Here is a 72,089-nt window from a genome sequence, read left to right as displayed (position 1 = left end):
AAGAACTGGCAACAGTGTGCTCATTAACACATCAAAAAAACTGGCACCTGTGGTCCTGATGCAATACCCCTGGTGAATAGAATGCAATAATTCCTGGACATTATCTTTGGAACAGTTTGATGTGATGTGGAAATCTAATTGGTCTTAATAGTAATGTTATGTGATGCTCAGTTGCTTCCTAATTGTACTTGTAGGTATGATTCAGTTGTCATTAAGTGGGTCATGTTTACTTGCTTCTCTCCACAACAAGTGAAACGACTAGGGGCCGGAATATGAATATTTTTAGTTTCTTGATTTCCATGGTTTTGTTGACCTTTCTTTTTTCTACTGTGTTTTAGTACATCAGGTTTCACGTCGCAATAATGCTTGTAGGCAGAGCTCTTCTTCATGTTGGTTCACCCATAATCTAAGATGCGCAGTTGATGAACAGAGTGTGCAAATAGTCCATTATTTCAGCAGCATAGCAGAATGAGCTGATGCAGTGGCCTTTTTTTTTGGGTCCGAAACGGATGCAGTGGCCTATGACTAACAGTTGAGAACATGTACCTTGAGATGCAGCTTGGACATCATCACTCATGGAATCTCTGATGTGGAGGACAAGCTTGGTGCTATAGTTCCGATGAACATCATAGAAGTCCTCCATAGCCAGTGAAATGCTGGTCCGTGCCATTTTGCCAACAGTGGACCCCAAGTCAAGGATAACCCCAACATGGAGCTCCTGTGCTTCTTCGCTCGAAGTATTTTGGGCGACAGCAAGGTTGATGGGCAGCAAGAGGAGCAGGATGACTCTACATGCGAGCTCCATCTGCTGAGCCGTGAGGTTTGCAGACTCTCCTTACACTTGGTTATCAAGACATTTGAGGAGGCACTCAACATCTGTCTCAGTAGTTGACTACACTAACTAATGGTAGTTGATCTCATAAAAAAAATGTAACTTAAGTTGAAATTTACTTGCCTCCTATTGAATGATGGAATGATCCCATTGACGCGTTGTTCCCTCATAGCAGGTCAGAGGCTTCCACTGGACGTCTTCTCTATTGGCTCTTGTGATGGTTGACTTGGATGTATTAGTGAAATGCTCTATGTGTGATGATTGACAGACTTTGAAATGGTCTTTGAAGTTATGATTGGCTCAGTGTGATATTCTTTACCCCAACAGGTATGTACTTTAGTTTGGTTCACTTCTCAGGAAAATGCACATGTCCAATTTGGGAGAAGAAGTCCTATGGACTGATGTCACTACTATGACTTTATTTCCTCTTACTGATACAAGAGGAAAGGAGCCAAGGAGTGCTGAAGTCAGATGGTTTCTCCCCTGCATACAGATAACTGGACCCCTGTCCATAACAAGGAAGTGAATTATTGCCCCTTCTAAAACAAGGTAACTCTTAAGTCAAATCTTCTCTTGGCGAAGGGTTTAGTTTTTTTTTTCATTTGTGAACTACGTCTAGATGGCTTCAGACATATACAGTCCAAGGTTGAAAAAAAAGAACCTTCCCTCCTCCCTCCCGTGTCGCGCCCGCATGGTGACGGGGAGGGAACCCTAGATCGCGCTGCTGGTCTCCCCTCCCCTCCTCCCTCCTCCATCGCCGCCGCCAGGGGGCTCGGCCGGGCAAAGGCCGGTCGGCGCCGGCGGCGGCGGGGCATCCTCGTCCTCTCGCGTGGTGGGGTTGGCGCGGGTCAACACCCCGGGCCAGGCGCGGCGCTGACGCCGGGCACCACGGCGGTTCGTCTGCAGCGACCGCGCGACGGGCGACACGATGGCGGTGTGTGCCTGGGGCGGCGGCGGCGGTTGGCCGTCTTCTCCTCCGGTGGCAAGGGCCGCGGTCGGCACAGGTCGCGGGCGGCTGCCTCTCTTCTCCGGTGCGGGCTGGCGGAGGTGGCGGCACGGCAGCGGTATGCTCGACTCCTCTACGGCCGTCGTGGCGCATGAATCGGCTGCTGGTGGCGGCTCCTCTTGTGCTTTGGTTTGGCTCGGCTGGCTGGTGGGTGGCAAGGGCGTCGTGAGGGGGGAGGCAGGGGTGCCTCCCGGACTCCCCGTCATCGGGATTTGGAGGTGCCAGATCGGGCGTCTCGGGTGGCTGCAGCACGGCTGGTCGTCGGCGTTTTCCCTGCCCAGATCTGACTGCCGGCTGCTCCTGCCAAAGGAGCTTGTTTCGGGCGAAAAGAGAGGTCTTTGCTGCCCCTTCACCGGTTGACGATGTCGGTGTGCGGCGGCGGCGGTCGAGGGGTGGTCTCGATGTCGGGGCAGCGGCCTCAGTGGTGGGAGGCGCGATGCTCGTGTGCGGAGCTCGCGGCTTGGATGTTGGCCGGTTACCATGGTCGTGCTGGCGGCGTGGTAGTTTGGGTACGACGGTCGGTGACGGTGGTTTTGCAGCGTGCTTGCGGCACTCCGGCTTGGAGGAGAAGAGGGCTTGCCGGGTGAAAACTCTTTCTGGCTTTGCTAGGTCGGCGGGGGCAGCGCCTACGGGCGTCCTATCCTTCTTGAAGGCGTCGCCGTGGCTCCTCTTCCTCCTCCGTGTTGCTCCGGGGGAAACCTTGATCGGGCGGTGGTGGTACTTAGGTGCCATGACCTTGTTGAAGGCTCCACCTTGGAGCAATCGGTTCGTCGTGCACAGCTCCGACTCTTCGCTATGGTTCGTTCATGGTTGAGGCCTCCGGCAACTTCAAGCGGCGCTCTCTCTTCCTTCCTGTAGATGGCTTGGAGTTGTGTTGGGTGGTGTAGCTGTTCCCAACATTCTTGTATCTTGCCCTGTGTGTGTTGGTGTGGGGTTGTATGAGGTTGGATGTAACTGGATCAGTGCTTTATATATAAAGCAGGGCGAAAACCTTTTTCGGCAACTACCTCTAGATACATCTGTTTGAGGGACAAGTACTTCCGGACACAGAGAGTAGATAATTGCTCATGCGTTGCAACATGATATAAATATTCTAGCACGTTAACCTGTTATTTACATGTTCATATTAATATGATTGTGTAAATAAATGTTTACTAAATCCTGTCCATGATTTATGTACCTAAATAAAATTTAAGATGTTATCTGGTAATCATTTATTTGGTAAAAACTTATTGGTTTACAAATAATAATTTGGCAAGTCAAAAAAAGGCCAAGACATTTAAGGCTGTTTTCAAGGAAAACTAATGAAAAAAACCAAAGGTGGGAGAAAAGAATCAAAGCAGAGAGAGGGAGGGAGGAATGTACTTAAAATTAAACGAAGGATGAAGTGGAAGACAGAACCTTACAATTCTTTTTGTGTGTAGGAGAGATTGGGATGGACACAATATTTCGTAGCTTGTGTCAACAGTAAAAAAAATGAAAACAATAATAAATAATAAAATTCTGATTTTTTTGGCAAACATTGACAAATGTCTTGAGTGCTTGTAAAGTTTTATTATGGAATGACGCGTGGAAATCGTGACCGAAAAGTCTATGCTCCAAAAATGATCTTGTATCATGGAGTGCAAGAAAACAACATATAATATCAAGATTCAACACAGAAGCAAAATATAGGTCTCTTGCAAATGCAACAACAAAAGTAATTTTTGGAGCATTGTTACACTCCATTCCCCGCAAAAAAAAAGTGATTTGGGTTCAATCATTGTTACATTTTTTTTGAAACTTCAATCATTGTTACAAGAGCTTGGTGTTTATCACCCACAAGTAGGTGTGATAATATTGATGCCAATTATCTGTCGACAAATCCTATGGTTCATACTAGAACCAAGTCTATTGTAGTAGACTATCACTTTGTCAAAGAAAGAGCAGAAAACAAGTTACTCAACATTCATTCTATACCCAAGGCGATCAAGTTGCAGATGAGCTTACAAAGCCCTTGATAGTCAAACAACAAGAAGTTTTTTGATGCAATCTCAACTTAGATATTTTTTTTAGGAGCAACGGCCGCCCACTGATAAATCAGCAGGCAACATCATACAAGGGGGATGTTTTATGTATTCCGTGCGTGTATAGTTTGTTAGGAGTTGTTGTATATTCTGGTTCGGTTAGTGTAGGATTCGATCTATGTCTTGTATAGTTTTTGTATGGATCAAGTCTACCACAACCAAACTAACCATAATGTAAATCCTGACCATGCACCCCGTATGTACACGAACGAGTCCTAGCCGATACAGCAAACTCTTCCACCAATGTCTTGTACTATCACCATTTTTATGAACAGTCTTTAGTCAGTAGTACTGCAAAGAATACAAGGGTGATCAGCTCTCATCATTTACATGCCCTACTAGTACTAGCTACATGTTGTGTTATCCGGTCGAGACAACAAAGCTAGTTTACACGTTTATAAAGGGCGCGCCGGTGATGATCTCGATGGCGGCGAGCGCGACGAGACCGAGCGCATGGCAAAGCGACCGTTCCAAAGCTCCGCGTTGGCGTTCATGATGGCGCCGGCTCTGCCCTCGGAGCTCTCGCCCTGGAGCAGTGGCACCAGCGACGCCATGGTTAGCACCGCCACAGAGTAGGCGAACCACGCCTGCCCGGTGCCACTGCCGAGCTGCGAGAGGAGCCCGTCGCCGCGCCCTGCCTCCACCGCAAGCGCCGTCACGAAGCCTACCATGGCAAGGCGCCCGTTGATGCGCTCCGGGGCAGGGCCGCTGAACGCCAACGCGTCCCAGATCGAGGTACCCGCCAAACAGAAAGGTCGCAATGCATCTAGGACAAGCTTCTGTCGGCGCACAGCACTTTGATAGACACGTACGTGATGTAAATTTGGGAACCTCGCAGGCAGGAAAGCAGCATGTAAAGTTTCTCCTTGACGGTAATTGCTGTACTCACTTGAGTATCATGCCGCACGCATACGTTGATCTGACGTAAGTGGTACTTGGTATTCATGAAACTATGAAGATTATTGTTTTTCTTTACAATGGCTCAATAGTGGTACTAGGGCCATCAGGCCTGCACCACGCCTGACGATATGTCAAGCGGGGCGAATTCATTGTCCGCAGCGAAGTCGCATGGGCCCAGAGTTCAACGGCGTGGTTGTGGCGCTCTGCCGTGAGGAACATGCAACAGTTCGCCTAGGTCGATGCCGAGGAGGAAGAGGCCGCCCGCTGCGGTGGGTTGCAGCTCACAACATGTCGCATTCCTACCATAATTATTGTTAAATACTTTAGTAGTAAAGTGATAGTTGGTGTTCAAGAAACATCTATCAACAAAGTATACCCACGACTCTTGACTAGTCCGAGCCTTACTAGCTAGGTCTTTCGTACTCTCATTCTCAACCTCCAATCAAGCCTTCCTCTAGAGAGGGGGAGAATGACCCCTCCCGTTGAGTTTATTAAAGTGGGAGTGGATGAGTTACTTGTCCATGAGGTGCCTTATATAGCCTAAAGTAGGATCGAAGCCATTATCACAACAAGAGTCCCTTAGAGTCTGAGTCATCAAAGTCTTCTTTGTGCTGATCAATAAACTTAGTCTGAGGTACTTGTTTTTATGTCTTTGTCTTGTCGACGTTCTTGAAGCCTTGATAGGCACTTGAGGAGCATTGGTGATGCTTATTGGTGATGTCCGGGGTAAGGTACTCATCGAGGAAAGGAGGGCAACAGCTTGCCACTTGCTAGTCCCCATGACATTCTTGGCGATCTTCCCTATCATCATAGACTCTTTGTGGGCGTCTTCATGACTTTTGTGAACTCCATTTTAACTTCAAGAAATATTCCGCGGGAAATTTGGGCCCCTTCTGCAACTTATATAGCCATGTCCGATTATGGAAATACTTTGCATGAATCTATGCCCCTCTGCACATTATATAGCCATATGTGCATGGCTTCGGAAATATTTTATGCACCAAGAAATCGATGTGCTCCTCGGACATACAACATCTACATGAGACTTGATGTGAAGAACGTAATATATATGCAAACTTGTTCAACGTATAACACAATTCTCTTGTATTCATAGCAGTTATACATTCTTCAAGGGCGCATCATAAAGATCATATTAATTTTTTAGAAATGAAGGAGGACCCCCGGCCTCTGCATCTGGACGATGCATGCGGCCATTTTATTAATTATTTACACAAAACTTTACAAAGTCATACAACAGTAAGACTGAAGCCACCGTCTAGGAAACAAAAGTGTCGCTACTCCTATCCAAGTGATGAAGGGATGATGATAGTCCTAGTACCAAACAGATCTCACAGCCAAACTTAACATCTAAGACCTGAGGTCCCAACCAGAACGTCTGCCGGGTATAGGTTGAAGGAAATATGCCCTAGAGGCAATAATAAAGTTATTATTTATTTCCTTATATCATGATAAATGTTTATTATTCATGCTAGAATTGTATTAACCGAAAACTTAGTACATGTGTGAATACATAGACAAACAGAGTGTCACTAGTATGCCTCTACTTGACTAGCTCGTTGAATCAAAGATGGTTAAGTTTCCTAGCCATAGACATGAGTTGTCATTTGATTAATGGGATCACATCATTAGAGAATGATGTGATTGACTTGACCCATTCCGTTAGCTTAGCACGATGATCGTTTAGTTTGTTGCTACCGCTTTCTTCATGACTTATACATGTTCCTCTGACTATGAGATTATGCAACTCTCGAATACCGAAGGAACACTTTCTGTGCTACCAAACGTCACAATGTAACCGTGTGATTATAAAGGTGCTCTACAGGTGTCTCCGATGGTACTTGTTGAGTTGGAATAGATCGAGATTAGGATTTTTCACTCCGATTGTCGGAGAGGTATATCTGGGCCCTCTCGGTAATGCACATCACTATAAGCCTTGCAAGCAATGCAACTAATGAGTTAATTGCGGGATGATGTATTACAGAACGAGTAAAGAGACTTGCCGGTAACGAGATTGAGATAGGTATTGAGATACCGATGATCGAATCTCGGGCAAGTAACATACCGATGAGAAAGGGAACAACATATGTTATGATGTTTGATCAATAAAGATCTTCGTAGAATATGTAGGAGCCAATATGAGCATCCAGGTTCCGCTATTGTTTATTGACCGGAGACGAGTCTCGGTCATGTCTACATAGTTCTCGAACCCGTAGGGTCCGCACGCTTAAAGTTCGGTGACAATCGATATTACGAGTTTACGTTTTTTGATGTACCGAAGGTTGTTCGGAGCCCCGGATGAGATCAGGGACATGACGAGGAGTCACGAAATGATCAAGCCGTAAAGATTGATATATTGGAAGGCTATATTCGGACATCGAAAAGGTTCCGAGTGATCCGGGTATTTTCCGGAGTACCGGGGGAGTTACGGGAATACGGGAGTACATATGGGCCTTAGTGGGCTTTAAGGGAAAAAGAGAAGAAGCCACGAGGGCTAGCCGCGCGCCCCCCATGGGCCTAATCCGAATTGGACTAGGGGAGGGGCTGCGCCCCCTCTTTCCTTCTCCCCCCTCTCCTTCCTTCCCCCTTCTAGTAGGACTAGGAAAGGAGGAATCCTACTCCTACTAGGAGGATTCCTCCTCCCCTTTGGCGCGCCTAGAGAGGCCAGCCGGCCTCCCCTCCCTCCTTTATATACGTGGGGAGGGGGGCACCCTAGAGGACACACAAGTTGATAAGTTGATTTTTTAGCCGTGTGCGGTGCCCCCCTCCACCATAATCCACCTCGGTCATATCGTAGCGGTGCTTAGGCGAAGCCCTGCGTCGGTAGCATCATCATCACCGTCATCACGCCATCGTGCTGACGAAACTCTCCCTCAAAGCTCTGCTGGATCGGAGTTCGTGGGACGTCATCGAGCTGAACGTGTGCTGAACTCGGAGGTGCCGTACGTTCGGTACTTGGATCGGTCGGATCATGAAGACGTACGACTACATCAACCACGTTCTCATAATGCTTCCGCTTACGGTCTACGAGGGTACGTGGACGACACTCTCCCCTCTCGTTGCTATGCATCACCATGATCTTGCGTGTGCGTAGGATTTTTTTTTGAAATTACTGCGTTCCCCAACAGCGGCATCCGAGCCAGGTTTATGCGTAGATGTTATATGCACGAGTAGAACACAAAGGAGTTGTGGGCGTGGGTATATACATATTGCTTGCTGTCACTAGTTGATTCTTGATTCGGCGGTATTGTTGGATGAAGCGGCCCAGACCGACATTATGCGTACGCTCACGTGAGACTGGTTCTATCAACGTGCTTCGCACACAGGTGGCTAGTGGGTGTCTGTTTCTCCAACTTTTGTTGAATCGGATTCAATGAACATGGTTCTTTCTAAAGATCAAAAAGCAATCACTATACCGCGTTGTTGTTTTTGATGCGTAGGTAAGAATGGTTCTTGCTCAGCCCGTAGCAGCCACGTAAAACTTGCAACAACAAAGTAGAGGACGTCTAACTTATTTTTGCAGGGCATGTTGTGATGTGATATGGTCAAGACGTGATGAGATATAAATTATTGTATAAGATGATCATGTTTTGTTAAAGTTATCGGCAACTGGCAGGAGCCTTATGGTTGTCTCTTTATTGCATAAGATGCAAGCGCCGTACAATTGCTTTACTTTATCGCTATGCGATAGCAATAGTTGGTGAGACGACCATGTGACGACACGTTGATAGAGATCAAGATGATGGAGATCATGGTGTCATGCGGGTGACGATAGAGATCATGACGGTGTTTTGGAGATGGAGATCAAAGGCGCAAGATGATCATGGCCATATCATGTCACATATTTTGATTGCATGTGATGTTTATCCTTTATGCATCTTATTTTGCTTAGTTCGGCGATAGCATTATAAGATGATCTCTCACTAAATTTTAAGGTATAAGTGTTCTCCCCGAGTATGCACTGTTGCGACAGTTCATCGTGCCGAGACACCATGTGATGATTGGGTGTGACGAACCTATTCCAGGAGCAGATGCAGACGTTATGAACGTTTGTCAAAGCTCGGTATGATGACTACTTGATAGTTTAGTGCACCACGCTTTACGGCTTAGAACCAGGACTTCAAAAATGTTTTGAAATGTCACGGAGTATAAGAGATGTTCTAAAAGCTGAAATTGGTATTTCAGACTCATGCCCAAGTCGAGAGGTACGAGACCTCTGACAGTACTTTGCCTACAAGATGGAGGAGAATAGCTCAACTAGTGAGCATGCGCTCAGATTGTCTAGGTACTACAATTGCTTGAATCAAGTGGGACACTACACCACGGCACTCAAAACAGCGTCAAAGAATCTGTCGGCAAAGGTCACCTAAGGTGACACAATTAATGTCGGCAAAGACCTTTCCCGACAGAAAGGAGTTGTCGCCTATAGTCCTGCCGGGAAAGGTCTTTGCCGACAGATAAATCTAGGCCGGCAGACAGTATGACGCCATTTGTGAGATCTACACCGTCAGACATTTCTACACCAACAGACAACTCTATGCCGACAGATCATCTGTTAGTGTGATATGCCGACAGATTGTGCGACGTGCATTTCTACGCCGACAGTTTGTCTATCAATGCGCTATGCCGACAGTTTGTGTGACGTCAGATACTTCTACCGACACATTTGTTGCCAGTGTTCTACATTTCAGCACAAATGCAAATGCACAATATTTTGAATGCAATTACATTCATAATATTAAACTCATGTTCAATATGCAATACATACAAACAATTGCACTCTTCTATTCATCACAAGATATCGTTGACCAATGTGTTCATTCAATATATATAGAAGATTCATTAGTTTTCTTCACTCAAGTTAGCTACAACCATTATGGAAATGCACAAGTCACATATACAAGAGAGGCATGTTACAAACATAATGGCCAAAGTTCATAAGAGACCAAGTGCTTGTTCACTGGACTGCTACTGCTACAGAATATTATGGAAGACCAACTCTTCAATTGCCAAACCAAATCAACTTCCGTATGAACAAAATGTGCCATCCATGTTCTCAACAAAAGCAATCTCGAGAACATCTTCAATCAGCCAGTGGACTTGCTACTTTCTACCATTTGTCCCTACAAAAGAACTCATATGTTTCAGCAATCTTTGAAATAATACAATGTATTCAAATTTATGAGTTGCCTTCGAGTCCAAAGGTCTAAGAAACAAGCATTATTACATATACATGTACCAGCAGTCATATATGTAATAGTGTACTTGGTGAAAACAAGTCAATTCAAAAGACATCGCTTGTGTTGCGGTTCATGCATGCTATGAAACATTTTGTGGTATACAATAGGGGTTCGCATATGTTGTTTTCTGCTATGGTTAAAATCCTAAAACTAAACAGATACTGCAATAGGCTACGACACCTATGTTTACCTAAAAAAGGAGTCAGGTGTAATCCTAACATGTGGACTGAACTAAATATGCTTCGCAGAAAAATAATGGTCAAGTATTTTTTTTGTGGCTGATCTTTAAGAGAGAGCAAGCTTCAGTTTAGCTACTAGGAATTGCACACTGACAAACAATTGTACCACTGACCGTATTTGAACAAATATGCAAGCAAACATTCAGTTTAGCTTGCGTACTAAATCACACATTTAGCCTGCGTACTATTTGCATGACAATGGCGGTTGCGTTGCACACATATAAACGCAGGGCCGTCTCCAGGAATTTGGGGGCCCGGTGCGAAATGCAAAATAAGGCCCTAAAAATTCTAGAATAGATGTTTTCTTATAAAAAGAAAAAAGAATGAATTCAAACACTCCATAAATTATAGGCTTATACAGTACCAAGATAAAAAAACTGTACTCTAAATTTGAAACGAGCAACTAGCTTGGAAATTGGTGTGTGACAACTTGGTCAACTAGCCTAGTAGTATTATATATCTTCTCTAAACAAATGGATTGATAAACTGAAGCGTATGCACACTAATCATTCAACAGGACAAAATACTAAAGTAAATAGGGAATCAGTTTGAGCACACCTTGTGGACAGATCGCGGATGTCCTCACCTAGGCCTCGGATCGGATACCGGCGACAAAAAAAACTGTGGAATGAATTCTTCATGCGGGCAGTGCAGCGGGTTGTTTCTCCGGGCAGGAAGCAAAGTGACAACGACGCTCCGTCTCCGTGCGCCGCCGCCGCCGCCGCACTTTGTCGGTTCAGCTCCGTGAGGGCCCTTTTTTCTCTTCCGAGCAGACCGCGCGGGGCTAGATCGATAGATCGCGATCGGCGGGCTGTGTCGATCGGGATTAAGGAAAGGCTTATTTTGGGAGATTGAGGGGCTGGCCCAATTTGAGAGAGTCAGGGACTAGCTGGGCAGGCCTATGTCTGTGCTAGTTGTGATAAAAGGGCCCAACACGAAAAATACACTAGACACTGGCCCAAAATCGGGGGCCCCTTGGAATTTGGGGGCCCTGTGCGGTCGCACAGCCCGCATAGGCCTTTGGACGGCCCTGTATAAACGTAGAAACCAAACATTCTATGTTCTACTATAGCCCAGATTTAGTATCACCTTATCGTGCCCTTAATTCTTATCTATTTCCGATAGAAACTAGATACTCTAGTAGCCTCATGCATCATCTATTTATAATGACACTACAAACTGCACTACATGTGTTTAGTTATTGATGAAATTGATGGTTCACCCTAGTAGAGTAGAAACTTGTTCATCTTGTCGATGAAATTGAATTTCCATTGCAAGTGTTGTTGGTGGTTCAGCTGCTTCTTCAGGTTGTTTCTGCAAAAAAATAGAGCAAATGAGGCACCTAATTTATTTCTACAATGAAGTCAGTGCAATGTATACTTGTCATCGATTAATATGCAGTCGCGTGCATGGCTGTACTAAAGAAAAACACATGATGTGTATGTGTGACTAACAATTAGTGTCTCCGCTTGTGCGGTAGGAACTCCAATTTTACGTGTATGTGCTCTGACAAATATTTCATCTCTCTGCATGTCATAGCCAAGTTCTTCAGCCTGCAACAATTTTTTTCCTTAATAATTAGAAAACCAACTAATCGGATGCATAACTTTCAAAAAGAGGTGCTTGAGTTTACCAATTCATGCCTGCTACGAGCATAGCTCTTGATGCCAGCTACACTTAGCAATGACAACTCCGAATAAACTTAATTATTGGCTCGCTGGGACCTACGTTGCACGGATACTTGGATACGTATCGGATACCCGATACGGGGATACGCCCGATACGTCAATTTTTTAAAAACATGAATACAGCGATACGTTTATATATAGATATTACATATATTAATTATTAAAAATATTGAAAACAAAATAGAGCTTCTAGGTCAAAGCATGCCTCAATAGGATTATTCCCTTTGTTTTCTTGCACTTGGTCCACTTTCATTAATTAGCAGTGGGATTTTCCCGGGTTTTTTGGTTCCAATCAGTGCATCGACTCTCTCTTGCTCACCTTTCAATTGAACAAGAACATTGACAGTCATGTTTTGGCATGAACTCACACCCGTGTTGGGTATCTTCAAAAGATGTGCCTTTACTATTGAGGGGATTTCACGTCGAACGAGGGGTTTCAGGTATCCAAAAAGTATCGCAGAAGTATCCTAGGAGTATCAAACATTATTTTCTTTTTTTAAAATCAGAAAATCGAGGGATACTTACGGAATACGTATCGGGCAGTATCGGGGCAGTATCCGGCTGGATACGCCCGCCTTTTGAAGTATCCGCGCAACTTAGGCTGGGACGAGCCGCCTACTTCCCCAGAGGGCCTCATGTCAACAACTTTTATCGAGAAGCAGCAGGTTAAAACTGCACTATCCACCAAGCAACTTCATGTGAATTAGTAGTATAATTAGGAAACATAGTTATGAAAATATAGATAGGAGAAGTGGACATTCATTACGAATATACATACCAAATAGAAAAAAACGTAAATAGTAGGGCGCCAAGGAAGAACAAACTGAGACTAGAGAAATGCAATTTTCCATTACCCCTTTTATCCCTACAATTTCGTGACTATGATTTCTGAAGTTTACGGAGATCTCCACTTGAGCAGACTAAAACAGAAGTTAAAATAAGATATGCCACAAACAGACTTGAGCAGAGAGTAAATGGAGGCTATGTTAGCAGATTCAGAAGGTTTCTTGATTTAGTAAACATTAAACTTGTGATCCCTGAGACAACAAACAAGTAGAAATAATGAGCACCTAGATTAGAAGTCTACTGGTCAGGAGTGAAAGAACAAGAAGATATCCAGTACAAGAAAAAGGAAATTCAGAGGCATGAGAAATATGTTTGAGCTCCTTCTAGAACTGCACAGAAATGGAGGTAGTGGTTCAGAAGTGTGCTCATCTCCTCCTCCTCATTCTTCCTCTATGCCTTGAGCTCATTCTGGAGCTGGTTTGCATCAACCTTTTGTAATCCTGTGGCACAAGAGTTGAATCCATTAATTGGTACATAGATAGATACAAACACGTGACTGAAATTCTGAAACTGAAGCAACATCGATACAAGTAGCGCAGAAAAAGAAAAAAATATTAAATTGGTTTATCATTAATTACTTTATTGTGCAAATTAATTGTCAGAGTTTGGAGCTGTTACGGAAATGCATGTCCTGTTTTAGAGCTAGCACTCAGGAAATAACATGTCCAAATTATCAAAAGGGAAATATGTTTGATATGAACTCTGAAGCAATAACAACAATCTTAGACAAGCCGAGGAATAAACTAGCAGATGGTTTACAATATAATCCGTTGCCAAGCTATATAACACCCCCCGTAAATTTGGGCTGCATGTATAACAAAAGGAAAGGCAAGTAGGTCAACATACAACGGAAGCAACTAATGGCCACCACACCCCATAATCTCTCTCTTCATTTTTTAGTCTCTAAAATAAATAAATAATGATTGTGAAATCTGAGGCACAACCGAAGGAAAAACAAATTCGCACAATCATTTAAAACTTCCCATACACTACATACAGAGTCCAACTTTTAGTGTTAATATTGACCTTATAACATGTTCTGTACAAAGATGCAAACTGCAATATTAATTTCACAATTTCCCACCGGCACTTTTGGAATGTGAGTTGCTAATTAACGACAAGCACAATGGCCTTCTAGGAAACTAAATGTACATACTACATCGGGTAAATTTTCCAAATACAGGTGGCCAACATAATTTATTCAGTCTGAAACTTAAGGTGCTGCAAAGGATTGTGCTTCATTGGTTCAAGAGAAGGAAATTTGGATTGCGGGACCTCTCCTTTTCTCACCCCTGAAGAAATAATTACTGTTGTGCAGTAAGCAAATTCAGGCCAGAGGAAGGAGACGAACAGAAGGGGAGAGAAGAAAATGCTTACATTTGTCCATGGCGTCAGAGTAGCGACGTCCCCGGAAGGGAAGAAGCAAGCACATAGAGCACCTGCGTGCGGGCGTGAGGAAACCACATCAGGAAGGGGAGCGGCCAAAACAAAACTAACCAACAGCCCGGGGGGAGAGAGGGGCAGGGAGGAGACCTTCCATGGCGGCTGCCGGTGCGTGGTTGTGGAGATGGAGCCATAGGTGGATCTGGCGCTGGGAGCAGAGGAGCTCGATGTCGGACGGCGCTGGCCGATCTAGGTGCGCCAGGGCCGCCTCCTGACCTGCTTCGGTCGCGGTGGATCTCCTGCTTTGGGAGGCGCCGTTGGTGGTGGGAGAGGCGGTAGCGCGAGCAAATCGGCCGGCAAGTCAGGGGCCGGCGGCGGCAGGTGACCTAGGTTTAGGTTTAGGTGGGAGAGTGTGTGGCATGGGAGGAAGAGAAAGAGTTTTTTTAGTTGAGGATGGGTGGCCGGGCGGAGAAAGAGATAAGATGGGCTTAGCCAAAATTTTGGAGTCTCTCGCGCGTAAAACTTGTCCCGCGTGGCTCGGTCCAAACATACGCCGACACTTTTTCTATCGCCAAGCAACAGCGACGGATAATCTAACAGCCAAAAAAGCATACGCCGACACATTGTATGTCCGCACACCTTTAAGCATTAACGACACATAGAACGTCGTCACTCTAGAGCAACTCTCACAATCGATGTGTCGTTATTGTTTTCGATAGACAATGTGTCGCTAATGTACACTTATGCCAACAGATGCGTGTCGTCACTGTAGTGTCGTGGTGTAGTGGGAGTTAATCTTTCAGATAAGATAGTAATTGACAAAGTTCTCTAGTCATTATCACCAAGTTACTAGAACTTAGTGATGAACTATAATATGCAAGGGATAACAAAAGTAATTCCCAAGCTCTTCGCGATGCTGAAATTGGCAAAGGTAGAAATTAAGAAATAACATCAAGTGTTGATGATTAACAAGACCACTAGTTTTAAGAAAAAGGGCAAAGGGAAAGAAAGAGGGACTTCCAAGAAGAATAGCAAGCAAGTTCCTGCTCCCATGAAGAAGCTCAAAGCTAGACCCAAGCCTGAAACCGAATGCTTCTACTGCAAAGGAAATGGTCACTGGAAGTGAAACTACACTAGATACTTGGCGGATAAGAAGGATGGCATAGTGAACAAAGGCATATTTGATATACATGTTATTGATGTGTACTTTACTAGTGTTTATAGCAAACCCCTTGGTATTTGATACTAGTTCAGTTGCTAAGAGTAGTAACTCGAAGCAGGAGTTGCAAAATAAACAGAGACTAGTTAAGTGCGAGGTGATGATGTGTGTTGGAAGTGATTCCAAGGTTGATAAGATCACCATCGCACACTTCTTTTACCTTCGGGATTAGTGTTGAACCTAAAATAAATGTTATTTGGTGTTTGCGTAGAGCATAATATGATTGGATCATATTTATTGCAATACGGTTATTCATTTAAGTCAAGGATAGTTGTTATTCTGTTTACATGAATAAAACCTTCTGAGGTCATACATCCAAGGTGAATGGTTTATTGAATCTCGATCGTAGTAATACACATATTCATAATATTGAAGCCAAAAGATGCAAAGTTAATAATGATAGTGGAACTTATATGTGGCACTGCCGTTTAGGTCATATTGGTGTAAAGTGCATGAAGAAACTCCATACTGATGGGCTTTTGGAATCACTTGATTATGAATCATATGATGCTTGCGAACCATGCCTCGTGGGCAAGATGACTAAAAATCCGTTCTCCGGAACAATGGAGTAAGCAACTGACTTATTGGAATAATACATACTGATGTATGCAATCCGATTAGTGTTGAGGCTCGCGGCGGGTATCGTTATTTTCTGATCTTTACAGATGATTTGAGCAGATATGGGCATATCTACTTGATCAAACTTAAGTCTGAAACATTTGAAAAGTTCAAAGAATTTTAGAGTGAAGTGGAAAATCATCGTAACAAGAAAATAAAGTTTCTGCGATCTGATCGTGGAGGAGAATATTTGAGTTACAAGTTTGGTCTTCATTTGAAACAATGCAGAATAGTTTTGCAACTCACGCCACCAGAAACACCACAACATAATGGTGTGTCCGAACGTCATAACTGTACTTTATTAGATATTGTGCGATCTATGATGTCTCTTACCGATTTACCACTATCATTTTGGGGTCATGCATTAGAGACAGCTGCATTCATGTTAAATAGGGCACCATCTAAATCCTTTTAGACGACACCATATGAACTGTGGTTTAGAAAGAAACCAGAGCTGTCGTTTCTTAAAGTTTGGGGTTGCGATGCTTATGCGAAAAAGTTTCAAACTGATAAGCTCGAACCTAAATCGGAGAAGTGCGTCTTCATAGGATACCCAAAAAGAAAATGTTGGATACACCTTCTATCACATATCCAAAGACAAGATCTTTGTTGCTAGGAATGGATCCTTTCTAGAGAAGGAGTTTCTCTCGAAAGAAGTGAGTGGGAGGAAAGTAGAACTTGATGAGGTAACTGTACCTGCTCCCTTATTGGAAAGTAGTTCATCACAGAAATCTGTTCCCGTGACTCCTACACCAATTAGTGAGGAAGCTAATGATGATGATCATGTAACTTTAGATCAAGTTACTACCGAACCTCGTAGGTCAACCAGAGTGAGATCCGCACCAGAGTGGTACGGTAATCCTGTTCTGAAGGTCATGTTACTTGACCATGATGAACCTACGAACTATGAGGAAGCAATGATGAGCCCAGATTCCGCGAAATGGCTTAAGGCCATGAAATCTGAGATGGGATCCATGTATGAGAATAAAATATGGACTTTGATTGACTTGCCCAATGATCGGTGAGTCATTAAGAATAAATGGACCTTCAAGAGAAAGACAGACGCCGATAGTAGTGTTACTATCTACAAAGCTTGAATTGTTGCAAAATGTTTTCGACAAGTTCAAGGTGTTGACTACGATGAGATTTTCTCACTCATATCGATGCTTAAAAGTCTGTCCGAATCATGTTAGAAGTTGCCGCATTTTATGAAATCTGGTAAATGGATGTCAAAACTGTATTCCTTAATGGATTTCTTAAATAAGAGTTGTATATGATGCAACCAGAAGATTTTGTCGATCCTAAAGGTGCTGACAAGGTGAGCAAGCTCCAACGATCCATCTATGGACTAGTGCAAGCATCTTGGAGTTGGAATATATGCTTTGATAAAGTGATCAAAGCATATGGTTTTATACAGACTTCCAGTGAAGCCCGTATTTACAAGAAAGTGAGTAGGAGCACTACAACATTTCTGATAAGTATATGTGAATGACATATTGTTGATCGGAAATAATGTACAATTTTCTGGAAAGCATAAAGGAGTGTTTGAAAAGAGTTTTTCAAATAAAGACCTCGATGAAGCTGCTTACACATTGAGCATCAAGATCTATAGAGATAGATCAAGACGCTTGATAAGTTTTTTCAATGAGTACATACCTTGACAAGATTTTGAAGTAGTTTAAAATGGAACAGTCAAAGAAGGAGTTCTTGCCTATGTTGCAAGGTGTGAAGTTGAGTAAAGACTCAAAACCCGACCACAACATAAAATAGAAAGAGAATGAAAAGTCATTCCCTATGTCTCAGTCATAGGTTCTATAAAGTATGTTATGCTGTTTACCAGTCCTATTGTATACCTTAGTATGAGTCTAGCAAGGGAGTACAATAGTGATCTAGGAGTAGATCACTAGGCAGCGGTCAAAATTATCCTTAGAGGGCTAAGGAAATATTTCTCGGTTATGGAGGTGATAAAAGAGTTCGCTGTAAAGAGTTACGTCGATGCAAGCTTTTTACATCGATCTAGATGACTCTAAAGTATCGATCTGGATACATATTGAAAGTGGGAGCAATTAGCTAGAGTAGCTCCGTGCAGAGCATTGTAGACATAGAAATTTGCGAAATACATACGGATCTGAATGTTGCAGACCCGTAGACTAAACTTCTCTCACAAGCAAAACATGATCACTCTTTGGGTGTTAATCACATAGCGATGTGAACTAGACTATTGACTCTGACAAACCCTTTGGGTATTAGTCACATGGAGATGTGAACTAATCATAAAAAGATGTGAACTAGATTATTGACTCTAGTGCAAGTGGGAGACTGAAGGAAATATGCCCTAGAGGCAATAATAAAGTTATTATTTATTTCCTTATATCATGATAAATGTTTATTATTCATGCTAGAATTGTATTAACCGGAAACTTAGTACATGTGTGAATACACAGACAAACAGAGTGTCACTAGTATGCCTCTACTTGACTAGCTCGTTGAATCAAAGATGGTTAAGTTTCCTAGCCATAGACATGAGTTGTCATTTGATTAACGGGATCACATCATTAGCGAATAATGTGATTGACTTGACCCATTCCGTTAGCTTAACACGATGATCGTTTAGTTAGTTGCTACTGCTTTCTTCATGACTTATACATGTTCCTCTGACTATGAGATTATTCAACTCCCGAATACCGGAGGAACACTTTGTGTGCTACCAAACGTCACAACGTAACTGGGTGATTATAAAGGTGCTCTACAGGTGTCTCCGATAGTACTTGTTGAGTTGGCATAGATCGAGATTAGGATTTGTCACTCCGATTGTCGGAGAGGTATCTCTGGGCCCTCTCGGTAATGCACATCACTATAAGCCTTGCAAGCAATGCAACTAATGAGTTAGTTGCGGGATGATGTATTATAGAACGAGTAAAGAGACTTGCCGGTAACGAGATTGAACTAGGTATTGAGATACCAACGATCCAATCTCGGGCAAGTAACAAACCGATGACAAAGGGAACAACGTATGTTGTTATGCGGGTTGACCGATAAAGATCTTCGTAGAATATGTAGGAGCCAATATGAGCATCCAGGTTCCGCCATTGTTTATTGACCAGAGATGAGTCTCGGTCATGTCTACATAGTTCTCGAACCCGTATGGTCCGCACGCTTAATGTTCGGTGACGATCGGTATTATGAGTTTATGTGTTTTGATGTACCGAAGGTTGTTCGGAGTCCCGGATGAGATTAGGGACATGACGAGGAGTCTCAAAATGATCGAGCCATAAAGATCGATATATTGGAAGGCTTTATTCGGACATCGGAAAGGTTGCGAGTGATCCGGCTATTTTTCGGAGTACCGGGGGACTTACGGAAATACGGGAGTACATATGGGTCTTAGTGGGCTTTAAGGGAAAAAGAGGAGAAGCCACGAGGGCTAGCCGCCCGCCCCCTCTTTCCTTCTCCTCCCCCTCTCCTTCCTTCCCCCTCCTAGTAGGACTAGGAAAGGAGGAATCCTACTCCTACTAGGAGGAGGATCCCTCCTCCCCTTTGGCGCGCCTAGAGAGGCCGGCTGGCCTCCCCTTCCTCCTTTATATACATGGGGAGGGGGGCACCCTAGAGGACACACAAGTTGATCAGTTGATCTTTTAGCCATGTGCGGTGCCCCCCTCCATCATAATCCACCTTGGTTATATCATAGCGGTGCTTAGGCGAAGCCCTGCATCGGTAGCATCATCATCACCGTCATCATGCCTTCGTACTGACGGAACTCTCCCTTGAAGCTCTGCTAGATTGGAGTTCGTGGGACGTCACCGAGCTGAACGTGTGCTGAACTCGGAGGTGCCGTATGTTCGGTACTTGGATCGGTCGGATCATGAAGACGTACGGCTACATCAACCGCGTTCTCATAACGCTTCCGCTTACGGTCTACGAGAGTACGTGGACGACACTCTCCCCTCTCGTTGCTATGCATCACCATGATCTTGCGTGTGCATAGGATTTTTTCTGAAATTACTGCGTGCCCCAACATGGGTCACCTACCAGTCCGGCGCGCTCCTCAATCAGGATGCCTGCTGGGTTTGAGGCCGCCGCAGCCACCAGCCACCAATCCATCTTTAGAGCTGTACCGCTGCATCTACCTTGCCCGGTCTAGCTGCCATCGACGCCACCACGACGCCAGACCGCTTCACCCTCTTGCACGAGTCCATCTCTGCGCATCGGACGTAGAGTCACGACAACGCCATGCCGCCGAGACCCGCCACCATCAATGAGTGAGATGCCGCACCGCTCCACCAAAGAATTCATCCTCTGGCCCTGCATCCAACCGCTGCTCAAAAAATGATGCCCCCATGAGGGAAAACAACGTCAAAAGCACCACCATCGCCCGATCCGGAAACTCCGGGTCTAGGTTTTCACCCAGAGCAGCGCAAGCAAGTCAATAGAAGCTGCAGAGGCGATGTCTTCAACAAGATAACGACGTGAAAACGCCGCCATCGCCCGCCATGACTCGAGTCATAGATCGGTTTCAACTGGCAGCCTCGTCTCCCTACTCGACACCGGGACTGGATGCGAGAATCCACAACCATCTAGCCGACCACCTCCGGCGAAGAATATGGCCACCACCTCCACGCCCAGGCCAGGCCGGAGCCCTCGATGTCCTCGTGTCACAGGCCTAGTCTAGAGGCCACTTGCCGCGCCTGAACAAAGGATGCACACGACGGCTCGAGGAACCACCATCCATATCTGAATGGGATCCAGATCGGGCACCCTAGCCGCCGACGTGATCTCTTCATCGCTGCCGCCAACACGACAACCCTGGCCGCCACCGGCCTGCGCCACCGCCCTTGAATCGGTCGGAGTGGGTCGCCGCCACCCAGATCCGATCGCCAGCCGAGGAAGATTGCCGCCGCCACCGCTGCGGCCCACAGGCTTAGCCTGCGATGCCCTCGGTGGCGGCAGCGAGAGGGTCGTTCGCTAGGGGGGGGGGAGAAGGAGGCCCGGCGGGGAGGCCCCGGTGCAGCGCGGCGCCGCCCACACGGGGGGAGGAGGTCATGGGGGGGGAGGGGTCATGGAGCAGAGAACTAATCTAAAGATCATATTAATGGTGTGTAGAAGATAACTATCAAAAGTGAAGGTGTGAGCATGAGATCAATCCGTTCCTCCTCCCCTTCTTCTTGCTACATTCTTCTTTTTTTGCATGCACATTTGATTGTGTATTCTTCTTTTTCCAAACACACTTGATTGTGTTGAGTGTGCTTGTAATGCCCTGAGACCGTTGCGCCAGGTGTCTTCCAGTTCTTCGCTGTTGTTGCCTTGCCATTCGCTCGCGTGTTGCATCTTGTCATGACATCATCCACATTGCATCTGCATGTTTTTGAAACTTGCATCCGTCCCAGTCTCCCCGTTCCTTCCATTGTCCGTTCTGAGCCCAGACACACTTGCACGCGCCCGCGGCACGTCTGAAATATTATTTTATAAGTGTCTGGAAAATGTTCTCAGAGTAGGTTGAAAGTTGACTTGCGGTGTTGTTATGTTGTCAGTAGGCCGCCTGTCAAGTTTCATCGCATTCGGTGCTCATTTGATAGCCCAACCGTTAAACATATAGCGGCACTATAGCCGGTCACATGTCAGACATTTTCGGTCTCCGGAAACCTTGCCGGGCTGCATTTCCGTCTGTCTCTTCTCAGCCTAAGACCTCTCCTACACAGCCCACAAACCCCACCTAGTTCCCCCCCTCTGTCTGGAACTGCACGATCTTGATCGGAGGCTCCGAAACGCTATAGAAACCCCCTAGACCCAAACCCTAGAAAAACCTGTTGTATATAGACCCCCTAGTCCATTTTCGGACTAATCCTAGTCTAAAACCTACCCCTAGCCTCCCCTAACCCTCAGCCGCCGCCACCTCCCCCTCTGCCTCGTTTTCCGCGCCCGGTCGCATTGCCTCCGCCACTTGGCGCCGCCTGTGCGGCTAGCGCCGCCGCAGTCGCCGCCCTCCACCAACAGGAGGCCGCCACGCGTCCCAGCCCCGCTCCCTCCACCGCCGCGGCCCGCACAGGCCCGCGCGGCCGCCCGAACGCCACCGCCCGTTCCTCGCGCAAGCCCGCGCCTCCTCCCGCTCGACCCCAAGCTGGATCGGGGGAGAGCCGCCATCGCCCCTCCCTCCGGCGACCTTGGGCCCTGCCGTCATTGCGCACCGCGCCGGAGCGCCGCCTCCTGTCGACCTCGACCCGCTGCCTTTGCGCCGCCGCCCTCCGAACCCTGCCTTCCCCATCATCGCCTCCCGTGCTCGTCGCGCCGCCCGCTGCAGGAGCTCGCCGGCGTCGGCCGCCGTGAGGGCCACACCTCCCGTGCTCGTCGTCTTCGCCTCGATCCGGCCTGGAACCAGCCCCGACGAACCCCCTCATCCCGGATCCGAGCTGTCCCCACCTCATCGGCCTACCTCCAACGCCCTTCGCTCGGCCCCGCCGCCACCTGCTCGCCGGAGCGCCGGAGTCGCCGACGCCTTGCTCGATCGGGAGGTCCCCGATCCGCACCTGCCCGTTGACCGTGAGTGGGCCCCGCGTCCGGCCCATCTACAGCAAGGCCCAGTTCGCCCCGGCCCAGTGGCCACGCTGGTGAGTGCCCGCTTGCAAACCCTCGCCCCTGGGTGCTATGTAATATGCTGCGCCCATTGTTCCGGCCCATGTTGTTTTTTCCCTGAACGAAATTGTCTAATTATCCAGTGCACTGCAGTTTTGCAGAAAAGCCCTCCAACATCATGCATTTAATAACTCACCAACCGTGCATCATATTAAAATAAGTTATATATGTAAAATGCTTAGAATTTTGTGTAGATTAATAATTTCCAACTTTCATCCATGTTCAAATTGCTGTTTGTGTTTATTTTGCTTAATTGCCATGCTAAAATGCTTTATTTCATAACTAAATAACCATAGCTCGGATTTAAATAAACTTAATATGTAAATGGAGTAGAAAAATGCCTAGTTTAACATGGTAGCATCACTTTGCATGTTTAATAATTTTAAAATATGGTTTAGGTCAGAACAGTACCGAATTCATAATATGCATATGAGGTTTTTCCGGACTTGTTGCTTGTTGTTCCGACCTCATTTAAACTTGCCTAGTTAGGTAGTTTTATTGTGCTTCATCTCTTGCCATGTTTAATAAAATTTAACCTTGTTGGGTACATAAACGAGAGAGAACTAAATAAGTCATGTGGCGTTTCGTCAATATGCAACTCGTTGCATATTGAGCTCCACTTAACTTGTAGTTTTGCTTGTGCACTTTGCCATGCCATGCCTCATTAAACTGGACATGCATCATACTTGGTTGTGCGTCATGCCATGTTTATGTGATGGTTGTTTATTATGTTGCTTGCTTCTTTCCGGGTTGCTTATGTCGTTAGCTTCGGTTTCGTTCCGGAGTTGTGAGGGTTCGTTCGACTACGTCCGTCTGTCTTCTTCATGGACTCGTTCTTCTTCCTTGCGGGATCTCAGGCAAGATGACATACCCTCGAAATCACTTCTATCTTTCCTTGCTAGTTGTTCGTTCTATCGCTATGTCACGCTACCTACCACTTGTTATATCATGCCTCCCATATTGCCATGACAAGCCTCTAACCCATCTTCCTAGCAAACCGTTGTTTGTCTATGTTACCGCTTTTGCTCAGCCCCTCTTATAGCGTTTCTAGTTGCAGGTGAAGTTGAAGTTTTGTTCCATGTTGGAACATAGATATGTTGGGATATCACAATATCTCTTATATTTTAATTAATGCATCTATATACTTGGTAAAGGGTGGAAGGCTCGGCCTTATGCCTGGTGTTTTGTTCCACTCTTGCCGCCCTAGTTTCCGTCATACTGGTGTTAATGTTCCTTGATTTTGCGTTCCTTACGCGGTTGGGTGTTATGGGAACCCCTTGACAGTTCGCTTTGAATAAAACTCCTCCAGCAAGGCCCAACCTTGGTTTTACATTTGCCTAACAACCTATTACCCTTCCCTTGGGTCCGCCAACCCGAGGGTCATCTTTATTTTAACCCCCCGGGACAGTGCTTCTTTAAGTGTTGGTCCGAACAAGAGCCCCTTGCAGCGCCACCTCGGGGAAACTTGAGGTTTGGTTTTAGTTGTATGGATTGCTCATCCAGTGTTGCCCTGGGAACGAGATATGTGCAGCTCCTATCGGGATTGTCAGCACATCGGGCGGCTTTGCTGGTCTTATTTTACCATTGTCGAAATGTTTTGTAACCGGGATTCCGAGACTGATCGGGTCTTTTCGAGAGAAGGAATATCCTTCGTTGACCGTGAGAGCTTGTGATGGGCTAAGTTGGGACACCCCTGTAGGGTATAAACTTTCGAGAGCCGTGCCTGCGGTTATTTGGCAGATGGGAATTTGTTAATGTCCGGTTGTAGATAACTTGACACTTGACTTATTTAAAATGCATCAACCACGTGTGTAGCCGTGATGGTCTCTTTTCGGTGGAGTCCGAGAAGTGAACACGGTTTTGTGTTATGCTTGAAAGTAAGTAATTTCAGGATCATTTCTTGATCACTTCTAGCTTCTCGACAGTTGTGTTGATTCTCTTCTCGCTCTTATTTGCGTATGTTAGCCACCATATATGCTTAGTGCTTGCTGCAGATCTACCTCACTATCCTTTCCTACCCTTAAGCTTAAATAGTCTTGATCTCGCGGGTGTGAGATTGCTGAGTCCTCGTGACTCATAAATACTTTCAAACAGTTGTAGATGCCGATGATACCAGTGCAGGTGACGCAACCGAGCTCAAGTGAGAGCCCGATGAAAATCTTGATCGTTGTTATGTGTGTTTTCCGGATGATCAGTAGTGGTGCCCAGTTGGGACGATCGGAGATCTAGCATTTGGGGTTGTCTTCTTTTAGTTTGGTTCCGTAGTCGGACCTTGATTGTATTCTGGATGATGTATGTTTAACTTGTTATTTGTGTGAAGTGGCGATTGTAAGCCAACTCTTTATCCCTTATTCAGTACATGGGATTGTGTGGAGATTACCCCACTAGCGACTAAAACACCATGCGGTTATACCTCTAAGTCGTGCCTCGACACGTGGGAGATATAGCCGCATCGTGGGCGTTACAATGCTGCTCTTTGTCAACCTCATTATTTTCCCGCAAGTTAATTTGGTAAGTGTAGATTTCATCATTTTATTTTCCCAATTATTGCATCAGAGGTTTTCTTCATGGTGTACATTTTTTTCTTCATTTTTTTGTGAGGGCTGCAAAAGATTTGTTTTTCCCAAGGCGTTTGCAATTCACTCTCGGTCATTGATCACTTATGCATTATCATATAAATTAACTAGGCAGGACCAATGAATAGGGTGCACATCATTATAGATCATACTAAGTAAAATGCATTCTAACCTCATATTTGTTATTTGATGTAGAGTCTCACCAGCACATGCACGAATCACTAATTCTATGACCTTAATGCTATCATTGCATTTATCACCATTATTGTAAGTTTTTATGTTAGATCTATACTATACTAACCTTAATCATTGAGATGCTCTTCGGATTCACAATTTTCGCATTGCAATGGGTATGAACTATGAAGCATATATCATGGATGAATCATTGTTCACAACCATTCTTTTCTCTTCTCATCACTAGTAACCAATCTTGGTAGACTCATGTCTCTCTTGTCGCCTGTTAGAAATTTTGTCTGCTTAAGAATAGTCATCTCGAAAGACATTGTTAGAAGATTTTTTTATTTTTATTTCAAATAAAAGCAATAAGATAAGTAGAAACCATGTGCCTGTATCGCACACGATGAACCTAGCTGAAATGTGTGTGAAGCCCCCATTATCACACCCGATTAGATATGCAAAACAGTGTGCTTGACATCGCCCATGATTTGCACAAGGACGCTCCCACAGGGACGCTCGGCTGACGGCGGATCTGACCGCGGTTGTTGCTCCTGGCCTTGGAGGCGCGCACTGTTCCCCTCCTGGGCGGCGTGCGGCAACGAGCAACGTTGGGTAGAGCTGGGTCGCGCAGCTTGGAGCGCGTCTAGGTTGGTGCTGGGGTGGCGGTTCCTTGCTACATAGGCGGGGCTCCTCTGGTAGTGGAGGATGTCTGTCGGCGAGCCGGTTCAGAAGGCCGACTTGTCCGCACTGGTTCATGCTTCCGCGTTGTGCTCTCCCGACTCGTGGTTCGGTCTGGGTTGAGCTTGCTTGCACGGTTGTGCCATTGGCGGATCGGCATTGATCGCCATGGGCATGGTGGCGTGCAGACTCACCTAGGCCATGGCCAAAGGTCTAGGGTCGAGACTTGCTCGATGGTGGCCGTCGACAGCCATTGGGTTGTGTGCCCCCGTCCAGCGGGACCGGTTGCTTCATTGTTTTATCTTGGAACTTTTTCTATGCTCAACAAACATTATCACATGTTCCAACCCACAATTTGGCAATTTTCAGGATTGCTATACTTATATCATTTAGTGCATTTCCAGGCATTTAGTGAATATAATTCGAATTTGAATTGTGACTGCATGAAAAAAATGGCAAAATTGGATTGAAAAATACTATCGATATTCTTTAGTATGTGCGTAGGCTTTATTTAAGGAAAGAAAATGAATTCGAACATCTGGGTGCCAAGACTCAACCCCGGACATGAAGCTTATCGATTTTTAATTTATAGAAAAAGTGAAACAGAATCTAAAAACATGAAACCTGACAGGGTATCATCATATGGCATCAATATTCAAGGTAAAACTTTGAGAAGGTTTTGCGAAAGTTATGACATATACTGCATGGAAATCGGACCAGCTTGGAGAAAGAATTTATGTTTCGAGAGGGAATGGCCAAATTTGAAGGTGAAGTGTCGGTTGATTCATCATTTGACCTTAAAATAAATCTAAGTGCACCCCATCACAATTTGACCTTCTTCGAGGTTTGTTTGCTATACTTAAGTCATAGAGTGAATTTCCAGGCATTTAGTAAATATGTTTTAAATTAAACTGCTTGTACATGAAGCTTGTTGATCTATAGTCTATTGGTGGTCTTTAGTCTATGTGCCAAATTTTTTCATACAAAGAAGTTTCGGAAGAGAAACAAAGCAGCTCCGATAGTATGAACTCTCTTTAATTAGTATAAGCACTACAAAGAATTTGAAAGATGATCAGCTCTCATCATTTACATGTCCTACTAGTACTAGCTACATATGTTGTGTTATCCGGTCGAGACAACAAAGCTAGTTTACACGTTGATAAAAGGCGCGCCGATGATGATCTCGGTGGCCGCGAGCGCGACGAGTCCGAGCATGGCGAAGCGGCCGTTCCAGAGCTCCGCGTTGGCGTTCATGATGGCGCCGGCTCTGCCCTCGGCGCTCTCGCCCTGAAGCAGCGGCACCAGCGACGCCACGGACAGCACCGCCACGGAGTAGGCGAACCACGCTTGCCCGGTGCCACTGCCGAGCTGCGAGAGGAGCCCATCGCCACGTCCTGCCTCCACCGCAAGCGCCGTCACGAAGAAGCCTACCATGGCAAGGCGCCCGTTGATACGCTCTGGCGCAGGGCTGCTGAACGCTTGTATCGACGCTCAGGAGGACTCCAGAATGGACAAGAAGCTTGTATCGACGCTCAGCACTATGTGATGTGATTCGGGTTTTGTTTCTAGCTCAAGCTAACAAAAGCACTAGAGAGATCTCCGTGGCGGCCGCAGGAAGGCAGCATGTACACTTTATTCTTTTTTAGTGTGGGTATGTAAACTTTATTCTTGCCGGTAAAGTGGTAACTATTTTTTCTTTTTATGAAAGGGGTCTCCGGACTTGTTAACAAGACAACCACATAGTGATAGGGCTTTCAAAAAAAAAAAAACAAGACGACCACATAATATATGTGGTAAGCAATCTCAAAACAAACAATGTCGAATTGTTAACAAGACAATTAAAGGTTTATCTGGCCGAAGAAAATCACTGAAGTGTTTTTTAGTCTCAACGTGTTGAAGAAGACGCACTGTCTGCAAACTCGCAATCAGCTGCTGCACCGATGGCTATCCTTTGCCACAATCAAACACCTTAGGACATCTCCAGCCGTTCGGCCCCCAGGGCGCCTAAATAGAGCGGCCTGGGGTCGTGCCAGCGCTAGTTCGGCCCCTGGGGGCGACCTAGCTCCCAGTCACGCCTCCAAGCGCCGGCCCCAAGATGCGGGAAATTTAAACTTGGTCGTTCCCGCTCTCAACAGACGTCACAAATCCGGCGATCGGACGTAGTCTGGTGTTACAAAAAACAGAGCGCCGCACGCCGCAAGTTCGCGTGCGCAATGATTCACTCGGCGGGGTCGGCTCCAGGCGTTGGCGGAGTCGGCGTGCGCGGGCTCGGCGGTGTCGGAGCTGCTTCGGTGCTGGGCTGTGTCGGCGCGGCTTCGGCACTGCTGGGCGGCGATGTAGAGGCGTCGTTCGGGCTTGGCGTCCGTGTGGCCGTGGACGCGGGAGCTTGCGTCGTCGGCGTCGTCGGCGTTGCCGTCTGCATCTGGTTCAGGATGAGGCCGCGCTCCGCCCATCAGAAAAGCCATGTCCGCCCCGCCCATCAGAAAAGCCATGTCGGTGTTCCTCTTCTTCGCGGCGACGTTCGTCCGGAGCAGGTCGAGCTTGATGGCGCTGTTCTTCATCAGCGACGACCACCGCGCCTCGGTTTTCTCTTCACGTAGGACGACTCGGGCCTGGGTGTCGGCGAGGCAATGCTCGATGGACTCCTGCACTCGCGCGGTTGCCACGTCGGCGTTTTTCCCCTTCTTTCCCAATTTGTGGCCGTCCGGCCGCCCCTCTAACGCGCCCGGAGTCGTCGCTGTTGGAAATATGCCCTAGAGGCAATAATAAAAACATTATTATTATATTTCCTTGTTCATGATAATTGTCTTTTATTCATGTTATAATTGTGTTATCCGGAAATCGTAATACATGTGTGAATAATAGACACCAACATGTCCCTAGTAAGCCTCTAGTTGACTAGCTCGTTGATCAACAGATAGTCATGGTTTCCTGACTATGGACATTGGATGTCATTGATAACGGGATCACATCATTAGGAGAATGATGTGATGAACAAGACCCAACATAGCATAAGGTCGTATAGTTCGTTTGCTAGAGTTTTCCAATGTCAAGTATCTTTTCCTTAGACCATGAGATCGTGTAACTCCCGGATACCGTAGGAGTGCTTTGGGTGTACCAAACGTCACAACGTAACTGGTGACTATAAAGGTATACTACGGGTATCTCCAAAAGTGTCTGTTGGGTTGACACGGATCAAGACTGGGATTTGTCACTCCGTATGACGGAGAGGTATCACTGGGCCCACTCGGTAATGCATCATCATAATGAGCTCAAAGTGACCAAGTGTCTGGTCACGGGATCATGCATTACGGTACGAGTAAAGTGACTTGCCGGTAACGAGATTGAACAAGGTATTGGGATACCGAAGATCGGATCTCGGGCAAGTAACATACCGATTGACAAAGGGAATTGTATACGGGGTTGCTTGAATCCTCGACATCGTGGTTCATCCGATGAGATCATCGAGGAGCATGTGGGAGCCAACATGGGTATCCAGATCCCGCTGTTGGTTATTGACCGGAGAGCAATCTCGGTCATGTCTACATGTCTCCCGAACCCGTAGGGTCTACACACTTAAGGTTTGGTGACGCTAGGGTTGTAGGGATATGTATATGCAGTAACCTGAATGTTGTTCGGAGTCCCAGATGAGATCCCGGACGTCATGAGGAGTTCCGGAATGGTCCGGAGGCAAAGAATTATATATAGGAAGTGCTATTTCGGCCATCGAGACAAGTTTCGGGGTCACAGGTATTGTACCGGGACCACCGGAAGGGTCCCGGGGGTCCACCGGGTGGGGCCACCTGCCCCGGGGGGCCACATGGGCTGTAGGGGGTGTGCCTTGGCCTATATGGGCCAAGGGCACCAGCCCCAAGAGGCCCATGCGCCAAGAGATAAGGAAGGGAAGAGTCCCAAAAGGGGAAGGCACCTCCTAGGTGCCTTGGGGAGGAAGGATTCCTCCCTTGGCCGCCGCCCCCCTAGGAGATTGGATCTCCTAGGGCCGGCGCCCCCCCTAGGCTCCCTATATATAGTGGGGGAAGGAGGGCTTCTCAACACACGCCTTTGGTGCCCCCCTCTCCCTCTCCAACACATCCTCCTCCTCCATAGTGCTTGGCGAAGCCTTGCCGGAGTACTGCAGCTCCACCACCACCACGCCGTCGTGCTGCTGTTGGAGCCATCTTCCTCAACCTCTCCTTTCCCCTTGCTGGATCAAGAAGAAGGAGACGTTACGCTGACCGTACGTGTGTTGAACGCGGAGGTGCCGTCCGTTCGGCGCTAGGATCTCCGGTGATTTGGATCACGTCGAGTACGCCTTCCTCACCCCCGTTCTTTGAACGCTTCCGCGTGTGATCTACAAAGGTATGTAGATGCAATCCGATCACTCGTTGCTAGATGAACTCCTAGATGGATCTTGGTGAAACCGTAGGAAATTTTTTGTTTTCTGCAACGTTCCCCAACAGTGGCATCATGAGCTAGGTCTATGCATAGTTCTCTTGCACGAGTAGAACACAATTTGTTGTGGGCGTTGATGTTGTCAACTTTCTTGCCGCTACTAGTCTTTTCTTGCTTCAACGGTATTGTGGGATGAAGCGGCCCGGACCAACCATACACGTACGCTTACATGAGACCGGTTCCACCGACTAACATGCACTAGTTGCATAAGGTGGCTGGCGGGTGTCTGTCTCTCCCACTTTAGTTGGAGCGGATTCGATGAAAAGGGTCCTTATGAAGGGTAAATAGAAGTTGACAAATTACGTTGTGGCTTTCACGTAGGTAAGAAAACATTCTTGCTAGAACCCTACTTCAGCCACGTAAAACTTGCAACAACAATTAGAGGACGTCTAACTTGTTTTTGTAGCAAGTGCTTTGTGATATGATATGGTCAAAGTTGTGATGAATGATGAATGATATATATGTGATGTATGAGATGTTCATGCCATTGTAATAGGAATCACGACTTGCATGTTGATGAGTATGACAACCGGCAGGAGCCATATGAGTTGTCTTTATTTTTTGTATGACCTGCGTGTCATTGAGAAACGACATGTAAATTACTTTACTTTATTGCTAAACGCGTTAGCCATAGTAGTAGAAGTAATAGTTAGCGAGCAACTTCATGGAGACACGATGATGGAGATCATGATGATGGAGATCATGGTGTCATGCCGGTGACAAGATGATCATGGAGCCCCAAGATGGAGATCAAAGGAGCTATGTGATATTGACCATATCATGTCACTATTATTATTTGATTGCATGTGATGTTTATCATGTTTTTACATCTTGTTTGCTTAGAACGACGGTAGTAAATAAGATGATCCCTCATAATAATTTCAAGAAAGTGTTCCCCCTAACTGTGCACCGTTGCGACAGTTCGTTGTTTCGAAGCACCACGTGATGATCGGGTGTGATAGATTCCAACGTTCACATACAATGGGTGTAAGACAGATTTACACATGCAAACACTTAGGTTGACTTGACGAGCCTAGCATGTACACACATGGCCTCGGAACACAGAAGACCAAAAGGTCGAGCATGAGTCGTATAGAAGATACGATCAACATGAAGATGTTCACCGATGTTGACTAGTCCGTCTCACGTGATGATCGGACACGGCCTAATTAACTCGGATCATGTTATACTTAGATTACAGGAGGGATGTCTATCTAAGTGGGAGTTCATTGAATAATTTGATTAGATGAACTTAATAATAATGAACTTAGTCTAAAAATATTTATAATATGTCTTGTAGATCAAATGGCCAACGTAGTCCTCAACTTCAACGCGTTCCTAGAGAAAACCAAGCTGAAAGACGATGGCAGCAACTACACGGACTGGGTCCGGAACCTGAGGGTCATCCTCATAGCTGCCAAGAAATATTATGTCCTACAAGCACCGCTGAGTGACGCACCTGTTCTCCCTGCAGAACAAGACGTTATGAACGCTTGGCAGGCACGTACCGATGACTACTCCCTCGTTCAGTGCGGCATGCTTTACAGCTTAGAGCCGGGGATCCAAAAGCATTTTGAGAGACACGGAGCATATGAGATGTTCGAAGAGCTGAAAATGGTTTTCCAAGCTCATGCCCGGGTCGAGAGATATCAAGTCTCCGATAAGTTCTTCAGCTGTAAGATGGAGGAAAATAGTTCTGTCAGTGAGCACATACTCACAATGTCTGGGTTACATAACCGCTTGACTCAGCTGGGAGTTAATCTCCCGGATGACGCGGTCATTGACATAATCCTTCAGTCGCTTCCACCAAGCTACAAGAGCTTTGTGATGAACTTCAATATGCAGGGGATGGAAAAGACCATTCCTGAAGTATTTGCAATGCTGAAATCAGCAGAGATATAAGTCAAAAAGGAACATCAAGTGTTGATGGTGAATAAAACCACTAAGTTCAAGAAAGGCAAGGGTAAGAAAACCTTCAAGAAGGACGGCAAGGGAGTTGCCGCGCCCAGCAAGCAAGCTGCCGGGAAGAAGCCAAAGAATGGACCCAAGCCCGAGACTGAGTGCTTTTATTGCAAGGAAAGTGGTCACTGGAAGCGGAACTGCCCAAAATACTTAGTAGACAAGAAGGCCAACAAAATGAAAGGTATATGTGATATACATGTAATTGATGTGTACCTTACCAGTACTCGTAGTAGCTCCTGGGTATTTGATACCGGTGCAGTTGCTCACATTTGTAACTCAAAGCAGGAGCTGCGGAATAAGCGGAGACTGGCGAAGGACGAGGTGACGATGCGCGTCGGGAATGGTTCCAAGGTCGATGTGATCGCCGTCGGCACGCTACCTCTACATTTACCTACGGGATTAGTTTTGAACCTCAATAATTATTATTTAGTGCCAAGTTTGAGCATGAACATTGTATCAGGATCTCGTTTAATACGAGATGGCTACTCATTTAAATCCGAGAATAATGGTTGTTCTATTTATATGAGAGATATGTTTTATGGTCATGCTCCGATGGTGAATGGTTTATTCTTAATGAATCTCGAGCGTAATGCTACACATATTCATAGTGTGAGTACCAAAAGATGTAAGATTGATAATGATAGTTCCACATACTTGTGGCACTGCCGCCTTGGTCACATAGTTGTCAAACGCATGAAGAAGCTCCATGCTGATGGATTTTTAGAGTCTCTTGATTACGAATCATTTGACACGTGCGAACCATGCCTCATGGGTAAAATGACCAAGACTCCGTTCTCAGGAACAATGGAGCGAGCAACCAACTTATTGGAAATCATACATACTGATGTGTGCGGTCCAATGAGTGTTGAGGCTCGCGGTGGCTATCGTTATGTTCTCACCCTCACTGATGACTTGAGTAGATATGGGTATGTCTACTTAATGAAACACAAGTCTGAGACCTTTGAAAAGTTCAAGGAATTTCAGAGTGAGGTTGAGAATCAACGTGACAGGAAAATCAAGTTCCTGCAATCAGATCGTGGAGGAGAATACTTGAGTCACGAGTTTGGCACACACTTAAGAAAATGTGGAATAGTTTCACAGCTCACGCCGCCTGGAACACCTCAGCGTAATGGTGTGTCTGAACATCGTAATCGCACTCTATTAGATATGGTGCAATCTATGATGTCTCTTACCGATTTACCGCTATCTTTTTGGGGGTATGCTTTAGAGACTGCCGCATTCACTTTAAATAGGGCTCCGTCGAAATCCGTTGAGATGACACCGTATGAATTATGGTTTGGGAAGAAACCTAAGCTGTCGTTTCTAAAAGTTTGGGGATGCGATGCTTATGTCAAGAAACTTCAACCTGAAAAGCTCGAACCCAAGTCGGAAAAATGCATCTTCATAGGATACCCTAAAGAAACTATTGGGTATACCTTCTACCTCAGATCCGAAGGCAAGATTTTTGTTGCCAAGAATGGATCATTTCTAGAGAAGGAGTTTCTCTCGAAAGAAGTAAGTGGGAGGAAAGTAGAACTTGATGAAGTATTACCTCTTGAACCGGAAAATGGCGCAGCTCAAGAAAATGTTCCTGAGGTGCCTGCACCGACTAGAGAGGAAGTTAATGATGATGATCAAGATACTTCTGATCAAGCTCCTACTGAAATTCGAAGGTCCACAAGGACACGTTCCGCACCAGAGTGGTACGGCAACCCTGTCTTGGAAATTATGTTGTTAGACAACAGTGAACCTTCGAACTATGAAGAAGCGATGGCGGGCCCGGATTCCGACAAATGGCTAGAAGCCATGAAATCCGAGATATGATCCATGTATGAAAACGAAGTATGGACTTTGACTGACTTGCCAGTTGAGCGGCGAGCCATAGAAAATAAATGGATTTTTAAGAAGAAGACAGACGCGGATGGTAATGTGACCATCTATGAAGCTCGGCTTGTCGCTAAGGGTTATCGACAAATTCAAGGGGTTGACTACGATGAGACTTTCTCACCGGTAGCGAAGCTAAAGTCCGTCTGAATCATGTTAGCAATTGCCGCATTCTATGATTATGAGATATGGCAAATGGACGTCAAAACGACATTCCTTAATGGTTTCCTTAAGGAAGAATTGTATATGATGCAGCCGGAAGGTTTTGTCGATCTTAAGAATGCTGACAAGGTGTGCAAGCTCCAACACTCGATTTATGGGCTGGTGCAAGCATCTCGGAGTTGGAACATTCGCTTTGATGAGATGATCAAAGCGTTTGGGTTTACGCAGAATTATGAAGAAGCCTGTGTTTACAAGAAAGTGAGTGGGAGCTCTGTAGCATTTCTCATATTATATGTAGATGACATACTTTTGATGGGAAATGATATAGAACTCTTGGACAACATTAAGGCCTACTTGAATAAGAGTTTTTCAATGAAGGACCTTGGAGAAGCTGCATATATATTAGGCATCAAGATCTATAGAGATAGATCAAGACGCCTCATAGGTCTTTCACAAAGCACATACCTTGATAAGATATTGAAGAAGTTCAATATGGATCAGTCTAAGAAGGGGTTCTTGCCTGTGTTGCAAGGTGTGAAATTGAGCTCAGCTCAATGTCCGACCACGGCAGAAGATATAGAAGAGATGAGTGTCATCCCTATGCCTCAACCATAGGTTCTATTATGTATGCCATGCTGTGTACTAGACCTGATGTAAACCTTGCCATAAGTTTGGTAGGAAGGTACCAAAGTAATCCCGGCAAGGAACACTAGACAGCGGTCAAGAATATTCTGAAGTACCTGAAAAGGACTAAGGAAATGTTTCTCGTCTATGGAGGTGACGAAGAGCTCGTCGTAAAGGGTTACATCGACGCTAGCTTCGACACAGATCTGGATGACTCAAAGTCACAAACCGGATACATGTATATTTTGAATGGTGGGGCAGTAAGCTGGTGCAGTTGCAAGCAGAGCGTCGTGGCGGGATCTACATGTGAAGCGGAGTACATGGCAGCCTCGGAGGCAGTGCATGAAGCAATTTGGGTGAAGGAGTTCATCACCGACCTAGGAGTCATACCCAATGCATCGGGGCCGATCAAGCTCTTCTGTGACAACACTGGAGCTATTGCACTTGCCAAGGAGCCGAGGTTTCACAAGAAGACAAGGCACATCAAGCGTCGCTTCAACTCCATTCGTGAAAATGTTCAAGATGGAGACACAGATATTTGTAAAGTACATACGGACCTGAATGTAGCAAATCCGTTGACTAAACCTCTCCCTAAAGCAAAACATGATCAACACCAGAATTCCATGGGTGTTCGATTCATCACAATGTAACTAGATTATTGACTCTAGTGCAAGTGGGAGACTGTTGGAAATATGCCCTAGAGGCAATAATAAAAGCATTATTATTATATTTCCTTGTTCATGATAATTGTCTTTTATTCATGCTATAATTGTGTTATCTGGAAATCATAATACATGTGTGAATAATAGACACCAACATGTCCCTAGTAAGCCTCTAGTTGACTAGCTCGTTGATCAACAGATAGTCATGGTTTCCTGATTATGGACATTGGATGTCATTGATAACGGGATCACATCATTAGGAGAATGATGTGATGGACAAGACCCAACATAGCATAAGATCGTATAGTTCGTTTGCTAGAGTTTTCCAATGTCAAGTATCTTTTCCTTAGACCATGAGATCGTGTAACTCCCGGATATCGTAGGAGTGCTTTGGGTGTACCAAACGTCACAACGTAACTGGGTGACTATAAAGGTATACTACGGGTATCTCCGAAAGTGTCTGTTGGGTTGACACAGATCAAGACTGGGATTTGTCACTCCGTATGACGAAGAGGTATCACTGGGACCACTCGGTAATGCATCATCATAATGAGCTCAAAGTGACCAAGTGTCTGGTCACGGGATCATGCATCACGGTACGAGTAAAGTGACTTGCCGGTAACGAGATTGAACAAGGTATTGGGATACCGACGATCGGATCTCGGGCAAGTAACATACGGATTGACAAAGGGAATTGTATACGAGGTTGCTTGAATCCTCGACATCGTGGTTCATCCGATGAGATCATCGAGGAGCATGTGGGAGCCAACATGGGTATCCAGATCCCGCTGTTGGTTATTGACCGGAGAGCGATCTCGGTCATGTCTACATGTCTCCCGAACCCGTAGGGTCTACACACTTAAGGTTCGGTGATGCTAGGGTTGTAGGGATATGTATATGCAGTAACCCGAATGTTGTTTGGAGTCCCGGATAAGATCCCGGACGTCACGAGGAGTTCCGGAATAGTCCGGAGGTAAAGAATTATATATAGGAAGTGCTATTTTGGCCATCGGGACAAGTTTCGGGGTCACCGGTATTGTACCGGGACCACCGGAAGGGTCCCGGGGGTCCACCGGGTGGGGCCACCTGCCCGGGGGGGCCACATGGGCTGTAGGGGGTGCGCCTTGGCCTACATGGGCCAAGGGCACCAGCCCCAAGAGGCCCATGCGCCAAGAGATAAGGAAGGGAAGAGTCCCAAAAGGGGAAGGCACCTCCTAGGTGCCTTGGGGAGGAGGGATTCCTCCCTTGGCCGCCGCCCCCCCTAGGAGATTGGATCTCCTAGGGCCGGCGCCCCCCCAGGCTCCCTATATATAGTGGGGGAAGGAGGGCTTCTCAACACACGCCTTTAGTGCCTCCCTCTCCTCTCCAACACATCCTCCTCCTCCATAGTGCTTGGCGAAGCCCTGCCGGAGTACTGCAACTCCACCACCACCACACCGTCGTGCTACTGTTGGAGCCATCTTCCTCAACCTCTCCTTTCCCCTTGCTGGATCAAGAAGAAGGAGACGTTACGCTGATCGTACGTGTGTTGAACGCGAAGGTGCCGTCCGTTCGGCGCTAGGATCTCCGGTGATTTGGATCACGTCGAGTACGCCTTCCTCATCCCCGTTCTTTGAACGCTTCCACGCGTGATCTACAAAGGTATGTAGATGCAATCCGATCACTCGTTGCTAGATGAACTCCTAGATGGATCTTGGTGAAACCATAGGAAATTTTTTGTTTTCTGCAACGTTCCCCAACAGTCGCGTCCGACTTGTATGTCTCCTTGGCCTTGTCGAGGGTACGTCGGACTTGCGCCCACTTCTCGCACTTGTCAATGCGCTTGTAGATGTGGAGGTGCTTGAACTCGGCGTCTTGGTTATCGCGCCGATACATGGTGAATATACACAGCAGCTGCGCGGAGGAACAAATAGTTGGCGGGCGGCGGGCGTTGACGACGAAGAGATGCGGGCGAATGGCGTGCGTACCTGATCCTCAACGCTGGCGCCGCTCTCTGGGCGAGCCGCGACCTCCTAGACGATTCCATGCCATTTGTTGCACGCCAACTGGATACACCCCCAATGGTTCGCCATCGCCTTGGAGCCACGCTGCATGTAGACGCCTTTGAAGTACGGGTCGACGAGCTTCCACTCGTCGAACTCGGCCTTGATGCGGTCCCAGTACGTCTCGAAGCTCTGGTTCGTGCCGGTGGTCGGGTCGAGGCAGACGACTTTCCATGCTTCGACGAGGCATTCCCCCTCCTTGGATGTCCACTTGATGCGCGCTTCGCCTGTCCTAGCCGCCCGCTTCTTCTTCTGGCGCCCCTTCGTCGGATCAGGAGCTGGCTCCTCCTCCTCGTCGTCCTCGTCCTCATCCTCGGGTTCCTGCGCTTCATGCGCGTCGTCGCCATAGACGTAGCCGAGCTCGGCCTCCATATCGCCGCTGAGATCCACTACCTCGTCCTGGGTGGCAAACCTGGGAGACGCGGCGGCCGCGGTCGATCCTGTCGCGATGATGTCATCCATGTCGGCTCCTGTGTCGTCCGTGTCGCCGAGGTGCGAGAAGGGCAGCGGCCCACGGCAGAGATGGGGCGTCGGTGTGGACGCGTAGGCGGCGGGCGGCGAGTAGTTGTATGGACAGTACTGCACGTCGACGAAGGCGGGCGAGGGTGTGCGCGTCGCGGGGTGGCCATGGGGGAAGGTCACGTTTGGGTTGAACCCCCCGTGCGCGTCGCCGTCGGCGTATCTGGGCGACGACGATCCCCATGGAGATCCGAAGCCTTGCTGTCCCCAGGGCGCGTACCGGGCGTGGCTGACGACGGGTGGATTCATCATCCCCGCATGGTCGACCGATGAGGAAGACGTCGCCGCACGCGCCGCGTTGTCGCGGGCCTTCTTGGCAATGACCCTGTTCCGCCGGTCGGTGGTGACTGCGTCGTGTCGCTGAACTTCCACCCTCCACTCGGCGTTCGACATGCCCGGTGGCTTCGATGGCGGCGTCCTCGGCTTCCTCTGCTTCGGCTGGGCCACGGTGCCAGTCGTGGTTGCCGCCGCGCGCGGCATGGCGTACTTCTTCGGCGGCATGGCGGCCACTGGAAGGCGAGCTGGAGGGGGTTTGGCGGGAGAAAGGGAGGGAATGGCGGGAGGAAGGCGAGCGAGCGGAGGAGATGCGAGGGAAAAGCGTCAAGAAGCGGCGGGAAAAGGCCCTCGGGTCGCCGCCAGGGCGGGCCCACGCGCCTTTTTCGCTTGTGCCGGCTCCCCAAGCGCCCCCAGGGCGCCGGGTTCGGCCTGGGTCCACCGGCATCAGTTTTGACCCGAGCCAGCGAAAAACGGACTTCTGAGGGCGCGACTGGGCCGTTTTTTTGGCGCCGGCGCGACAAAATCACCTGAGGAGGGCCTGTTGGGGACGCGGCTGAAGATGCCCTTAGTCGTCACCACCACGAGTATTTTGGATTCTCGTCGGAGAATCACCGCCGCTTTGCCCTTTTGGACACCGGTCCTATCAGCAATGTAATGACATATAAAGTGAATGATGTCAAATAGCTCCCGGGGGAATTCCCTCATAGAAGCACACTTTGTTGTTTTGTCTTCCAAATGTGCCGTATCACTGAAACCACTCCAACCGCTGTGATTCTTCGAAAGAAGTACACATGAATGCATAGAATGAATCTCACCCATTCCAATCTCGCCCCCAGTCGCTCCAACGAGCGACTCGGGCGCCAAACCCTAGCCTGTCGCCCCTCTGCTTCCCTCTCCTTCCTCCCCTTGCGCTGCCGGCCGAAGCCCGCGTGGCTGCGGTGGTGGCAGGGCATCTCCTCCCGCATGCATGTCTTTTCGGGTAGCGGGGGCCTTAAGCACATGGGGGCGCGGTCCTGACCTGGTGGCTAAGCGCATGTGTGTGGACACAGCAACAATGCGATGGCGTCATGAAGGTGTGGGTGGAGTGGCTCACACACAAGGATGCTCGGCTGGCGGCGGACCTGGTTGCGGTCGTTGCTCCCGGCCTTGGAGGCATGAATTGTTCCCCTCCTGGGCGGCGTGTGGCAGCGGGCAACGTTGGGTAGGACTGGCTCGCGCGGCTTGGAGTGCGTCTGGCGTGGTGCTGGGGCGGCGGGTCTTTGCTGCACAAGCGGGGCTTCTCTGGTGGTGGATGACGTTCGTCGACGAGCATGTTCAGAAGGCCGACTTGTCCGCGCTGGTTCGTGCCTCCGTGTTGTGCTCTCCTGACCTGTGTTTCGGTCGTGGTGTCAACCCGAGTTGAGCTCCCTTGCGCGGCTGTGTTGCTGGTGGATTGGAGTCGATGGCCATGGGCATGGCGGCGTGCAGGCTTGCCTAGGCCATGGCTAGAGGGCTAGGGCCGGGGCTTGCTCAGCGGTGGATGTCGACAACCATTGGCTTGTGTCCCCCCGTCCACCGGGATCAGTTGCTCCATTGTTTTATCTTGACATTTTTCTATGCTTAACATATGTTCCGAGCCACAATTCGGCCATTTTCAGGGTTCGTTTGCTATATTTATATCATTTAGTGCATTTCGGCATTTAGGGAATATAATTCAAACTTAAATTGTAAGTGCATGAAAAAGTTGGCAAATTTGGATTGAAAGTTTGTGCACAGGCTTTACTCAAGAAAATAAAATGAATTCAAACATCTGGGTGCCAAGACTCAACCTCGGACATGGAGCTTATCGATTTTTAATTTGTAGAAAAAGTCAAATAAAATCTAAAAACATGAAACCTCACATGGTATCAATATGCGAGGTAAAAATTTGAGAAGGTTTTGCAAAAGTTATGTTATATATTGCTGGAAAATCGGACCAACTTGGAGAAAGAATTTAAGTTTCGGGAGGGAATGGACCAGGTTTAAAGGTGAAGTGTCGGTTGATTCATCGTTTGACCTTTATAAAAAAAAAATCTAAGCATACACGATCACAATTTGACCTTCTTCGAGGTTCGTTTGCTATATTTAAGTCATAGAGTGAATTTCTAGGCATTTAGTTAATATAATTTAAATTTAAACTGCAAGTACATGAAGCTTATTGATGTTTGTCTACTGGTGGTCTTTAGTCTGTTCAGGCCAACATGGAGTTCGTTGATATTTTGAGAACCAGATTATTTTGAATAATTCTATCAAATGCAAACCAATTGTGAAAAAAATGCATTTTGATTCTTTAAAAAAAGTGGAGGTTGGCGCTCGAACCTCTACTTCCTCACATGTTGAACAAACAAAATAAATTTAAAAATAAAATTAACAAAATAACCCAACACTTGTTAGAAAAAGTGGCACAACTAGGACTCAAACCTAACACCTCCACTTCCTCTAATTCCCTTGCTACAACTACTGAACTACACTATGCCATTTCTTGTGTCTATATTGCAACGCTACACGTATTGTAGTTAATACAAATACACATAGGAAACAAGCACACGATCTGTGTGCTGAATGACCATTGGTAGAGGTAAAGAAAAACTCGGGCAAAGCACCTGAGACACGTGGCAATTACAATTTCCATCGTCTAGCCGCCAAATACTTTATTTTGCCGAATATCCTCATTTGATACTCGGCAAAGCCTTTGCTGAGTAAGAAACTCAGTATACCCTGCTTTCGTGAAGGGTGTATGTCAAACATCCTTTACCGAATGCATGAATCTGTGCCCCTCTGCACATTATATAGCCATATGTGCATGGCTTCGGAAATATTTTATGCACCAAGAAATCGATGTGCTCCTCGGACATACAACATCTACATGAGACTTGATGTGAAGAACGTAATATATATGCAAACTTGTTCAACGTGTAACACAATTCTCTTGTATTCATAGCAGTTATACATTCTTCAAGGGCGCATCATAAAGATCATATTAATTTTTTAGAAATGAAGGAGGACCCCCGGCCTCTGCATCTGGACGATGCATGCAACCATTTTATTAATTATTCACACAAAACCTTACAAAGTCATACAACAGTAAGACTGAAGCCACCGTCTAGGCAACAAAAGTGTCGCTACTCCTATCCAAGTGATGAAGGGATGATGATAGTCCTAGTACCAAACAGACCTCGCAGCCAAACCTAACATCTAAGATCTGAGGTCCCAACCAGGACGTCTGCCGGGTATGGGTTGAAGGAAATATGCCCTAGAGGCAATAATAAATTTTTATTTATTTCCTTATATCATGATAAATGTTTATTATTCATGCCAGAATTGTATTAACCGAAAACTTAGTACATGTGTGAATACATAGACAAACAGAGTGTCACTAGTATGCCTCTACTTGACTAGCTCGTTGAATCAAAGATGGTTAAGTTTCCTAGCCATAGACATGAGTTGTCATTTGATTAATGGGATCACATCATTAGAGAATGATGTGATTAACTTGACCCATTCCGTTAGCTTAGCACGATGATCGTTTAGTTTCTTGCTACCGCTTTCTTCATGACTTATACACATTCCTCTGACTATGAGATTATGCAACTCTCGAATACCGGAGGAACACTTTGTGTGCTACCAAACGTCACAACGTAACCGTGTGATTATAAAAATGCTCTACAGGTGTCTTCGATGGTACTTGTTGAGTTGGAATAGATCGAGATTAGGATTTTTCACTCCGATTGTCGGAGAGGTATCTCTGAGCCCTCTCGATAATGCACATCACTATAAGCCTTGCAAGCAATGCAACTAATGAGTTAGTTGCGGGATGATGTATTACTGAACGAGTAAAGAGACTTGCCTGTAACGAGATTGAACTAGGTATTGAGATACCGATGATTGAATCTCGGGCAAGTAACATACCAATGACAAAGGGAACAACATATGTTGTTATGATGTTTGACCGATAAAGATCTTCGTAGAATATGTAGGAGCCAATATGAGCATCCAAGTTCCGCCATTGTTTATTGACCGGAGACGAGTCTCGGTCATGTCTATATAGTTCTCGAACCCGTAGGGTCCGCACGCTTAAAGTTCGGTGACAATCGATATTATGAGTTTACGTGTTTTGATGTACCGAAGGTTGTTCGGAGTCCCGGATGAGATCAGGGACATGACGAGGAGTCATGAAATGATCAAGCCGTAAAGATTGATATATTGGAAGGCTATATTCGGACATCGAAAAGGTTCCGAGTGATCCGGGTATTTTCCGGAGTACCAGGGGAGTTACGGGAATACGGGAATACATATGGGCCTTAGTGGGCTTTAAGGGAAAAAGAGAAGAAGCCACGAGGGCTAGCCGCGCGCCCTCCATGGGCCTAGTCCGAATTGGCCTAGGGGAGGGGCTGCGCCCCCTCTTTCCTTCTCCTCCCCCTCTCCTTCCTTCCCCCTCCTAGTAGGACTAGGAAAGGATGAATCCTACTCCTACTAGGAGGAGGATTCCTACTCCTACTAGGAGGAGGATTCCTCCTCCCCTTTGGCGCGCCTAGAGAGGCCGGCCGGCCTCCCCTCCCTCCTTTATATACGTGGGGAGGGGGCACCCTAGAGGACACACAAGTTGATCAGTTGATTTTTTAGCCGTGTGTGGTGCCCCCCTCCACCATAATCCACCTCGGTCATATCGTAGCGGTGCTTAGGCGAAGCCCTGCGTCGGTAGCATCATCATCACCGTCATCACGCTGTCGTGCTGACGGAACTCTCCCTCAAAGCTCTGCTGGATCGGAGTTCGTGGGACGTCACCGAGCTGAACGTGTGCTGAACTCGGAGGTGCCGTATGTTTGGTACTTGGATCGGTTGGATCATGAAGACGTACGACTACATCAACCACGTTCTCATAATGCTTCCGCTTACGGTCTATAAGGGTACGTGGACGACACTCTCCCCTCTCGTTGCTATGCATCACCATGATCTTGCGTGTGCGTAGGAAGGGCCTGTTGTCTCGGTTCATAAGGGCCTTTTGTCCCGGTTCTGGAACCGGGACTAAAGGGTCGGTACTAATGCCCTGTCCCTTTAGTCCCGGTTCAATACAGAACCGGGATAGATGGGCCTCCACATGGCCTGTGCGTGGAGCCCAGGCAGGAGACCCTTTGGTCCCAGTTGATGGCACTAACCTGGACCAATAGGCATCCACGCGTCAGCATTTCTGTGGCTGGGTTTTTTGTTTTTTTGAAAGGGGGGGGGGTTGGGGGTTTTGGGGGGTTAATTTAGGTGTTTCATATATTGTGTTAGCTAGCTATAATTAATAGAGAGAAGTGTCCCCTCTTATGTCCGTGCTTGGTCGACGCTACGTACTATACATACGTATAGAGAGGACTAGACACGCTAGCTAGCTAGTAAGCAAACGAAGGAAACAGAAGATCGTCATGAACATATATGCATACAGAGAGAAGTGATATCGACCACCTCTCCTTCTCCGAGAGATTGGTCGAACAACAAGTTCTCGTATATCTATCCGACACTATCGGCTACATATATACAATAATTATCTCTTACAAATATAATCATACGGACTCAGGGTCCACATAGTATTCTCCGTCTTCAGCGATCACGTGGTCAAGAAAGAATGCCGCCAATTCCTCTTGAATTGCTCGCATGCGAGCTGGTGCTAGGAGTTCATCCCGCTTCCGAAACATCTAATTTAAAGAAGGGGGTCAATACATATATATATATGAATGAATGAAACTCAACACAAATGATGGTAATAAAATAAAATTGTGAATGTTGTTATTTACGTACTTCATATTGTTCGTCAGTGTAGCCCCGCTCACAGGTCATGTGGCAGATGGACTCGCAAATGTAGTATCCACAGAAATCATTCCCTTGTTCCTGCCACAACCACTTTACAAGAAATAGAGGTCAATCAAACTGATAAGCAAGAATAGCAAATGGTATTGATGAAACTAGCGCTTGAATCACTAGTAGATGCGCGGAACATGCTACTATAGTACTTACTTTCGGGTGTCTAAATTGCAGCTCCTTCGGCAGTCCCGGAGCTTTTCTGGTGAATTTTCTCCAAACCCTGCCGGACAAAGAAAACAATTACTTGATATATCAGGAAATGAACAAAGTTGCTGATATGGTGGATAATGATCGATTTAACTTACTTCTCGAGTATTTGAGTCGTGTCTGCATAGTCCTGGGGATCTTTTCGTCTTGAGTCTAAGACGGTTACTAGTCCCTGCTCAAGCTTAATCTCTAGGAGAATATAGTGGAAACTGCACACGCATGCATAGCTCATCAATTACATTACTATAACCTTGACTAATATATAAGGGAAACCAAATACGCACAAGACAGTAACACTCACTTGAAGTTGTAAGGAAAGAGTATTATATCTTTGTTTTCATTTATTGCCAACGATCGTAGCAAGTTGGCCTCGGTAGCTACGGCATGAAATTTAACCTGAGTTGCATCTATGAGATATGTGTTAATGAACCCAATATCACCGACTTGTCTTTTCTTCAATTCGGCGATCTTCAATCTGCATAATATAGTGAGGATGATTATAAATACATGCAATGAAAGAGCTGAGCTATATAGAGAGACTTAATGATAGAAGTAGTACTACTTACAGACAGTAGCAGGCGACCGTTGTTTTATCGAGGGCCAATTGATTGAAAAACTGAAAGAACTCCTCAAATGGAACATGCAACATTTCAATTCCAACGAGGTCATGCTCCTTTTTAACTTTCACATACAAAGTACTCCTCCCCCAGAGTCTCTGCAGATTTTCAAGTACCAATCATGCAATCTTCGCATCATCGTTGATAGAGATCTTTCATCTTTGACGAGAGGCTTCCCGTACTTGTATCTTTGTATCTGCATCTCCATGAAATCATAATGTACATCGTCAGGCAGGTAATCGCCAAGATTGCTATAACCGGGCACCATCTTCGGATCATTAGCGACGTTGTCGCTAGGCACCTTGAGCGGGGGGCACGATTGCTTCGCTTGTTCACCGAGCTGGGCAATTTGTTTCCCAGCTCGTCGTTCTTTCAGCCTTTGATCACTGACAGTACTTCCCGACCGCTCCGCTTCGGCAAATTCCTTTCCAATAATGCGCTCATAGTTTCCTTTCACCGGATCTACCTTCTCCTCAGGAGGTGGATGTTTCTTTGCTTTCACCCCTTCAAAGTAGTTCCTCACTTCTTCTCGTGCGATCTCGGCGTTCTCCTCCGGGGTCCTCTCGTATGGTAACTTCTATGGAGTCTTCAGAGAAGGACCAAATCTATATTTCCTCCCGCCTCTGGCTGTACTGCTAGACGCCGGCCGAGCAGACAAAGCGGTTGTCTTCTTTACTTGCTTACAAGGCAGAGGAGAAGGACCACGACGCGCCGGAGCAGCCGGAGCGGCGGCAGGTCTCTTCCGCCCTTGCTGACGAGGCAGAGAAGGAGGAGGCTGGCTGCTCGGGCGCGTCGGCGCAGGCGGAGAAGGAGGCGGAGTGCCGCCACGCGCTGGAGAAGGAGCCGGTCGAGTGCCCTGATCGTCACTCGCCGGAGGAGGAGGCGGTGGAGGAGGTGGAGTGCCCTGACTCGCTGGAGGAGGAGGCGATGGAGGAGGCAGAGTGCCCTGACTTGCCGGAGGAGGAGGAGGAGGAGGCGGAGGCGTCCAGTTCGGAAGGTTGATGAGGTCCTTCTGCCATAGGCATGGAGTCTTCAGAGCAGACCCCAACCTAGTCTCCCCTTCACCGGTAGGGTGGTCAAGCTGGAGGTCCTCAAATCCCTCCGTTATTTCATCCACCATCACCCTAGCATATCCTTCTGGAATCGGCCGGCAGTGAAAAGTTGCGCCGGGTTCAGTAGGATAAACAGAGCCAACAGCCGCCTTGACCTTCAAATTCATCCATTGCGTCATAAGGTGGAAATTTTGAGACTCCGTGATAGCATCCACGGGATAGCTGGCAGGAGCCGTCAAGGGATGCTCCTGCTGAAGCAGCTCGGTGGAAGCCACACTGCTTCTCCGCTGAGATGGCGGGGTAGCTTCGGGGGAAGCTTCGGCAGTATGTTTGCTGCAATTTGCTTCTTGTTCCTCTATCGCTTGTACCCTTGCTTGCAGTGCCTGCATTTGGGTCTGCTGCGCTTTTTTCCTCCTCTCATGGGATTTGTAACCGCTTGCATCCGGAAACCCAACCTTCCACGGAATGGAGCCTGGCGTGCCTCGTGTCCGTCCAGGGTGCTCAGGATCCCCGAGGGCCATTGTGAGCTCGTCGTTCTCTTTGTCTAGAAAGAATGTCCCTTGCTGCGCTGCTTCGATATACTGCTGAAGCTTCCTGACTGGTATGTCCATTTGATCGTTCGTCCAAATGCACTTCCCTGTTACAGGGTCCAAGGTTCCGCCAGCCCCGAAGAACCAAGTCCGACAATGGTCTGGCCAGTTAATTGTCTCTGGTTCGATCCCTTTATCAACCAGATCATTCTCAGTCTTGGCCCACTTAGGCCAGGCTACGAGGTAGCCACCTGACCCCGTGCGATGGTGATGCTTCTTCTTCACATCATTTTGCTTGTTTGTCGCCAACATCTTCTTACTCTTTTCCGATGTCTTGTGGGCCACAAATGCGGGCCAGTGATCTCTGATCTTCTCATATCTGCCCTTGAATTCTGGTGTCTCATTATTTTCGACAAACTTATTTAGCTCTTTCTTCCACCTCCTGAATAGTTCTGCCATCCTCTTAAGAGCAAAAGACTTAATTAATTGCTCTTTAACTGGCTTCTCTGGATTATCCTCTGGCGATAGGGTGAAATTTGACTTCAGCTCAGTCCAAAGATCATTTTTCTGCGTATCATTGACATAAGACACCTCAGGGTCTTCTGTAGCTGGCTTAAACCATTGCTGGATGCTGATCGGGATCTTGCCCTAACCAAAACCCCGCACTGAGCAACAAATGCGCTCTTTGTCTGGAGGGGTTCAATCGGTTGGCCGTCGGGCGTGATTGCTATGATCTCAAACTTTTCATCCGAGCTCAACTTTTTCTTCGGGCCTCGTCTCTTTACCGAAGTTGTGCTCAATCCGGAGGGCTAGAAAAAAGAACAAAGACTTAATTAATATGTGTACATACCAAAACAATGAATGCATCAATTAGCTAGTCAGCAGAAGCTTTACTAATATATATACCTGGCCGGACTCGGTTCGGTCACCGGAGACGTCATCATGGTCTCCTTCTTGCACCGGCATTGGGTCACCGGAGCCGTCCTCACGGTCTCCTTCTTGCACCGGCATTAGGTCACCGGAGCCATCATAATCATAGCCAGCTGCTTCCAGACCATCGGTGTCGTTGAGAAACAACGAGCAGATGGCATCACTTCCTCGTGCGATTATGTCCCCCAACAATTCTTCTTGTACTTCATCTCAGGCGGTGTCCATAGTTTCTAGAAATATTGACAACATGGCAATTATTATTCAAACATGACAGATGGATATATTAGTGGCAAAAATGTAGAACTAATATTAATTAGTGGCCTCGATGCTGCTTCTCTAGGGTTTGGGGTGGCCTCGACACTGCTTCTCTAGGGTTTGGGGTGGCCTCGACAACGCTTCGAGGATAAAAAAAGAAGAGGAAGAAGAAGAAAAAAAGAGGAGAAGAAAGAATAGAGGAGTTCTTACTCCTCTATTCTTTCTTCTCCTCTTTTTTTCTTCTTTTTCCTCTTTTTTTTTATCGGGAACGAGGGTCGTCGAGGGTCACTGAGCGATAGAGGAAACCCTAAATAGCAAGTATCATGGGTGTGAGATACATGTGGCCATCGGTGTTGGACACTACATCCACGTCCCACAAGTGACGTGGGCGTCGAAGCTCGCGCCACTTGTGGGACGTGGATGTAGTGTCCGACACCGACGGCCACATGTATCTCACACCCATGATACTTGCTATTTAGGGTTTCCTCTACCGTTCGGTGACCCTGACCCTCGATGACCCTCGTTTCCGATAAAATAAAGAGGAAGAAGAAGAAAAAAGAGAAGAAGAGAAGAAAAAAAAAGAGGAGAAGATATGGGCGTGAGATACATGTGACGTGGGCGTCGAAGCCCTAGAACCCTCGACCCTCGATCCCTCGACCCTATAGAACCCTCGAAGAAAAGAATAGCTAGAGGAGAAGATCGAAGAAAAAAAAGAAGAAAAAAAGAGGAGAAGAAGAAAGGAATAGTGGAGAAGAAGAAAAAATAGAATATTCTATTTTCTCTTCTTCTTCACTATTCCTTTCTTCTTCTCCTCTTCTTTTTCTTCTTTTTTCTTCTTCTTATTTATTTCTCCTTTTCTTCTTCTCCTCTTGTTCTTTCTTTCCTCTTCTTATTTTCTTCTTTCCTATCCTTCTTTTCCTTCCTTTCTTAATATCACTTAGCAAATGCACTAACCTAAAATGCAACAAACATAAAATGCACTAAATCGATCAACTAACCTAAAATCCGTGATAAAATGCACTAACCTAAAATCGATATCTACTAACAACTTAAAAAAATTAATACATATATGAAAAAATGCATATATGAAAAAAAACATCATCATATCATCAACAGAAAAATAGTATTTTTTCTAAAAATCTATCTTTTCAGCACATACATATACTTATACATCATCATATACTCATACATATACTCATACATATACATATAATCTGCAGGAAAAAAACATATATGTGTTTGCAAAAAAAGGGGGAAGAGGGGGGCGGTGCCGGCCCAGACCACAGCGAGGCAGAGGCGACGGCGGCGCGGGGCAGCTGGGGCGCGGCGAGGCAGAGGCGGGGCGGCGACGGTGTCGGGGCGCGACGCGGGGAGGCGACGGCGTCGGGGCGGCGCGGAGAGACTGCGACGGCGCGGGGTGGCGCGCGGTGACGGCGTCGGGGCGGCGCGGGGTGGCGACGGCGTCGGGACGGCGCGGGACGGCGTCGGAGGCAGGGCGACGACGGCGACGGCGAGGCGCAGAGGGGCAGCTTGGCGGCGTCGTCGGGGCACGATCGAAGAACTGAACGAAATTTTTCACAAGTCTTGCTTATATAGACGGCGCATTGGTCACGGTTCGTGGCACCAACCGTGACCAATGCCCCCCTTTAGTCCCGGTTGGTGCCACCAAGCGGGACCAAAGGCCTCTTTTCAGCAGCCCAAAGGGCGGGAAGCGGCGGCCTTTGGTCCCGGTTGGTGGCACCAACCGGGACTAAAGGGGGGCATTGGTCACGGTTGGTGCCATGAACCGTGACCAATGCCCACCCTTTAGTCCCGGTTGGTGGCACCAACCGGGACCAAAGGCCTTGTGCTGCCCCGCGCCCAAATGTTTAGTCCCACCTTGCTAGTTGAGAGGGAGCCGCACCTGTTTATAAGGTGCGGTGCGCCTTCCCTCTCGAGCTCCTCTCTAAAGCAGGCTTTCGGGCCTAACCGTGCAATGTGTGCCTGTGGGCCTACTGGGCCTCCTGCGGGCCCGAATCCTGGCCCATGGTAGGGTTTCTAGTCGTATTCAGGCCGTGGGTGCCCAGTAGGTGGCACTTTTTTTGTTTTTTTTGTTTCTACTTACAACAAAATACTTATTGTTGCTATATTTAATTTTTTTCCAGTTTTTTGTTTTGTTTTCTGCATTATTTATTTTCTTTTGTTTTTTGCTTTATTTTTTAATTCTTTTTGCTTTTAGTTTTAGAAAAGTTATAAACTTTCTGTTAGTGCCATTAGTTTTCAAATTTGAAAACACTTTTTTGTTTTTTTGTTTTCTTTGTTGCTTTATTTATTTTATTTTGTTTCTACTTACAACAAAATACTTATTGTTGCTATTTTCATTTTTCCAGTTTTTTTGTTTTGTTTTCTGTATTATTTATTTTCTTTTGTTTTTTGCTTTATTTTTTAATTCTTTTTGCTTTTAGGTCAGCAAAATTATAAACTTTCTGTTGCTTTATTTATTTTATTTTGTTTCTACTTACAACAAAATACTTATTGTTGCTATTTTTTTCCAGTTGTTTTGTTTTGTTTTTTGCATTATTTATTTTCTTTTGTTTTTTGCTTTAATTTTTAATTCTGTTTGCTTTTAGGTTAGCAAAATTATAAACTTTCTGTTAGTGCCATTAGTTTTAGAAAAATTATAAACTTTCTGTTAGTGCCATTAGTTTTAGAAAAATTATAAACTTTCTGTTAGTGCCATTAGTTTTCAAATTTGAATAGTTAAAATTTGAATTCTTTGAAAATTGTTTGAATCACAAGTTTGTGATTAACTTACTAAAAAAATGAGAATAGATGCGCTTATGGAGAAAATTCAACCTAAATTCCTAGTAAATTTCTATGAATTTCAGAGAAATTCACTATGAATTTAGGTTAAACTTTTCTCTATTAGGGCATCTATTTTCACTTTGAGAGGAGCTCAACAAGGCAGAGAGGGAAGGGCTTATAAACCGGTGTGAGCCCCCTTCGGTTGGCGAGGTGGGACTAAACTCTGCCCGCAACGAGGACCAACCCTTTAGTCCCGGTTTGTGGCACAAACCGGGACTAATGGTCATGGGCCAGGGGCGAGGAGCAAAATTATAAACTTACTGTTAGTGCCATTAGTTTTAGAAAGTTGAAAGTTGAAAGTTGGCATGGGCCAGGGACTAATGGTCATGGTATTACGAGGGCCGAACCATAAGACATGAAAGCATTTCAAATGAACCCTGAAAAAGTTGAAAGCTGGCATGGTATCATAATTTCACCCACATTAGCATGTGCATGTACAAAACGGACAATGGTAGCATGTTCGTGTGTTACAAAGTTGGCATGGTATCATCATAATAGTTGCGGGAGAAAGTCTTCACTTCTTCTTCGCTTGTGTCATTTGCTTATTGCGCCGTAACCATGGATAATCTTCATTGTTTATAAGGATGCTTGGGTCAGCCTTGACATTGAAGGGAGGAATTTCATGAAACTTTTCATAATCTTCAGACATGTCTATCTTGCCGTACACTCCCAGGATGTCCCTTTTTCCTGAAAGAACTATGTGGTGCTTTGGCTCATCGTATGATGTATTCGCTTCCTTATCTTTTCTTTTTCTCGGTTTGGTAGACATGTCCTTCACATAGATAACCTGTGCCACATCATTGGCTAGGACGAACGGTTCGCTAGTGTACCCAAGATTTTTCAGATCCACTGTTGTCATTCCGTACTGTGGGTCTACCTGTACCCCGCCGCCTAACAGATTGACCCATTTGCACTTAAACAAAGGGACCTTAAAATCAGGTCCGTAGTCAAGTTCCCATATGTCCACTATGTAACCATAATATGTGTCCTTTCCGCTCTCGGTTGCTGCATCAAAGCGGACACCGCTGTTTTGGTTGGTGCTCTTTTGATCTTGGGCGATCGTGTAAAATGTATTCCCATTTATCTCGTATCCTTTGTAAGTCAATACAGTCAAAGATGGTCCCCTGGACAACAAGTACGACTCATCACAAACAGTGTTGTCACCTTTGAGACGTGTTTCCAACCAACTGCTGAAAGTCCTGATGTGTTCACATGTAATCCAGTCGTCGCACTGCTCCGGGTGTTTGGAGCGCAGACTGTTCTTGTGTTCATCAACATACGGGGTCACCAAGGTAGAGTTCTGTAGAACTGTGTAGTTTGCTTGAGACCAAGAATATCCGTCCTTGCGTATTATTGAGTCTCTTTGAAGAGTGCCTTTTCCAGTCAGTCTCCCCTCATACCGCGATTTAGGGAGACCTATCTTCTTAAGGCCAGGAATGAAGTCAACACAAAACTCGATAACATCCTCTGTTTGATGGCCCATGGAGATGCTTCCTTCTGGCCTAGCGCGGTTATGGACATATTTCTTTAGGACTCCCATGAACCTCTCAAAGGGGAACATATTGTGTAGAAATACGGGCCCCAGGATGACAATCTCGTCGACTAGATGAACTAGGACGTGCGTCATGATATTGAAGAGGGATGGTGGGAACACCAGCTCGAAACTGACAAGACATTGCGCCACATCACTCCTTAGCCTTGGTACGATTTCTGGATCGATCACCTTCTGAGAGATTGCATTGAGGAATGCACATAGCTTCACAATGGCTAATCGGACGTTTTCCGGTAGAAGCCCCCTCAATGCAATCGGAAGCAGTTGCGTCATAATCACGTGGCAGTCATGAGACTTTAGGTTCTGAAACTTTTTCTCTGGCATATTTATTATTCCCTTTATATTCGACGAGAAGCCAGTCGTGACCTTCATACTGAGCAGGCATTCAAAGAAGATTTCTTTCTCTTCTTTCGTAAGAGCGTAGCTGGCAGGACCTTTATACTGCTTCGGAGGCATGCCGTCTTTTTCGTGAAAACGTTGCAGGTCCTCCCGTGCCTCAAGTGTATCTTTTGTCTTCCCATACACGCCCAAGAAGCCTAGTAGGTTCACGCAAAGGTTCTTCGTCACGTGCATCACGTCGATTGAGGAGCGGACCTCTAGGTCTTTCCAGTAGGGTAGGTCCCAAAATATAGATTTCTTCTTCCACATGGGTGCTTGTCCCTCAGCGTCATTCGGAACAGCTAGTCCACCGGGACCCTTTCCAAAGATTAAGTAGTGTAAATCATTGACCATAGCAAGCACGTGATCACCGGTGCGCATGGCGGGCTTCTTCCGGTGATCTGCCTCGCCTTTGAAATGCTTGCCTTTCTTTCGACATTGATGGTTGGTCGGAAGAAATTGACGATGGCCCAGGTACACATTCTTCCTGCATTTGTCCAGGTATATACTTTCAGTGTCATCTAAACAGTGCGTGCATGCGTGGTATCCTTTGTTTGTCTGTCCTGAAAGGTTATTGAGAGCGGGCCAATCGTTGATGGTCACGAACAGCAACGCCTTAAGGTTAAATTCCTCCTGTCTGTGCTCATCCCACGTACGTACACCGTTTCCATTCCATAGCTGTAAAAGTTCTTCAACTAATGGCCTTAGGTACACATCAATTTCGTTGCCCGGTTTCTTAGGGCCTTGGATGAGAACTGGTATCATAATGAACTTCCGCTTCATGCACATCCAAGGAGGAAGGTTATACATACATAGAGTCACGGGCCAGGTGCTGTGATTGCTGCTCTGCTCCCCGAAAGGATTAATGCCATCCGCGCTTAAAGCAAACCATACATTCCTTGGGTCCTTTGCAAACTCATCCCAGTACTTTCTCTCGATTTTTCTCCACTGCGACCCGTCAGCGGGTGCTCTCAACTTCCCATCTTTCTTTCGGTTCTCACTGTGCCATCGCATCAACTTGGCATGCTCTTCGTTTCTGAACAGACGTTTCAACCGTGGTATTATAGGAGCATACCACATCACCTTCACAGGAACCCTCTTCCTGGGGGGCTCGCCGTCAACATCACCAGGGTCATCTCGTCTGATCTTATACCGCAATGCACCGCATACCGGGCATGCGTTCAGATCCTTGTATGCACCGCGGTAGAGGATGCAGTCATTAGGGCATGCATGTATCTTCTCCACCTCCAATCCTAGAGGGCATATGACCTTCTTTGCTGCGTATGTACTGTCGGGCAATTTGTTATCCTTTGGAAGCTTCTTCTTCAATATTTTCAGTAGCTTCTCAAATCCTTTGTCAGCCACAACATTCTTTCAGAAAGAAGATAAGAACAAGAGGCTCACCACGGTGGTGCCGGCGATGAGCTCGGCGCGGGTGATCGACAACGGTGAAGACGGGGACGGGGCGTGACGGACCGCTAAACCTAGACAAATATTATGGAAAATGGAGCTTGGAGGTCGAGCTTGAAGAGGAGAAAGCTTAAGTAGTGTGGCTTGGGCATTCCATCGAACGCCTTGTGTGCATAGGAGGTGAGCTAGAGCACCACCAAGCCCTCTCCCCCTCGGCCAGAGAAAAACAGAGCACTGGGGTGCTCTGCTCGCGAGCGAGGGGTATATATAGGCACCTCATTGGTCCTGGTTGGTGACTTGAGCCGGGACTAAAGGGGAGCCTTTGGTCCCGGTTCAAGCCACCAACCGGGACCAATGGTGGTGGGCCAGGAGCGAGGCCCATTCGTCCCGGTTCATCCCACCAACCGGGACCAAAAGGTCCAGATGAACCGGGACCAATGGCCCACGTGGCCCGGCCGGCCCCTTGGGCTCACGAACCAGGAACAATGCCCACGTTGGTCCCAGTTCTGGACTAAACCGGGACTAATGGGCTGACCCGACCTGGACCAAAGCCCTGTTTTCTACTAGTGTATGCACGAGTAGAACATAAAGGAGTTGTGGGCGTGGGTATATACATATTGCTTGCTGTCACTAGTTGATTCTTGATTCGGCGGTATTGTTGGATGAAGCGGCCCAGATCGACATTACGCGTACGCTCATGTGAGACTGGTTCTACCAACGTGCTTCGCACACACGTGGCTAGTGGGTGTCTGTTTCTCCAACTTTTGTTGAACCGGATTCAATGAACATGGTTATTTCTGAAGATCAAAAAGCAATCACTATACTGCGTTGTTGTTTTTGATGTGTAGGTAAGAATGGTTCTTGCTCAGCCCGTAGCAGCCACGTAAAACTTGCAACAACAAAGTAGAGGACGTCTAACTTGTTTTTGCAGGGCATGTTGTGATGTGATATGGTCAAGACGTGATGAGATATAAATTGTTGTATGAGATGATCATGTTTTGTTAAAGTTATCGGCAACTGGCAAGAGCCTTATGGTTGTCTCTTTATTGCATAAGATGCAAGCGCCGTACAATTGCTTTACTTTATCGCTATGCAATAGCAATAGTTGCAAAAGCAATAGTTGGTGAGACGACCATGTGACGACACCTTGATAGAGATCAAGATGATGGAGATCATGGTGTCATGTCGGTGACGATAGAGATCATGACGGTGTTTTGGAGATGGAGATCAAAGGCGCAAGATGATCTTGGCCATATAATGTCACATATTTTGATTGCATGTGATGTTTATCCTTTATGCATCTTATTTTGCTTAGTTCGGCGATAGCATTATAAGACGATCTCTCACTAAATTTCAAGGTATAAGTGCTCTCCCTGAGTATGCACCATTGCGACAGTTCGTCGTGCTGAGACACCACGTGATGATCGGGTGTGATAAGCTCTACGTTCACATACAACGGGTGCAAGCCAGTTTTGCACACGCAGAATACTCGGGTTAAACTTGACGAGCCTAGAATATGCAGATATGGCCTCGGAACACTGAGACCGAAAGGTTGAGCGTGAATCATATAGTAGATATGATCAACATAGTGATGTTCACCATTGAAAACTACTCCATCTCACGTGATGATCGGACATGGTTTAGTTGATATGGATCACGTGATCACTTAGATGATTAGAGGGATGTCTATCTAAGTGGGAGTTCTTAAGTAATATGATTAATTAAACTTTAATTTATCATGAACTTAGTCCTGATAGTATTCGCACAACTATGTTGTAGATCAATAGCTCGCGATGTGGCTCCCCATTTATTTTTTGATATGTTCCTAGAGAAAAAATAAGTTGAAAGATGATAGTAGCAATGATGCGGACTAGGTCCGTGATCTGAGGTTTATCCTCATTGCTGCACAGAAGAATTATGTCCTTGATGCACCTCTAGGTGACGAACCTATTCCAGGAGCAGATGCAGACATTATGAACGTTTGTCAAAGCTCGGTATGATGACTACTTGATACTTTAGTGCACCATGCTTTACGGCTTAGAACCAGGACTTCAAAAATGTTTTGAAATGTCATGGAGCATATGAGATGTTCTAAGAGCTGAAATTGGTATTTCAGACTCATGCCCGAGTCGAGAGGTATGAGACCTCTGATAGTACTTTGCCTACAAGATGGAGGAGAATAGCTCAACTAGTGAGCATGTGCTCCGATTGTCTGGGTACTACAATTGCTTGAATCAAGTGGGAGTTAATCTTTCAGATAAGATAGTAATTGACAAAGTTCTCTAGTCATTATCACCAAGTTACTAGAACTTAGTGATGAACTATAATATGCAAGGGATAACGAAAGTAATTCCCAAGCTCTTCGCGATGCTGAAATCGGTGAAGGTAGAAATCAAGAAATAACATCAAGTGTTGATGATTAACAAGACCACTAGTTTTAAGAAAAAGGGCAAATGGAAAGAAAGAGGGACTTCAAAGAAGAATCGCAAGCAAGTTGCTGCTCCCATGAAGAAGCTCACAGCTAGACCCAAGCCTGAAACTGAATGCTTCTACCACAAAGGAAATGGTCACTAGAAGTGGAACAAAGGCATAATTTATATACATGTTATTGATGTGTACTTTACTAGTGTTTATAGCAAACCCCTTGGTATTTGATACTAGTTCAGTTGCTAAGAGTAGTAACTCGAAACGGGAGTTGCAAAATAAACAGAGACTAGTTAAGTGCAAGGTGATGATGTGTGTTGGAAGTGATTCCAAGGTTGATAAGATCACCATCGCACACTCCCTTTACCTTCGGGATTAGTGTTGAACCTAAAATAAATGTTATTTGGTGTTTGTGTAGAGCATAATATGATTGGATCATGTTTATTGCAATACGGTTATTCATTTAAGTCAAGGATAATTGTTATTCTGTTTACATGAATAAAACCTTCTGAGGTCATACACCCAAGGTGAATGGTTTATTGAGTCTCGATCGTAGTAATACACATATTCATAATATTGAAGCCAAAAGATGCAAAGTTAATAATGATAGTGCAACTTATATGTGGCACTACCATTTAGGTCATATTGGTGTAAAGCGCATGAAGAAACTCCGTACTGATGGGCTTTTGGAATCACTTGATTATGAATCATATGATGCTTGCGAACCATGCCTCGTGGGCAAGATGACTAAAACTCCGTTCTCCGAAACAATGGAGCAAGCAACTGACTTATTAGGAATAATACATATTGATGTATGCAATCCGATGAGTGTTGAGGCTCGCGGCGGGTATCGTTATTTTTTGATCTTCATAGATGATTTGAGCAGATATGGGCATATCTACATGATGAAACATAAGTCTGAAAAATTTGAAAAGTTCAAAGAATTTTAGAGTGAAGTGGGAAATCATCGTAACAAGAAAATAAAGTTTTTGCGATCTGATCGTGGAGGAGAATATTTGAGTTACGAGTTTGGTCTTCATTTGAAACAATGCAGAATAGTTTCACAACTCACGCCACCAGAAACACCACAACATAATGGTGTGTCCGAACGTCATAACCGTACTTTATTAGATATGGTGCGATCTATGATGTCTCTTACCGATTTACCACTATCATTTTGGGGTCATGCATTAGAGACAACTGCATTCATGTTAAATAGGGCACCATCTAAATCCTTTTAGACGACACCATATGAACTATGGTTTAACAAGAAACCAGAGCTGTCGTTTCTTAAAGTTTGGGGTTGCGATGCTTATGCGAAAAAGTTTCAAACTGATAAGCTCAAACCTAAATCGGAGAAGTGCGTCTTCATAGGATACCCAAAAAGAAAATGTTGGATACACCTTCTATCACATATCCAAAGACAAGATCTTTGTTGCTAGGAATGGATCCTTTCTAGAGAAGGAGTTTCTCTCGAAAGAAGTGAGTGGGAGGAAAGTAGAACTTGATGAGGTAACTGTACCTGCTCCCTTATTGGAAAGTAGTTCATCACAGAAATCTGTTCCTATGACTCCTACACCAATTAGTGAGGAAGCTAATGATGATGATCATGTAACTTCAGATCAAGTTACTACCGAACCTCGTAGGTCAACCAGAGTGAGATCCGCACCAGAGTGGTACGGTAATACTGTTCTGGAGGTCATGTTACTTGACCATGATGAACCTACGAACTATGAGGAAGCGATGATGAGCCCAGATTCCACGAAATGGCTTAAGGCCATGAAATCTGAGATGGGATCCATGTATGAGAACAAAGTATGGACTTTGATTGACTTGCCCGATGATCGGTGAGTCATTAAGAATAAATGGATCTTCAAGAGGAAGATGGACGCTGATAGTAGTGTTACTATCTACAAAGCTCGAATTGTTGCAAAATGTTTTCGACAAGTTCAAGGTGTTGACTACGATGAGATTTTCTCACTCATATCGATGCTTAAAAGTCTGTCCGAATCATGTTAGAAGTTGCCGCATTTTATGAAATCTGGCAAATGGATGTCAAAACTGTATTCCTTAATGGATTTCTTAAATAAGAGTTGTATATGATGCAACCAGAAGATTTTGTCGATCCTAAAGGTGCTGACAAAGTGAGCAAGCTCCAACGATCCATCTATGGACTGGTGCAAGCATCTTGGAGTTGGAATATATGCTTTGATAAAGTGATCAAAGCATATGGTTTTATACAGACTTCCAGTGAAGCCTGTATTTAGAAGAAAGTGAGTGGGAGCACTACAACATTTCTGATAAGTATATGTGAATGACATATTGTTGATCAAAAATAATGTAGAATTTTCTGGAAAGCATAAAGGAGTGTTTGAAAAGAGTTTTTCAAATAAAGACCTCGATGAAGCTTCTTACACATTGAGCATCAAGATCTATAGAGATAGATCAAGAGCTTGATAAAAATTTTCAATGAGTACATACCTTGACAAGATTTTGAAGTAGTTCAAAATGGAACAGTCAAAGAAGGAGTTCTTGCCTATGTTGCAAGGTGTGAAGTTGAGTAAAGACTCAAAACCCGGCCACAATAGAAAATAGAAAGAGAATGAAAAGTCATTCCCCATGCCTCAGTCATAGGTTCTATAAAGTATGCTATGCTGTTTACCAGTCCTATTGTATACCTTAGCATGTTTCTGGCAAGGGAGTACAATAGTGATCTAGGAGTAGATCACTAGACAGCGGTCAAAATTATCCTTAGAGGGCTAAGGAAATATTTCTCAGTTATGGAGGTGATAAAAGAGTTCGCTGTAAAGAGTTACGTCGATGCAAGCTTTTTACATCGATCTAGATGACTCAAAAGTCTCGATCTGGATACATATTGAAAGTGGGAGCAATTAGCTAGAGTAGCTCCGTGCAGAGCATTGTAGACATAGAAATTTGCAAAATACACACATATCTGAATGTTGCAGACCCATAGACTAAACTTCTCTCACAAGCAAAACATGATCACTCTTTGGGTGTTAATCACATAGCGATGTGAACTAGATTATTGGCTCTGGTAAACCCTTTGGGTATTAGTCACATGGAGATGTGAACTAATCACAAAAAGATGTGAACTAGATTATTGACTCTAGTGCAAGTGGGAGACTGAAGGAAATATGCCCCAGAGACAATAATAGAGTTATTATTTATTTCCTTATATCATGATATATGTTTATTATTCATGCTAGAATTGTATTAACTGGAAACTTAGTACATGTGTGAATACACAGACAAACAGAGTGTCACTAGTATGCCTCTACTTGACTAGCTCGTTGAATCAAAGATGGTTAAGTTTCCTAGCCATAGACATGAGTTGTCATTTGATTAACGGGATCACATCATTAGCGAATAATGTGATTGACTTGACCCATTCCGTTAGCTTAGCACGATGATCATTTAGTTTGTTGCTACTGCTTTCTTCATGACTTATACATGTTCCTCTGACTATGAGATTATTCAACTTCCGAATACCGGAGGAACAGTTTGTGTGCTACCAAAGATCACAACGCAACTGGGTGATTATAAAGGTGCTCTACAGGTGTCTCCGATGGTACTTGTTGAGTTGGCATAGATCGAGATTAGGATTTGTCACTACGATTGTCGGAGAGGTATCTCTGGGCCCTCTTGGTAATGCACATCACTATAAGCCTTGCAAGAAATGCAACTAATGAGTTAGTTGCGGGATGATGTATTATAGAACGAGTAAAGAGACTTGCCGGTAATGAGATTGAACTAGGTATTGAGATACCGACGATCGAATCTCGGGCAAGTAACAAACCGATGACAAAGGGAACAATGTATGTTGTTATGCGGGTTGACCGATAAAGATCTTCGTAGAATATGTAGGAGCCAATATGAGCATCTAGGTTCTGCAAATGTTTATTGACCGAAGACGAGTCTCGGTCATGTCTACATAGTTCTCGAACCCATAGGGTCCGCATGCTTAATGTTCGGTGACGATCAGTATTATGAGTTTATGTGTTTTGATGTACCGAAGGTTGTTCAGAGTCCCGGATGATATCAGGGACATCACGAGGAGTCTCGAAATGATCGAGCCGTAAAGATCGATATATTGGAAGGCTATATTCGGACATTGGAAAGGTTGCGAGTGATCCGGCTATTTTCGGAGTACCGGGGGAGTTACGGGAATAGGGGAGTACATATGGGTCTTTGTGGGCTTTAAGGGAAAAAGAGGAGAAGCCACGAGGGCTAGCCGCCCGCCCCCTCTTTCCTTCTCCTCCCCCTCTCCTTCCTTCCCCCTCCTAGTAGGACTAGGAAAGGAGGAATCCTACTCCTACTAGGAGGAGGATCCCTCCTCCCCTTTGGCGTGCCTAGAGAGGCCGGCCGGCCTCCTCTCCCTCCTTTATATACATGGGGAGGGGGGCACCCTAGAGGACACACAAGTTGATTAGTTGATCTTTTAGCCATGTGCGGTGCCCCCTCCATCATAATCCAGCTCGGTTATATCATAGCGGTGCTTAGGCGAAGCCCTGCGTCGGTAGCATCATCATCATCGTCATCACGCCTTCGTGCTGACGGAACTCTCCCTTGAAGCTCTGCTAGATTGGAGTTCGTGGGACGTCACCGAGCTGAACGTGTGCTGAACTCGGAGGTGCCGTACTTTCGGTACTTGGATCGGTCGGATCATGAAGACGTACGACTATATCAACCGCGTTCTCATAACGCTTCCGCTTACGGTCTACGAGGGTACGTGGACGACACTCTCCCCTCTCATTGCTATGCATCACCATGATCTTGCGTGTGCGTAGGAATTTTTTTGAAATTACTACGTTCCCCAACATGGGTCACCTACCAGTCCGGCGCACTCCTCAACCAGGACGCCTGCCGGGTTTGAGGCCGCCGCAGCCACCTGCCACCAATCCATCTTTAGAGTTGTACCGCTGCATCTACCTTGCCCGGTCTAGCTGCCATCGACGCCACCACGACGCCAGACCGCTTCACCCTCTTGCACGAGTCCATCTCCGTGCATCGGACGTAGAGTCACCACAACGCCATGCCGCCGAGACCCGCCGCCATCAATGAGTGAGATGCCGCACCGCTCCACCAAAGAATTCGTCCTCTGGTCCTGCATCCAACCGCTGCTCAAAAAATGATGCCCCCATGAGGGAAAACAACGCCAAAAGCACCGCCATCGTCCGATCCGGAAACTCCGGGTCTAGGTTTTCACCCAGAGCAGCGCAAGCAAGTCAATAGAAGCTGCAGAGGCGATGTCTTTAACAAGATAACGACATGAAAACGCCGCCATCGCCCGCCATGACTCGAGTCATAGAACGGTTTTCACTGGCAGCCTCGTCTTCCCACTCGATGCCAGGACTGGATGCGAGAATCCACAACCATCTAGCCGACCACCTCCGACGAAGAATATGGCCACCACCTCCACGCCCAGGCTAGGCCGGAGCCCTCGACATCCTCGTGTCACAGGCCTAGTCTAGAGGCCGCTCGCCGCGCCTGAACAAAGGATGCACACGACGGCTCGAGGAACCACCATCCAGATCTGAATGGGATCCAGATCGGGCACCCTAGCCGCCGACGTGATCTCTTCATTGCTGCCGCCAGCACGACCACCCTGGCCGCCACCGGCCTGCGCCACCGCCCTTGAATCGGTCGGAGTGGGTTGCTGCCACCCAGATCCGATCGCCGGCCGAGGAAGATTGCCGCCGCCACCGCTGCGGCCCACAAGCTTAGCCTGCGATGCCCTCGGCGGCGGCAACGAGAGGGTCGTTCGCTAGGGGGGGGGAGGCGGCCCAGCGGGGAGGCCCCGGTGCAGCGCGGCGCCACCCGCACGGGGGGAGGAGGTCACGGGGGGGGGGGGGGAGGGGTCACGGAGCAGAGAACTAATCTAAAGATCATACTAATGGTGTGCAGAAGATAACTATCAAAAGTGAAGGTGTGAGCATGAGATCAATCTGTTCCTCCTCCCCTTCTTCTCGCTACATTCTTCTTTTTTTGCATGCACATTTTATTGTGTATTCTTCTTTTTCCAAACACACTTGATTGTGTTAAGTGTGCTTGTACCGCCCTGAAACCGTTGCGCCAGGTGTCTTCTAGTTCTTCGCTGTTGTTGCCTTGCCATTCGCTTGCGTGTTGCCTCTTGCCATGTCATCATCCACATTGCATCTGCATGTTTTTGAAACTTGCATCCGTCCCGGTCTCCCCGTTCCTTCCGTTGTCCGTTCTGAGCCAAGACACACTTGCACGCGCCCGGGACACGTCTGAAGTATTATTTTATAAGTGGCCAAAAAATGTTCTCAGAATGGGTTGAAAGTTGACTTGCGGTGTTGTTATGTTGCCAGTAGACTGTCTGTCAAGTTTTATCGCATTCGGTGCTCATTTGATAGCCCAACCGTTAAACATATAGCGGCACTATAGCTGGTCACATGTCGGACGTTTTCAATCTCCGGAAATCTTGCCGGGCTGCATTTTCGTCTGTCTCTTCTCAACCTGAGACCTCTCCTACACAGCCCACAAACCCCACCTAGTTCCCCCCCCCTCTCTGTCTGGAACCGCACGATCTTGATCGGAGGCTCCGAAACGCTATAGAAACCCCCCTAGACCCAAACCCTAGAAAACATGTTGTATATAGACCCCCTAGTCCATTTTCGGACTAATGCTAGTCTAAAACCTACCCCTAGCCTCCCCTAACCCTCAGCCACCGCCACCTCCGCCCTCTGCCTCGTTTTCCGCGCCCGACCGCATCGCCTCCGCCACTTGGCGCCGCCTGTGCGGCTAGCGCCGCCGCCGCCGCCGCCCTCCACCAACAGGAGGCCGCCACGCGTCCCAGCCCCGCTCCCTCCACCGTCGCGGCCCGCCGGGCCCAGACGCGGCCCGCCCAGGCCCGCGCGGGCGCCCGAACGCCACCGTCTGTTCCTCGCGCAAGCCCGCGCCTCCTCCCGCTCGACCCCGAGCTGGATCGGGGGAGAACCTCGGGCCCTCCCGTCGTTGCGCACCGTGCCGGAGCGCCGCCTCCTGTCGACCTCGACCCGCCGCCTTTGCGCCGCCGCCCGCCGGACCCTGCCTTCCCCATCATCGCCTCCCATGCTCGTCGCGCCGCTCGCCGCAGGAGCTCGCCGGTGTCGGCCGCCGTGAGGGCCACGCCTCCCGTGCTCGTCATCTCCACCTCGATCCGGCCTGGAACCGGCCCCGACGAACCCCCTCATCCTGGATCCAGGCTGTCCCCACCGCATCGGCCTACCTCCAACGCCCTTTGCTCGGCCCCGCCGCCACCTGCTCGCCGGAGCGCCGGAGTCGCCGGCGCCTTGCTCGATCGGGAGGTCCCCGATCCGCACCTGACCGTTGACCGTGTGTGGGCCCCGCGTCCGGCCCATCTACAGCAAGGCCCAGTTCGCCCCGGCCCAGTGGCCACGCTGGTGAGCGCCCGCTTGCAAACCCTCGCCCCTGGGCGCTGTGTAATATGATGTGCCCATTGTTCTGGCCCATGTTGTTTTTTCCCTGAACGAAATTGTCTAATTACCCAGTGCACTGCAGTTTTGCAGAAAAGCCCTCCAACATCATGCATTTAATAACTCACCAACCGTGCATCATATTAACATAAGTTATATATGTAAAATGCTTAGAATTTTGTGTAGATTAATAATTTCCAACTTTCATCCATGTTCAAATTGCTGTTTGTGTTTATTTTGCTTAATTGCCATGCTAAAATGCTTTATTTCATAACTAAATAACCATAGCTCGGATTTAAATAAACTTCATATGTAAATGGAGTAGAAAAATGCCTAGTTTAACATGGTGGCATCAGTGTGCATGTTTAATAATTTTAAAATATGGTTTAGGTCAGAACAGTACCGAATTCATAATATGCATATGAGGTTTTTCCGGACTTGTTGCTTGTTGTTCCGACCTCATTTAAACTTGCCTAGTTAGGTAGTTTTATTGTGCTTCATCTCTTGCCATGTTTAATAAAATTTAACCTTGTTGGGTACATAAACGAGAGAGAACTAAATAAGTCATGTGGCGTTTCGTCAATATGCAACTCGTTGCATATTGAGCTCCACTTAACTTGTAGTTTTGCTTGTGCACTTTGCCATGCCATGCCTCATTAAATCGGACATGCATCATACTTGGTTGTGCATCATGCCATGTTTATGTGATGGTTGTTTATTATGTTGCTTGCTTCTTTCCGGGTTGCTTATGTCGTTAGCTTCGGTTTCGTTCTGGAGTTGTGAGGGTTCGTTCGACTACGTCCGTCTGTCTTCTTCATGGACTCGTTCTCCTTCCTTGCGGGATCTCAGGCAAGATGACCATACCCTCAAAATCACTTCTATCTTTGCTTGCTAGTTGTTCGTTCTATCACTATGTCACGCTACCTACCACTTGTTATATCATGCCTCCCATATTGCCATGACAAGCCTCTAACCCACCTTACTAGCAAACCGTTGTTTGGCTATGTTACCGCTTTTGCTCAGCCCCTCTTATAGCATTGCTAGTTGCAGGTGAAGTTGAAGTTTTGTTCCATGTTGGAACATAGATATGTTGGGATATCACAATATCTCTTATATTTTAATTAATGCATCTATATACTTGGTAAAGGGTGGAAGGCTCGGTCTTATGCCTGGTGTTTTGTTCCACTCTTGCCGCCCTAGTTTCTGTCATACCGGTGTTATGTTCCTTGATTTTGCGTTCCTTACGCGGTTGGGTGTTATGGGAACCCCTTGACAGTTCGCATTGAATAAAACTCCTCCAGGAAGGCCCAACCTTGGTTTTACATTTGCCTAACAACCTATTACCCTTCCCTTGGGTCCGCCAACCCGAGGGTCATCTTTATTTTAACCCCCCGGGACAGTGCTTCTCTAAGTGTTGGTCCGAACAAGAGCCCCTTGCAGCGCCACCTTGGGGAAACTTGAGGTTTGGTTTTAGTTGTATGGAATTCTCATCCGGTGTTGCCCTGGGAACGAGATATGTGCAGATTCTATCGGGATTGTCGGGACATCGGGCGGCTTTGCTGGTCTTGTTTTACTATTGTCGAAATGTTTTGTAACTGGGATTCCGAGACTGATGGGGTCTTTCCGGGAGAAGGAATATCCTTCGTTGACCGTGAGAGCTTGTGATGGGCTAAGTTGGGACACCCCTGTAGGGTATAAACTTTCGAGAGCGGTGCCCGCGGTTATTTGGCAGATGGGAATTTGTTAATGTCCGGTTGTAGATAACTTGACACTTGACTTATTTAAAACGCATCAACCGCGTGTGTAGCCGTGATGGTCTCTTTTCGGCGGAGTCCGGGAAGTGAACACGGTTTTGTGTTATGCTTGAAAGTAAGTAGTTTCAGGATCATTTCGTGATCACTTCTAGCTTCTCGACCGTTGCGTTGATTCTCTTCTCGCTCTTATTTGCGTATGTTAGCCACCATATATGCTTAGTGCTTGCTGCAGATCTACCTCACTACCCTTTCCTACCCTTAAGCTTAAATAGTCTTGATCTCGCGGGTGTGAGATTGCTGAGTCCTCGTGACTCACAAATACTTCCAAACAGTTGCAGGTGCCGATGATACCAGTGCAGGTGACGCAACCGAGCTCAAGTGGGAGCTCGATGAAGATCTTGATCGTTGTTATGTGTGTTTTCCGGATGATCAGTAGTGGTGCCCAGTTGGGACGATCGGGAATCTAGCATTTGGGGTTGTCTTCTTTTAATTTGGTTCCGTAGTCGGACCTTGATTGTATTCTGAATGATGTATGTTTAACTTGTTATTTGTGTGAAGTGGTGATTGTAAGCCAACTCTTTATCCCATTCTTATTCAGTACATGGGATTGTGTGGAGATTACCCACTTGCGACTAAAACACCATGCAGTTATACCTCTAAGTCGTGCCTCGACACGTCGGAGATATAGCCGCGTCGTGGGCGTTACAGTGCTGCTCTTTGTCAACCTCATTATTTCCCCGCAAGTAAATTTGGTAAGTGTAGATTTCATCATTTTATTTTCCCAATTATTGCATCAGAGGTTTTCTTCATGGTGTACATTTTTTTCTTCATTTTTCTGTGAGGGCTGCAAAAGATTTGTTTTTCCCAAGGCGTTTGCAATTCACTCTCGGTCATTGATCACTTATGCATTATCATATAAATTAACTAGGCAGGACCAATGAATAGGGTGCACATCATTATAGATCATACTAAGTAAAATGCATTCTAACCTCATATTTGTTATTTGATGTAGAGTCTCACCAGCACATGCACGAATCACTAATTCTATGACCTTAATGCTATCATTGCATTTATCACCATTATTGTAAGTTTTTATGTTAGATCAATACTATACTAACCTTAATCATTGAGATGCTCTTCGGATTCACAATTTTCGCATTGCAATGGGTATGAACTATGAAGCATATATCATGGATGAATCATTGTTCACAACCATTCTTTTCTCTTCTCATCACTAGTAACCAATCTTGGTAGACTCATGTCTCTCTTGTCGCATGTTAGAAATTTTGTCTGCTTAAGAATAGTCATCTCGAAAGACATGGTTAGAAGATTTTTTTATTTTTATTTCAAATAAAAGCAATAAGATAAGTAGAAACCATGTGCCTGTATCGCACACGATGAACCTAGCTGAAATGTGTGTGAAGCCCCCATTATCACACCCGATTAGATATGCAGAACAGTGTGCTTGACATCGCCCATGATTTGCACAAGGACGCTCGCACAGGGACGCTCGGCTGACGGCGGATCTGACCGCGGTTGTTGCTCCTGGCCTTGGAGGCGCGCACTGTTCCCCTCCTGGGCGGCGTGCGACAACGAGCAACGTTGGGTAGAGCCGGCTCACGCAGCTTGGAGCGCGTCTAGGTTGGTGCTGGGGTGACGGTTCCTTGCTACATAGGCGGGGCTCCTCTGGTAGTGGAGGATGTCTGTCGGTGAGCCGGTTCAGAAGGCCGACTTGTCCGCACTGGTTCATGCTTCCGCGTTGTGCTCTCCCGACTCGTGGTTCGGTCTGGGTTGAGCTCGCTTGCACGGTTGTGCCATTGGCGGATCGGCGTTCATCGCCATGGGCATGGCGGCGTGCAGACTCACCTAGGCCATGGCCAGAGGTCTAGGGTCGAGACTTGCTCGATTGTGGCCGTCGACAGCCATTGGGTTGTGTGCCCCCGTCTAGCGGGACCGGTTGCTTCATTGTTTTATCTTGGAACTTTTTCTATGCTCAACAAACATTATCACATGTTCCAACCCACAATTTGGCAATTTTCAGGATTGCTATACTTATATCATTTAGTGCATTTCCAGGCATTTAGTGAATATAATTCGAATTTGAATAGTGACTGCATGAAAAAAATGGCAAAATTGGATTGAAAAATACTATCGGTATTCTTTAGTATGTGCGTAGGCTTTATTTAAGGTAAGAAAATGAATTCAAACATCTGGGTGCCAAGACTCAACCCCGGACATGAAGCTTATCGATTTTTAATTTATAGAAAAATTGAAACAGAATCTAAAAAACATGAAACCTGTCAGGGTATCATCATATGGCATCAATATTCAAGGTAAAACTTTGAGAAGGTTTTGCGAAAGTTATGACATATACTGCATGGAAATCGGACCAGCTTGGAGAAAGAATTTATGTTTCGAGAGGGAATGGCCAAATTTGAAGGTGAAGTGTCGGTTGATTCATCATTTGACCTTAAAATAAATCTAAGTGCACGCCATCACAATTTGACCTTCTTCGAGGTTTGTTTGCTATACTTAAGTCATAGAGTGAATTTCCAGGCATTTAGTAAATATGTTTTAAATTAAACTGCTTGTACATGAAGCTTGTTGATCTATAGTCTATTGGTGGTCTTTAGTCTATGTGCCAATTTTTTCATACAAAGAAGTTTCGAAAGAGAAACAAAGCAGCTCCGATAGTATGAACTCTCTTTAATTAGTATAAGCACTACAAAGAATTTGAAAGATGACCAGCTCTCATCATTTACATGTCCTACTAGTACTAGCTACATATGTTGTGTTATCCGGTCGAGACAACAAAGCTAGTTTACACGTTGATAAAAGGCGCGCCGGTGATGATCTCGGTGGCCGCGAGTGCGACGAGTCCGAGCATGGCGAAGCGGCCGTTCCAGAGCTCCGCGTTGGCGTTCATGATGGCGCCGGCTCTGCCCTCGGCGCTCTCGCCCTGGAGTAGTGGCACCAGCGACGCCACGGTTAGCACTGCCACGGAGTAGGCGAACCACGCCTGCCCGGTGCCACTGCCGAGCTGCGAGAGGAGCCCGTCGCCGCGCCCTGCCTCCACCGCAAGCGCCGTCACGAAGCCTACCATGGCAAGGCGCCCGTTGATGCGCTCCGGCGCAGGGCCACTGAATGCCAGCGCGCCCCATATCGAGGTGTTCGCTTTGGGTTTGTTTGGCGGTGGTGCGCTGGGGCCCTCGGTCTGTGCCCTGACGACGAGGGCGCATCGGCCCAGCGCTGGCAGAGACAGGGCGCCGAAGCGACCAACCGAGCCGCGCGGCAGGACGGCCGCACCGGCGAAGGAACTCATGGTCACCATGGTTGCCATTAATCAGCCGCGGAAGGTGGACGAAGGAGAGAAGGGAAGAATCGGCTAGATGATTGCTACTTGCTGTTTGTGTGTGTCGCCGAGTGTTTGCTGGTGTAATGTTTTGAGTGCGTGGGCACAATTTATAGGCCACGCTCCCCGCGAGCCAACCCCTGACGAGGTGGCCGTGGTGGCCGCGACGGTGCCCACGTCGCGAGCAGCTCCCGGCCGTGAAATGAATATCCTCTACGTGGAGGCCAACCTGCGGAGGGCTTCTTTCATAACCCGCCAAACAGAGAGGTCGCAATGCATCTAGGACAAGCTTCTGTCGACGCACAGCACTTTGATAGACACGTACGTGATGTAAATTTGGGAACCTCGCAGGCAGGAAAGCAGCATGTAAAGTTTCTCCTCGACGGTAGTTGCTGTACTCACTTGAGTATCATGCCGCATGCATACGTTGATCTGACGTAAGTGGTACTTGGTATTCATGAAACTATGAAGATTATTATTTTTCTTTACAATGGCTCAATAGTGGTACTGTCAGCAAAGATGGAACCCCTCGTCGACGGTGATCACCGGAGACACGCTTGGAAGGAGAGTGGATGAACACAGGAGATATGCCGGCGCACAAACACCTTCGCCGCAACTACGGCTCGCCTGTATTCCCGTCGAGCACGAACTCGAAAACACCACAGTGATACACAGGAGGGATCGGGGACTCTTATACACACGCACAGACATGCAGCCAGCCCCCCCACGACCCCACGCTCCCAGCTCGTGCGCTCCGCGCGCACCCACGCGCTCGCGCGGCCGAGTCTCGCGCCCAGACGCGATCGCTCCTCCGCACCAATCGCTGCTTCTAACAGACACACGCACGCACGCACGCACGCACCCCCTACGACGCACACACACACGTCCTAGTCCGCCTGGCTGGGCTCGGTCACGCCTCCAGCGCGCGCACGCACGCGTGCCCTCGACGCGGCCGTCAGGTGCGCGAACACCACGACCCAGCCCTGGCTTATTTTGCCCCAACAATCACCCCCTAAGCCATGGCTCAGAGGAGTGCCGGACTGTCGAGGTCGTCACCGGCGTGCGCCAGCAGTGCCTGCTCCGCCGCTGCTGCTTCCTTCTTCGGCCGAGTGCACTCGCGCTTGAAGTGCCCCCTCTGTCCGCAGTTGTAGCAGCGTCCTCGGTGCCCTCTTCCGCTGCCCGACGCCTCGCTCCTCTGGTCGTCGTCGTCGTCCCAAGTGCCGCCTCGCCGGCGCTCCCGAGCGCGCCACTGCTCCATGGTGAGCATGAGCTGCTCCCGGCACGCTCGCCGCCATCTTGTCTGCGACGTTGCACTCGCTCCTCGAACGCACGCAGCCGCCCGAGCGCCTCGTCGAATGCCATGGTCGCCGTGTCACAGAACTGTTCGATGCCGGCGACGACGGGGAACAAGCAATCCGGGACGGTGTCCAGAAGCTTCTTCACGAGCGCCTCATCGTCCAGCGTCTCCCCCAAGCTTGCGAACCGCGCCGCCATGCCCGCAAGCCGCCCGGCGTACGCGTCCAGGGTCTCGCCGTCCTCCATCTTCAGCCGATCAAGCTCGCCGCGCAGCGTCGCCCTCCTCGCCGCGCGCACCCGCTCGGCGCCGACGAAACGCACCTTCAGAGAGTCCCATACCTCTCTGGCGGTGGGCTTCGTCGCCACCGAGAGCAGCACGTCCTCCGACAGCCCCGACAGGAGGAGCGCCCGCGCCGTCTTGCACTTCTTGGCGTTCACCGCCGCGTCACCCGCCAGCGCCACCGCTTCCCACAGCGCGTGGGCATCAAGGATGGCCTGCACCTTGATCGCCCACACGGTGTAGCCCTCCGGCGAGAGCATCGGTATCCCCATGGACACCGACCCGCCCGTGCTGCCGCCGTGTGGAACCAGCGCCATTGCCGCCGGCGACCTCCCGAACCTGAAAGCTCTGATACCAAATGTCAGCAAAGATGGAACCCCTCGTCGACGGTGATCACCGGAGACACGCTTGGAAGGAGAGTGGATGAACACAGGAGATATGCCGGCGCACAAACACCTTCGCCGCAACTACGGCTCGCCTGTATTCCCGTCGAGCACGAACTCGAAAACACCACAGCGATACACAGGAGGGATCGAGGACTCTTATACACACGCACAGACATGCAGCCAGCCCCCCACGACCCCACGCTCCCAGCTCGTGCGCTCCGCGCGCACCCACGCGCTCGCGCGGCCGAGTCTCGCGCCCAGACGCGATCGCTCCTCCGCACCGATCGCTGCTTCTAACAGACACACGCACGCACGCACGCACGCACCCCCTACGACGCACACACACACGTCCTAGTCCGCCTGGCTGGGCTCGGTCACGCCTCCAGCGCGCGCATGCACGCGTGCCCTCGACGCGGCCGTCAGGTGCACGAACACCACGACCCAGCCCTAGCTTATTTTGCCCCAACAGGTACTAGGGCCATCAGGCCTGCATCACGCCTGACGGTATGTCGAGCGGGGCGAATTCACTGTCCGTAGTGAAGTCGCATGTGCCCTGAGTTCAACGGCGTGGTTGTGGCGCTCTGCTGTGAGGAACCTCCTTGGCAACAGTTCACCCTGGTCGATGCAGAGGAGGAGGAGGCCGCCCGCTGCGGTGGGTTGCAGCTCACAACATGTCGCATTCCTACCATAATTATTGTTAAATACTTTAGTAGTAAAGTGATAGTTGGTGTTCAAGAAACATCTATCAACAAGGTATACCCACGACTCTTGACTAGTCCGAGCCTTACTAGCTAGGTCTCTCGT

General features: G+C 47.1%; 3 protein-coding genes and 1 long non-coding RNA gene across 6 annotated transcripts in view; all 4 read right to left on the bottom strand.

The window, feature by feature from the left end:
* LOC123103815 (glutamate receptor 2.8-like) overlaps window positions 1–805 on the bottom strand; it is a 5,749-nt gene extending 4,944 nt beyond the window's left edge. Inside the window, exon 1 of the mRNA XM_044525495.1 lies at window positions 547–805. Coding sequence (XP_044381430.1) covers window positions 547–805 — 259 coding nt within the window. The remainder of the gene's footprint in view (window positions 1–546) is intronic.
* Window positions 806–9,718: 8,913 nt separating this feature from the next.
* LOC123103813 (uncharacterized) lies at window positions 9,719–14,683 on the bottom strand. 3 transcript variants are annotated; one of them, XR_006449985.1, is made up of 6 exons: window positions 14,369–14,683; window positions 14,213–14,274; window positions 12,515–13,275; window positions 11,756–11,854; window positions 11,524–11,615; window positions 9,719–9,945 (listed from the first exon to the last, which is right to left on the bottom strand). It is a non-coding gene; the product is annotated as an uncharacterized lncRNA (long non-coding RNA). The 3 variants fall into 3 exon arrangements; XR_006449984.1 differs by having other exon boundaries at window positions 9,719–11,615; XR_006449986.1 differs by lacking the exon at window positions 11,756–11,854.
* A 12,452-nt stretch (window positions 14,684–27,135) lies between these two features.
* Window positions 27,136–38,273, bottom strand: LOC123101357 (low molecular mass early light-inducible protein HV90, chloroplastic-like). The gene is made up of 2 exons (XM_044522847.1): window positions 38,129–38,273; window positions 27,136–27,591 (listed from the first exon to the last, which is right to left on the bottom strand). The coding sequence occupies exons 1-2, from the start codon at window positions 38,271–38,273 to the stop codon at window positions 27,263–27,265; spliced, it is 474 nt and encodes a 157-aa protein (XP_044378782.1). The 3' UTR covers window positions 27,136–27,262.
* Window positions 38,274–68,647: 30,374 nt separating this feature from the next.
* On the bottom strand, window positions 68,648–69,395 carry LOC123107085 (low molecular mass early light-inducible protein HV90, chloroplastic-like). The gene has a single exon (XM_044529087.1). It carries the CDS (start codon window positions 69,309–69,311, stop codon window positions 68,793–68,795), a length of 519 nt encoding a protein of 172 aa, XP_044385022.1. The 5' UTR covers window positions 69,312–69,395; the 3' UTR covers window positions 68,648–68,792.
* Between the last annotated feature and the right edge of the window lie 2,694 nt (window positions 69,396–72,089).

Source organism: Triticum aestivum, chromosome 5A, assembly GCF_018294505.1.
Source record: "Triticum aestivum cultivar Chinese Spring chromosome 5A, IWGSC CS RefSeq v2.1, whole genome shotgun sequence".
In the NCBI taxonomy this organism is placed as follows: Eukaryota; Viridiplantae; Streptophyta; class Magnoliopsida; order Poales; family Poaceae; genus Triticum; species Triticum aestivum.
The sequence above is the reverse complement of the archived record's forward strand: the minus strand, read 5'-3'. Positions and strand labels throughout refer to the sequence as shown.

Excerpts from the sequence above, each read along its gene's own strand:
- LOC123101357 (XM_044522847.1), bottom strand. The coding sequence starts at position 38,273 with ATGGAGGCCGAGCTCGGCTACGTCTATGGCGACGACGCGCATGAAGCG. Across the intron at positions 27,592-38,128 it reads GAAGCGGGCGGCTAGGACAG|CGTTCAGCAGCCCTGCGCCA; the intron begins GCGAAGCGCGCA and ends CGTCGATACAAG.
- LOC123107085 (XM_044529087.1), bottom strand. The coding sequence starts at position 69,311 with ATGGCAACCATGGTGACCATGAGTTCCTTCGCCGGTGCGGCCGTCCTG.